Source organism: Amblyomma mixtum, chromosome 1 (genome assembly GCF_055824585.1).
Source record: "Amblyomma mixtum isolate Tamu chromosome 1, ASM5582458v1, whole genome shotgun sequence".
Lineage (NCBI taxonomy): Eukaryota > Metazoa > Arthropoda > Arachnida > Ixodida > Ixodidae > Amblyomma > Amblyomma mixtum.
In genome coordinates this window covers 88,129,245-88,190,969 of record NC_143012.1, presented here as the reverse complement: position 1 = coordinate 88,190,969, position 61,725 = coordinate 88,129,245, and the positions used below count along the sequence as shown (strand labels likewise).

Below are 61,725 nucleotides of genomic sequence, written 5' to 3'. Positions count from 1 at the left end.
CATCCATCCATCCATCCATCCATCCATCCATCCATCCATCCATCCATCCATCCATCCATCCATCCATCCATCCATCCATCCATCCATCCATCCATCCATCCATCCATCCATCCATCCATCCATCCATCCATCCAATCCAATCCAATCCAATCCAATCCAATCCAATCCAATCCAATCCAATCCAATCCAATCCAATCCCATCCCATCCCATCCCATCCCATCCCATCCCATCCCATCCCATCCCATCCCATCCCATCCCATCCCATCCATCCATCCATCCATCCATCCATCCATCCATCCATCCATCCATCCATCCATCCATCCATCCATCCGTCCATCCGTCCGTCCGTCCGTCCGTCCATCCGTCCATCCGTCCATCCATCCATCCATCCGTCCGTCCGTCCGTCCGTCCGTCCGTACACTTCTCCCATGAAGAAGCTTATCCCTCTAGAAGTACTTCGGTTTGGGTAGTCCTCGTCCCAGTCGCGCGTTTTCTTTTTCAAACATGGCTACGAACCAACTAGCCCAGCCTGTGCTGTCCCACGACGCATGATGGTGATAATGGTCGGCCGCTTCGAGACATAGGGGGACACATTTTTCCCATAACCGGGCAATACTTTACGGACACTAGCTCGGCCCGCAACAAGAGTGAAACTCGAGCGCTTGTCTGCCGCGCTCACAGCTGTATACTGCGCTTGGTGCAAGCACATAGTCTTTAACGACTGGGGCCACAAGCTCGGCAGTCTCACTTTCAGCGCTCTTTGCCCAGTTTGGAACATGGAGAAGGGACGAGACTGGACACGCTTTGAGAAGTTCCGTACACTTGATTACTCTCTAAGCAATACAGCCCTCTGTAATTGCGAATGCCACACTGTTGGTAAGGCTAATGCCCAAAAATTAAGGAAATTTTACATATTGTTCGGATAAGCGTGACCGCTACACATTTTGTGTGTGCCGAATTTGCTTGCTGTAACCTGCCACGATCAGGTTCGATGAAAAGAGATATTGTGCCACGGGGAAGCGTTAAGGCCAACGCAGGAAAACTGCTATTTCTCGTTGCATTTATAGATAGTCACCCCCACTGTCCTCCCCAAGAAAACGCCCTGGTTCAACACGGCGCAGTGCTAGCCGCCTTCTACCAAGCATGCATACCGACGCCGATGCCCCCGCAGCCTTCGATGCTGGCCGCGATCACACGCCCAGTAAGAAGACGTGCGAGAAGAGTGAGAATCGTAAGGAAAGCAATCACGTGGCTATGGCTTCAGCGGCGTCCACCGGTACGAAAGAACCGGCGAAGCTTTTGCCGGTCGTCGAGCGACTTCCATCTCCAGTGAGCGACAGTACGGGTAGCGACGTTCGGATGGCGAAACAAGGTTTGCATCGCGACCCAGCAGCACATAATCGCAGTTCACATTGCGATCCATCTCCACCTGCGACGCTAGGATCCGTCGAGGCGGCGACTCCGTCCAAACTGCGGCGAAAAATCCACGAAGAGCGGAGGGAGGCAGTTGCGCCTGAGTCTCGCCGAAGCAAGCACACCAGGAGAAGAACTGAACTCCGACACTCGCACAGGAGGGATTTCGAGAGTCCACCCACCGCAGGGAGTCCGATGCCGAGGTCGTTTGCTGCCTCACGACACAAGCGACGACACAAGGTGAGTCCGGTAGGTAGCGTCGCCGGTTCCTCCGGCTGCAAGACGGAGAAATCACGGGCACGTTCGTCGCTGCCGTTCGACTCGAATAAGGAGGCTGTGAACAAGGAAGAGCAGACGACAAAGCATTTGCCGACCAGACCAACCACTCCCTCGAACCTGGGCGGAAAAACACCGGCAACTGCGGCTCTAATAGTAAGCGAACGACTTAGCCTTAATTCGTTTACTATTTCTTTACAGTAAAGGCTATTGCGTGTGTATTTCGAGACGTTTACAACACTCCCGTAGACGCATCCAACGGGCGTTGACTTGTATGCTTGTCAAATGAGACGTCAGAGTCTGAAAGAGGAACACTGTACGGACCTGTCCCGTACATGCTAGTGCGAAGTAAACGTGGAATGATATGTAAGGCTTTACATAATGTGTTTTGCTCTCAGAACTGCATGGTTTGCTCTCCAGACTATTTTGAAAGAGGTCTTAATTAGCTCTTTGTGGGCCTCGAGGAGTACACCTTATTCAGTGGGGCACTTTACAAGCTACAGCTTCTCTAAAGAATTTTACACAGCGATTCAAGAAAACGTGCAAATACGTACGTAGAAAAACTACAGCGATTCAAGAAAACATGGCAATATCACATGTCCTTAACGCAAGTACAAGCTCTTCGTCTATATTCGACGGAAACTGTCAAGAATTTAAACACACCCGACAATTGTGGACAAAAGCATTTTTGGACGGGAAAGAGTTTATGAGCGATATGTTTTCATATAATGGAAGATTTCGCTATAACAATCAATATATCCGCGGATCACCCGACGGCAGGCTGGAATTTTTTCCCGTATTAATGTTTTTGCTACCATCAAAAAACTTCTCCATTGGTTTCCTATGGCAGTCTTCATTGCTGGATGCTAGGGATGGAAACACTAAAACAGAAAAATTTTGCTACATATCGGGAGAATTTACCGTTACCTTCAATATTTCTATATCGGTACTTTAAAGTTTTCCATTAATCAAAATTTTATCCAAGAATGTTTGACATGGACAAACACAAGGGGTAGGTCCATATTCCTAATTTTCGGAACGCGAATGGAATATCCTTCCATTCGATTTCTTGAAAGAATCAAATAGTGCACGTTGGAAACTAACCGAAACAAATGGGATACGTTCTCATTTTCTTCAACAAGAGACGCAAAGTTCGAATAGGGCATGCCGCAGTTATTTTTTTCGTCGACTCTTTCAAAGATAACAAGGCAGCCCACTCCCACGCCGCGGAGCATGTTGCCGCTATCGTCGGTAGTACAAATTATGTATTCGTAGCTCTGCTGCGTTGTTCTTGGTTTGTGTTTTCCTTTTCTCATTGCAGTTGTAATCGCGTCTTAGGTCGGATCGTCCCTTCTGAGGTAGTGCTCCGGTAAGCGGAGCACCAACACCTACCATAATGTTACCCACGCAGGAAGCTAAGAGGTCACCTCCCGCCAAGCAAGCGGCCTTGCCGGCTGCCTCGCCGTCACAGCCCGCCGCACAGTCCGATGCCGAACTCGAAAACGTGCAAGTCGGCGTCAGGTACATCGTGGCACTCGCAGTGGTGATGGCCGTCTTCATCACGCTGGCCACCTGGTTACAAAGCAGGAGGCGGGCTCTGGGAGGCAGCAAGACGTGCCTCTCGGCGGGCTGCTTACAGAACACGGCCGAGTTCCACGGCACGCTCAACTACAGCGTCGACCCGTGCGTCGACATGGACGCGTTCGTCTGTTCCGCTTGGCGCAGTCGCCCCGTTGGCGGCCGCCGGGCCTCCCAGAGCCTCTTCGGTCACGTGATCAGCAAGTACCAGACGACCATGGCGGACCGGCTCCTCAGTGGAAGGACCAACTTCGCGGCATCCAGGTGAGCCGGTTTCGAAGTTCAGATAAAAAAATTACCGAAGACACTGAAAATTCTAAAGTGTGCTTGGCGAAAGCCTAGTGGTCAACCCACTGCCGCTTCCCCGAACCGTTTGGCGCGGAATCACTGGGCCGCTTCGGAGCCATGCGTCTCACTCACTCGACTGCAACGAGACGTCTGGCTAAGGAATGGCGGTGCAGCTGCCAACGCCGACACGCATGCGCTCGTTCTACCGCTACTGTGTGACGTCACGGTTGCAATGCACAGCTGCGCCCCCTACCGGCGCGGCAGGTTGAATTTCTTTGGAGGAGAAATTCTAGAGGCCCGTGTACTGTGCGATGTCAGTGCACGTTAAAGAACCCCAGGTGGTCGAAATTTCCGGAGCCCTCCACTACTGCGTCTCTCATAGCCTTAGTCGCTTTGGGACGTTAAACCCCATAAACCAACCAACCAGTTTGTAAAGAGGGGAGGAGGTCGCGCGGCTACGAGGAGAGACCCCAGTTGGCACGATTCCAGAAGCGTGACACCTCTGCTGACAATCTTCTGTCGACAACTATGAGGCATTAAAGGCTTTCGCCTTAAAATTAGTGTAATACAACGTCAACAGAAGTTGTATTTAAAACAAAAATGGGGGATTTATAGATTACGCAGTTAAGATCGACATATTGATCTAGAGAAATGTAAAGAAAAAGATATGAGGATGGTGGCAGGTTTAAAAGGGATGCTCCTAAACTCTGTCTATCTCATGCATTCAGTTACGGTTTCAAGTCTGCTACGATAAGTGTCGTTCACTCTGTACACGTTCGTCCAATGCGACCGGAAACAAACTGCTTTTCACAGGCCCATCCGATGTGATGACTGATGAGATACGAAACTAGGTTAAAATTTATGCCAATAGATTAAGCTTCAGTGTAATACTAATTACCGTTTGCATTCTACACGAGCACACATTTACTGCCCACGTAAGGTCTCTTCGCGCTTTGCCGGTGCGTTTTAGTCTTGCTGAGTGTTGCGACTGGGCTGCGAATCATAGACGCCGTTGAATCTCGAAGCAGTCGTGCGTGCGAAAATATGCAGCAAGTTCCCTTACTATTTTTGCAGCGTAAGCTACACTACGCGGGTTGGAAGGAGCTTCGCGTGCCCTCTGTGCCGACCATACCGTGCATGCGCGGCAGCCGTGTGACGTCACGAGAGGCGCTGCCTGCGTCGCCGCCGCCGGCGCGCGCGCTCCACTCCGACGCTCCGCCGGTCGGCGCATTCCAGAGGCATGACGTCACAGTCTCGGCAGACGCGCCGGAGCCGCGTGCGCCCGCCGCTGCGTTAAAGGGGCACCGCGATGATTTCTTCAGTACCCGTTAATATCATTAAATAGATTCATCATGCTTTCCAGAGACCAGAGCAAAAATAATTATTGAAATCGGAGCATGCAAACGAAAGTTATTCCACTCTGAAAATTCGAAATGAAATGCTCAGAAGAAAATGCATTTCACTCACCCATTTCACTCACCCAGTACCGAGATTGGGCGCTACCAATCAGAACCGCGCCTAGCGCACACGCAGCGGAAGAATTGCATGCAGTTGTTGCTTTGTCGGGGCTGTAGACAGCCGCGCATTTTGACGGCGTCTTCCCCCCGTGTACGCGACGCCGTAGTCAGGGCAGGGGTGACTAACGACAAAGGAAGCTCCCCGAAGTTTCTTTTTCAGTCGGACTGGAAGGCTGTCAGCGGTAGCCCCCCTCCCCCCCAAACTCGACTCCCGTCTCCTGTCCGGCCTTTCTCTTCACAATTTCGGGCAAGGTGTGTCGACTGGCTTTTTTTTCGCTGCCGTCTTGGTATGGTCACGGCCGGTCTCGACGAGCGCGCTTTCTGGTCTGAGCCAACGTTTTTTGAACAGCGCTGGCCGCCACGAAGGTTTGAAGCGGAATGGAAAGTGTCGCCCCTAGCTGAATTCTTGTTAGTTTTCGTTCGCTTTCCCTGCTTCTTTCCAGTTTTTTGTGGCATGCGAAAAGCTTTCAGTACTCAGACACATAATATTTTGGATCAATTTCGCAAGTATAAAGGAACAATATGCAAACTGGACGCCCAACCAATGAGAAAGGCAGCGCCCTATCTGGATGCCACCTCATTTCCGCTGCCGCAGATGGCCGCCGCGTTGCGACACCATCGGCTCGAAACAAGCATTTCTAGCGAAGATTAAAATATCAAATATTATTATTTCGGCGATATCATTGCGCGTTCAGGACTCACAATATCCCTTACTCTGCATACAAATAATAAAGAACCCATGCATTATGTACGTCGCAGGGTACCTTTAACAACTGCTGCGCCGCGCTCTATTGCGCATGCGCGAGGAGGGTGCACCGTTCGTATATAAAGCGCGGGACATGCGGTTGACGCAGGGGGGTTGTGGCCCCTGGGGCCACGGCCACATATCTGTTTTTTAAGCCAGCGTCCGCTCCGGCGGACGCGCCCTTACAACCACTAGGTGGGATGCCTAGTCAGGCACACCATTGGCGTTTGCCGCAGCCCGGGCGCGCTGCGTTAAGGCCCTTTGGGCCTCGAGGGTGCAGCAACCGGACAGGGTCGCCTCCCAGTCCTCTCGGGTGGGGTTCGGGATAGGGGGTAGGGATGGGTTCTGCTGGCAGGCCCACACCATGTGGTAGGTGTCAGACACCTCCCCACAGTGTGAGCACCGCCCGTCGAATTTAGGATCGAAATGCTTTAGAATTGCCGGGCACAACATCGTGTTGGTGAGCAGGCGCAGGAGTACCCGCTCGTTGACCTTCCCCAGCCCTTTGCATGTGGTGGGAAGAGTTTGGTGCGTGAATTTGTAATAATCGCATATTTCCTTAAAAGTGTAAATCGGGTTGAAATGGAAGTCCTGGTCGGCGTCGGGTCCCGTGGGAAATGCCCGGAGAGAGAGCGCGCGGGCGGCGGCGTCGGCTGCCTCATTTCCGTGGACACCTTGGTGACCTGGAGCCCAAACGATAGATCGGTGCGCGGGATCCGAGTCTCGGCTACAATTTTGGTAAATACGATAAGCTAGGGGAGTAACCCACCCTTGCGTGACGTTTCGACAAGCCCCTCGTGAGTCGGTGATTATGTATTTGGAGGAGGTGTCAGAGGCTGCCAAAGCGATGGCAACCTCTTCTGCGTGAATTGCTGACTGGGCCTTGAAAGTAAGGGCGTCTACTGTTTTACCCTCGTGGACGACCGCGGCCGTGTACCATCCCCTGGAGTCCGGGCCGGACGCGTCCACGTAGAAGACTCCTGGTTTGCTCCGAAAATGGCGGTCCAAGGCTTCCGCCCGCGCCAGGCGCCTGCCATTATGATCCTCTTTGGACATATTGGTGGGGAGAGGCCGCACGTGGAGGGCGCGTCTCCAGTGTACGGGAAGGCGGCATCTCTCCTCTGTGAATTGAGTGTGCTGGATGTGTAGTCGGGCTAAAAGGCGGCGACCCGACCCTGTCTTTGTGAGACGAGTGTATTGGTTGTTGAGGTGGGCCTCCCGAAGCTCCCTAAAAGTGTTCACCATCCCCAGTGCCATAAGGCGGCTGGTAGAGGTAGAAACTGGGAGGTCCAGCGCTCGTTTCATGATTTTGCGGAGGGTGACCTCGAGGGAATCCTCCTCCTGTTTCCGCAGGTGGAGGTAGGGAGTCGAATGCAAGATTCGACTGGTCACGAATGCGTTCGCCAGCCGCAAGGCGTCTTTGCATCGTAACCCACCGCGCTTGTTAGAAACCCGGCGGACCATGCGGCCCACCTGGTATCCCACCTGCCGGAGCTTGGCGAGTGTTGTGTCGCAGCGTCGCTGGTTGTGTATGAAGAGTCCAAGGACTCTGATTTCCTTGGATTCGCGAATGGGACCGCTTTGCAACGAGAGTGATTTGGGTCGAGCATGTGCGCGAGGGACGTAAATGCACGAATTCCGATTTCTGCGGGGAGCATTGCAGACCACAGTCTCGAGCATAGCGGTCCACTATGCTGGCGGCCGTTTGCAGGCTGGTCTCCATATCCCCCAGGCGTCCTTGCGTAGCCCAGATGGTGATGCCGTCGGCGTACAGCGCGTGCTGGACCCCTTCGACCGCACCAAGCAGGGCGGGTAGGCGCATCATGGCAATGTTGAATAGCAGAGGGGACAGCACCGGGCCTTGTGGAGTCCCCCTCGTGCCGAGCAGGAAAGGTCCGTGCTCTTCGTCCTGTATTCGGATGTAGGACAGTCTGTCCGTGAGAAATTGTTTAACGTAATTGAAGGTATTGGCGCCGCAGTGAGTTTGACTCAAATGTGTGAGTATGACCTCGTGAGTTACGTTATCGAACGCTCCTTTCAGGTCGAGCGCAAGGACAATTTTATCGTTTTGGGGGTGTGTAATGGGGTTCAAGATTTCGCGGTCGAGTTGGAGCAGGACATCCTGTGCGGATCTATGTGGGCGAAATCCGAACATGGTGTCCGCGAAGGTGTTGTGTTGTTCGAGGTACTCGGACAGCCGATCCCGCACCATCGTCTCCATCAATCCATCGTCGCGGTTGTTGCGACGCGCGTCTTTTCTCTCTTTTTCTCTTTCCTCTTATCTTTCAACACACGTGGCCGCGGTGGTGGCTCGGGTTGAGCCAGCCGGCAGGTCCGCGTACTTTCCTTTTAATCCTTCTCTCAGTCGCAACTTTGATGCAGTGCGCTCCACATGGAGGTTAAAGGGAGTCGAACCGTTGCCAGTCGGCGGCGAAGACTGGAAATCCTCAATTTCTCAGACCCTGAGATTGCCGCTTGACAGTTAGCCGCTTACGCTACATATATCCTGGCGTAGCAGAGCTAAGCCAATTTTTTTTCCGCTATTTTTCTGACTGCTGTTCCAGTGACTATGTCGTTAATTGCTGCAATCTTACACAATGAAGCGGAATAGCTGTTGCATCTTCACACGAACGCGAAGGCAAGATAACCGGTGGTCCTTAAGGGTAACGCAGTGGATACCGAGAGAATGCAAGCGTAGCAGGGGGCGGCAGAAAGTTAGTTGGGCGGATGAGATTAAGGAGTTTGCGGGGATACGGTGGCCGCAGCTCAAAGGACAAGTCTAATTGGAGGGACATAGGAGAGGCCTTTGCCCTGCAGTGAGCGTAGTCAGGCTGATGATGATGATGGTGATGTCACGAACGATGCACATTTTCTCAATTTCATGGACAGAACGTTGAAGTAAATTTTCGGTACAGCTCCGTTCGTCCGACAACGATCTGCTTGAAAAGCTGCTGGTTACCCATGAATTATTGGTGAGTGATAGAGACCAAAAGGAGTGCTTTGTACAAGGAAAACGAACTAAATATTAACTAAATTAGGTCGAACATGTGACTTGCCTTCATCAGCTGATGCTGGGAGAGTAACATTTCTTTTTCTAACAACTTTTGGGCGCATAGAATGCTGCAGCTGCTTCATGTAGAAAAATTATATGAAAAGCAGAGCCTTTCGAATGTTCTGTACTTGCTTTGTCTTAACGGGATAAGTGTTCTAGCGGTGCGATGGCACTAATTGTCTAGATGCACGTTAGTCATTTATTTATTTATTTTATTTATTTATTACATACTGCTAGCCTCATACCGAGGCTGTTACAGGTTTAGGGCATATTATACAATTGGAGAAAACGGCAGTGAGACAAAGTACACTGAACTAATTGTTATACAGTTGTGGAACAAAGGAAACAAAACTACAGTCAGTGATCATAAGTCACAAAAAATTTGCAGGAGGGCAAAAGTAACAAATCGAAAACATTCTGCACTCAGGGTACAGTTGATAGCTGGGAAAGAAAACCTTCCAGGGACGGGCACTTGACCACGTCATCAGGTAAGGCATTCCATTCACGGACTGCTTGGGTGGAAAATGAATACTTAAAGGTGTCGATGTGTGCCCGGTATTCGATTAAATGCTTGAAGTGTTGTGTTCTAGTTCTGCGGTGAGTTGACCAGGAGATGCAACTCTCACTGTTGATTTTAAAGGCTCCAGACAAGAGAAGATAAATATATTTGAGGCGTGTAGTCACAAGGAGTGTATCTTTGACTTTCTGAAACGTCTCTTTTCAGCTGGGCTTCATGCATGCAGGTCACACACGAAGTAGCCTATAAGTTCTTCAATGAACTGTTCTCCTAAATGATGTTCCTTTTGTGCAGGATAGTGACGGAGTTCTTGCGGGAGTGCACGCAAATGCATGCTGCGCCATCTCTGGACGCCTTCCGGGACTTTTTCAAGCTCGTCTCCCTTCCATGGCCTTTCGACTACAACGTTAGTGCTGAGCCGCTGTTGCACCCTCTGTCGGCTGTGCTTAATTTGAGCCTGGTTTGGGGCCTGGACACCTGGTTTCGCGCGTACACAGACACTGCGGCGGACGGCGATCCTAGCGCTACCGGAGCCCCGGCATTGTTCATCGAGGCAAGTTTAACACGAGGTTTCACTCAAACGTTCGGCGGTATATGCTGTGCAACAATGTTTTGTTACTATGGCCTACTACCGGTTGGCAAAGCCAGAAGAGTTTGTATTACCTGGCTTGATGAATACCAGCTAATGATGAATGATTCCGCCTCTTTATAGCATGTTTCTTTATAAAACCACGGATGCAATTTTATGGTGTTTGCTTTTTAGTCGGGAAAATAGACGTTAAATAAGCGGAATGTTTTCATAAAGATACATCACGTATCTACTGCTAGCTTGGAACCCAATACTCTGAAAGGCCGCGAGGGCTCGTTAAATGCGCACACAATGTTGTAGTGCGCGCCGCTGAGCATGGGTTTCTCGGGGATGTAGCCCAAAATCAACATATCAGTGAACAACAGTTAGACTTAGTGAAGCCATCGGCGTTGCGGGAAGGACGTGCGAACTGCGGGTCAAAGAAGTGCTTTGATTCCGTGGGAGCATGTGCAGTTGCCAGTGTTTGAAGGCCCATTTGAGCGACCGGCAAGCGCGCTATGCGGCGACCTATTAGCACTTTTTTTTTTTCGCTGTTAACGTTGCACTAAAGAAACCCAGCTGTAGCCTTAATGCCTCACTGCGAAGCGTTTCAGTTTGACAGAAAGGCTTGGACGGAAGCATAGGACGAGAGAGGAAGAGCTCGCCGTGAGAATCAATGTATTATCAACTAGCTCAAAGACCTTCCTAATACTAGTTGTAGAGAAAGTTTATTAAAAAAAAGTGGATAGCGGGTTAAGGGGTGGTGTTTTTATAGTTCTCACTCCGAGACTCCGTTGGATGAAGTCGCTGCCCGAGCTCTCTCAACCAAGGACATTTGGGCCTCGAGGCCGGAGCTGGACAGGGCCGTCTCGCAGTCTGCCCACATTGATTTCGCTGAAGGTGTGTTGGGGAGCTGGTTGTCGCAGTGAGCCAGTTTTCGAACCACAGTGGTGTGTAAAACTGTTTGGAACCGGTGGTAAGGAATATTACAGCGGGACATAATGAGCTGTGGGGTTCTCTTGAGGCGCTCATGCGTTCTGAACGTCGGCCACGCATGAGAATGGTTCACTCAACTTAAATCAAAGCTTTGGACCCAGGTAGCATCGAACATTACAAGTGTTGTAAAAAATGTTATGTAAGTTGCAGTAATGTCACATGTTCCATTGTAACTTTACACTAACAATAACTAATAACATATAAGCAAACAAGGGAAGGGGAATGAGGGGCTCGTTTTATAAATATGACAGAAGCCAACAGCCACAGAAACCAAGGGGCACAGGGGAATTTTTTTTAAAATAATTTATTTATCTTGTGGTGTTCATCAATTTAGAATATTACTGAATATGTTATCGCTTTAAGCTAATTGATTAGAAAAGCAGAAGAAAAAACAACCACGTGCCGCCGGTGGGATCCGAACCCACGACCTCCGAATTACGCGTCCGGTGCTCTACCTCTGAGCTACGGCGACGGCTGTCAAACCTTCTGCTTTCGGGGGTATTTATGTTTACAAGTAACCTAACCTTGGGAGTGTTCATCAGCGCCACCCACGTTCATAAGCGGCGGACGTAGAACGTCCTGAGTTACCGCAGGTGTGACGTAGAACGTCATCGAACGGAGAGGGTGGAAGCTGTGTGAGAACCCTCTTATGCTTCCTATGGCATCAAGGCTGCCAGAACCGAGGCCCTCGCTAAGCAATTAAGCAAACAAGGGAAGGGGAATGAGGGGCTCGCATAAGAGGGCTCGCATAAGGGCATTATGCATAAGAGGGTTCTCACACAGCTTCCACCCTCTCCGTTCGATGACGTTCTACGTCACACCTGCGGTAACTCAGGACGTTCTACGTCCGCCGCTTATGAACGTGGGTGGCGCTGATGAACACTCTCAAGGTTAGGTTACTTGTAAACATAAATACCCCCGAAAGCAGAAGGTTTGACAGCCGTCGCCGTAGCTCAGAGGTAGAGCACCGGACGCGTAATTCGGAGGTCGTGGGTTCGGATCCCACCGGCGGCACGTGGTTGTTTTTTCTTCTGCTTTTCTAATCAATTAGCTTAAAGCGATAACATATTCAGTAATATTCTAAATTGATGAACACCACAAGATAAATAAATTATTTAAAAAAAAATTCCCCTGTGCCCCTTGGTTTCTGTGGCTGTTGGCTTCTGTAATAACATATAAGTTATATAGAAACGTTACTTTCACATTCTAAACAAACATTGTTTCAATAGAATCCTCTAAATTTTATTATGATGTTAGAGTCGTAACTATAAAACAACATTGCAAATATATTTAGGGCACTGATTTCCAGACCATTTCACACTGTTCTTAGAGTAAAGATGTTTTTCAACTAATAGTGCTTTGTAACCACATCTGTTTGTTTGTTTGTTTGTTGGGGTTTAACGTCCCAAAGCGACTAAGGCTATGAGAGACGCCGTAGTGGAGGGCTCCGGAAATTTCGACCACCTGGGGTTCTTTAACGTGCACTGACATCGCACAGTACACGGGCCTCTAGAATTTCTCCTCCAAAGAAATTCAACCGCCGCGGCCGGGATCGAACCCGCGTCTTTCGGGCCAGCAGCCGAGCACCATAGCCACTGAGCCACCGCGGCGGCGTAACCACATCTCTTGGATAGTACTCGCCATAGATTGCATGAACAGCCCCATTATTTTGTCACAAAACTTTGATTATTACCCATTCCCCACTATCACTCATGAGACATCCCGCAGTACTGAGTGTATATGCTCGACTGCATGATATCCGTTCGGAGGTGAGTGTACACGAGTGGCATGTTGTGCTGTAGTGTAGTGGAGAAGGTGTCGCTCTTATTGTTGGTTCTTGCAAAGCGTTGTAAGTTGTGTGCCGTCACCACTGGTGGGCCTGCATGCTTGTGCGGGGCTGCTTCCACATTTTCGAGGAAGTTCCATTTATGTTGTTTATATGCTTTATGAATGTTCGGGATACGTTATTTTAACATTTATATGTAACATTACAAAAAACGTTAGAGAAAAAGGAGATTAAGTACATTGAATTAACATTTAAGCATAACACAAATGTAACATTATCGCTATGCTGCGGTGCTACCTGGGGAGTTATATAATGAATGCAAATCACGTGCATTCTTTCATACGTCTGGATATACAAACATATAAACGTAAGCCTTGACGGCACCGTGCAAAGAAAGATTATTAGATGTAAGCTTACTGGCTTAGTGCACAGCGAGAACTGGTTGGCATTAGCGTCGAGAGCTCTGGAGTTCCGGGCCCATTTTGACATTTCAAGAGGCAGTTGCCTAGTTGGGGCGTCGCACAGGCCTGTTTTGCCGTCTATACACTGACGCAATGAGTGTATACTCAGCCTTCTTCTGCTTGCGGTCTTCGGTTCGGTCGCGTTCCCGGCACACATCACGGTATCCAGGGTCCACTTACACGAAGCAGACAGTCTAGTTTCCGGTGTTGTATAATTCGCAGTCTAAACTCTCCTTTGGTTCCGAAGAAAAGAAAGGGTCGTAACTGGCTCACTAGGTCAGTCGACACCTCAGTCACGCTTTGAGGTTTATGACGATGGTGTCCACCGAACGGGTTACACGGCTGCCATAAATGGCTTGTACAAAGGCTTTACAGCGTTCGTTGTAAGTTATTCTTGGCTCTGACTGCTGTTGTGCTAATGTGCGTCTTCGTAAATACTAACTTTTAGGGAGTGGTTAGTGGCGGCTTTCCATGAGCGTTCCAAATAACGGGAAAGCAGCCAACTTGTACATATCACTGCCATTTTAGTGCAGCGTATTATTAAACTAAACGAAAAGTTCGTTTGACGAGGACACGGCAGTCGCCCGGTTTTGGCTCCAACGAGACTTCTGTGCTATCAGTTCTCCACAGAGTGCACAAAAGGCTCGGTCGAAAGGTTTATGGGTTTACGGGGGTTTAACGTCCCAATGTGACTCAGGCTATGAGTGACGCCGTAGTGGAGAGCTCCGGAAATTTCGACCACCTGGGGTTTTTTAGCGTCCACTGACATCGCACAGTACACGGGTCTCAACATTTCGCCTCCATCGAAATTCGACCACCGCGGCCGGAATCGAAACCACTTCCTTCGGGTCAGCAGCCGAGGACCATAACCGCTGAGCGAGGCCCGTTTACTGTGCGATGTCAGTGCACGTTAAAGAACCCAAGGTGGTCGAAATTTCCGGAGCCCTTCACTACGGCGTCTCTCATAGCCTTAGTCGATTTGGGACGTTAAACCCCATAAACCAACCAAACCAACCAACAGCGGCGACCTCGGGCGAAAAAAAAATTGGCAGTGGCTTAGCTGTGCTATGCCTGGATATAGGTAGCGTAAAGCGCTCCAGTGTTTCGGCCGCACGTTTCGTCTTGGCTCGATCGCCTTTCCGCTGCTCGACGGCCAACTGCCAGGCGACAACCTCGGGATCGGAAGAATTTAAATTTTAGAATTCTTCTGCGCCGTTTGGCAGCAGCTCGACTCTCCTTAGCTTCCATGTCGAGCGCGACCGTCTTTTCCCTGCCGAGCGCATTATATACACGCGGCTCACCCTCCTCGCGCATGCGCAGTAGCGCGCAACTGTTGTAAACACGGCTCCGGCTAAAGGTCACGCGTCGGAGAGGAGCGCTCGCCGGCGGCGGCGAGGAGGCGACGCACCTGCTCCTTTGGTGACGTCACACCGCTCTAGCGCATGCGCATAACGGGCGGCGCACACACACGCGAAACTCTGCTCTGACCCGCTTAGTGTAGCTTTACGCTACAAAAGAACACTCCACAAAGCGCAAGCAATGCATTAACGCGTGTGCAACCAACTATCCCAGCAGTTAGTCTCAAGCAAATTCATTTCTGTGCTACGCCATAGAAGGCAGGAAAACATGTTCCACCCACAGATCACTGCGCAACCTTCGTTGTTGCTGGACCTAGTGCGAACCCAGGAAGCGAACAGTGGCCGCCGGCTCTACTATCAGCACATGCACGAGGCCTACGGAGCACCCGTGCCCGATAATGGGAGCATGGAACGCCGCCTGCACATCGAGAAGCACGTGCTTACCATCCTGGACGCAGCACGAGGCGCAAGAAAAAACGCGAGGCCAGCTGTGTCTAGCCTACGCAGGGTAGCGGCCGCCGTCCGTGAGGCCACGCTGTCCAACTGGCTGGAACCACTGCAGGCCGCCATTCGGTGGGGCTCGTTCGACGAGAACACGTCGGTGTCGGTGCAAGACGTGCGAGTTCTACGGGCGGCGGACCAGGTTCTGCTCAGTCACAGCTCCTCGGAGCTTTTGGAGCAGCTGTCCTGGTGGCTTGTCCATCGTTTGACGGTCGTCGGATGGCCCCAAGGCTACATCACCATCGCCGGAAGAAAGGAGGTGAGATGAGTAAAAGTCTAGTTTGGGCGAGTTGGTTCATGTTGAAAGAAAAAACTGGTAATGGCGCAAGAAACGAGGACACGGAAGGTCTTTTATGTGCCTTCCGTGTCCTCGTTTCTTGCGCCATCACCAGTTTTGAAGCGAAAAGCTTCACTAGACTCGTCAACACCGCGCTTCGCGTGAGCCACACTACAGATTTGCCACAGCTGCGCATGCGCGAAACCGAGTGACCTCACGCGGAGCGCAGGTGGCCGCTGCTGCCGTCGTCGCCGCGCGCTGACTCCGTCGCCTGACCTTTCGCCGCCGTCGCGCGCTCTGCGCATGTGCGTCGCCGCTTCTCCTCCTCGCCACCGTTTGACCTTTCACCGCAGCCGTGCGCAGTGCGCATTTGAAAGGAGGGGTATATAGGGCGCGCTTGCCCATAGAACAGGCGCAGACACTCGCCATGGAAGTAGAAGAAGAAGCAACAGTCGGACGGCGCAGAAACACCGATCCCGAAGTGGTAGCTTGGGAGTTGGCTGAAAAGCAACAAAAGCTTTTCGCTTCGAGATATCCAGGCTTAACCTTAAGCCACAGCCAATTCTTTTTCTTTCAACATGACCTTTAAGAACGGATGATAAGTGCGTCACGATTAAGCGTCTCACATCTCATCTACGTTAGAGGATGAGCTGGGAGGTCGAGGCCACAGTTACCAAATTTCCGGGATTGGCCGAGGAGCCCGTGGCAGCAGCAGATTTGTGTAACTCGTCACCTTGTACTCATATCATCCACTGCGCAGCGACTAGCTACACTCAGGGACAGATTTGGAAGCTCTATCCCTCGTGAGCGCGTGATAAGAGTGCGCTTGTGAAAGCCTTGTTCTAGCCCTCGTAGCTTCCGCTGCGTAGCCACAAGAAGCTGCCCCCGAGTAGTGAGATGAAGGATAGAATGGCAGGCACGTATTGCCAGGTAGTTTCTAAACCTTAGAGGACTAGTTTAGTTTGTGTTAATTTTATTTGCTCCTTAAGGTAAGCGAGCCCAACCACACGATGAATTGGAGTAGGAAAACTGTTTTTTCTTTTCGCAATATTTGACGCATTTCCCCCCGAAACCAACGGGGACGTCCGCATCATGCAGTAACGAAACAAAAGGAATTGCTTTCAATTTTTCGTACACCATCTTATTGATAGAGAAGCTGTGCTATGCGGCTTCACTCACGCTGTATCATTTGCGAAGTTACGAAGAAAAAGAAACATCCGCATCAGTCATGAACTATTTTTAATGTGAAAGCTTTATATGGTTCTGTCGCGTCAGCAGAAAGTGTCCGCAATTTTGTCCGCACGATTACGTCGTTCTCTGAAGATAAATGTGGGAAAGTGTGATTGCGACATTTAGTGTGTGATAAAATGTTGCCGTGGGAAAAATTTGGTTCATGAGGAATAATTAGTTAATTAATTAAAGTAAAAAAACGCGAAAAATACACTTAGACTTCAAAATATCCATGGCCATCGATATAGTCTAAACAGAAAAGAGTAAAAAGGAGTAAGCGTTTCTATAGTGCACTCTTTTATACAAATGACTGCGCTAGAGGAAAGCTTGCCCCGTTTTTACTCCCATTTAGGTGTACTCATGTTTAGAGTGCTTAATACATGGACGTCAGAACTAAGACCTACTGAACTACAGACCTGCACAAACGGCCCTTCTCCAGCGCGCATGTTCTAGTTCATGCTTTTTGCCGCTAGGGTAGAAACATTGCGGGCGGCGTGGCGCTAATATATACCTGTTGAGAAAAAGGCCTCCTCCAGCATTTTATTTCAAACAAGGCAGTTTTGGCGTTTGTCCACGTAATCATTATCATCCATTTATCTATGCTAGGCACGGTGATGCCGACGAAAAGAAAGCGGACAAAAAGGAAGACGTTTTTTTACTCTTCCAGAGCGAAAAAAAGTAATTATTATGGCTCTTTTTTGCTGATGATAAGATAGCAGAGAAAGAGAAAGCAAATGTATTAAATAGCATGCACAAAATGGCAAACGATGATGATGGTCATAGCAGACGAAAAGCTCAACCGAGCGTCCTCAATGGCCAAAAAGCTAACGAAAGTTTGCGCACGCTGCTCCATAAGACCCCGCCATGTGTGCAGGTCTGTCGTTCAGTAGGTCTTGGTAAGAACAGCCACGGACGTCGATCTGGTACGTGGACGTTTTGCTTTCGCAATGCTCCACTGCGGGTCGCCGCAGTGATCTCAAGTTTTTGTCCTGCGATGGACGCAAATGATCGTCGTATTCGTTTCATGCTCAACATTGCAATCGACGTCGCCGTGTTGTTCGCAGGATGCGAACCACACAGTGAAAGAAGACTGCTACTCACTGGCGGCCACAAGGTTCGGCCTTTTGCTGGCCTCCGAGAGCACCGTCAGTCTGTTCACGAGAGAGTCGCGTCAGCAGGCGCAAGCCTTTCTTGGGGACCTGCTCGCCATGTTTCGGGAACTGGCTGTTAGCGCTTCCTGGCTGAACGAAAAGGCCCGTTCTGTGGTCAACAAGACGCTGCAAGAGCTCCAGGTTTGTGTGCAAATGAGTGCAGGTTGGCGTGTTCAGTGGCGCTAAATAATTGGATCGACAGTTTTGTCAATCAATCAATCAATCAATCAATAAATCAGTCAGTCAGTCGGTCAGTCGGTCAGTCAGTCAGTCAGTCAGTCGGTCGGTCGGTCACGGTCGGTCGGTCACGGTCGGTCAGTCACAGTCAGTCGGTCACAGTCAGTCGGTCACAGTCAGTCAGTCGGTCACAGTCAGTCAGTCACAGTCAGTCAGTCACAGTCAGTCAGTCGGTCACAGTCAGTCAGTCACAGTCAGTCAGTCACAGTCAGTCAGTCACAGTCAGTCAATCACAGTCAGTCACAGTCAGCACAGTCAGTCACAGTCAGTCACAGTCAGTCAGTCAGTCAGTCAGTCAGTCAGTCAGTCCCAGTCAGTCAGTCAGTCCCAGTCAGTCAGTCAGTCAGTCAGTCAGTCAGTCAGTCAGTCAGTCAGTCAGTCAGTCAGTCAGTCAGTCAGTCACAGTCAGTCAGTCACAGTCAGTCATTCAATGAGTCAATTAGTCAGTGAGTAAGTCAGTCACAGTCAGGCAGTCAATGAGTCAATTAGTCAGTCAGTCAGTTAGTGAGTCAATTAGTCAGTCAGTCAGTTAGTGAGTCAATGAGTCAATTAGTCAGTTAATCAATGAATCAATTAATGAATGAATGAATCAGTCAGTCAGTCAATCCAATCAGTCAGTCGGTCAGTCAGTCAATCAATCAATGAATCAATGAATTAATCAATCAGTCAATCAATCAATCAATCAATCAATGAAGAAAAAAACGATTGAAATAGTTGATGAATGAGTGAAAAATAACTAAGCTCGATTGGGTAGCTCTAAGAGGAAGCATTAATATGGCCTATGCAGATTGTAGTGGAGGGCTTCGCATTAATTTACAACTCGTGAGGTCTTTAACGCATATCGTTGTCTCGTTACTTAGCCAGTTTTCGACTTCTAGTCCATCACAATACGGCCTCCGTGGCAGGGATAGAGCCCGCTAACTCTGCAAGTGTAGCTGAAGGCCATAGACATTAGGCGAGAGCGGGAGGTGGCTGAATGAATGAATGAGCTAACAGTGAACGGGCTTCTGGCGTTACGAAAAGAAAAGGCGATACAATCGCGGACGGCGTTTTCTGTGTACAAAGTCCGCGGCTACCTATAGCGAGCGGTGAGTGCCCAGCAAGAGGTGAGATGTGAGTGGTCAGCTTCTTTTAAGTTATGTGAATGGACTTGGTTTAAGTGGTTTTTTGTACATACGAGGTCTAAGTGGTATGGGAAACAATGCCGTTGTTAAATTTATTGGTGTTCAGGTTGGATAGCTCCTTAAAAACGATTGCCAGTGAACTGATAGACGAGTACAGAGCAAACAAACACGGACACAGATTGGGAACAAGCACGTCCACCTGTTGTTCTTGCATGCTTGCGGTTGTTTGCTCTGTATCCGTTCACTGAGGAACACCAACAAGCCCAGCAAACCATCTTGACGTAGTTATGACCAGCACATTTCTTTTCGCTTCGCCACCGTCGTGTATTCTGCCAAGTGAAACATATCTGGAGTCTATTGGTTTTAAGCTTGAAGTTGAGTGCTATATACCGATAATACAAGCGCGGCCAACAACAAGTCGTGAGACCAGGTGGTGCCAGACTTCCTGCGTTCAGGGCTGAGCGTAAGTATTGAAGTCGCCCAGAATCTGCCGCTTAGGTAGCGAACGAATATATCGGGTGTTTCAGCGAACACTTTCAAAAAATTTCAGATATAGGCTTTTTTGGGTAAAAATATGGTCTTTGCGGTATAGTGTTGCCACGGTTGGCGGACACTAGGAAACCGGAGAATCGGCTGGTGAACTAACTTTTAATAATTAACTTTTTAACTAGTAGAGTTAGGCACCTAGTTGCGACCCGCCGCGGTGGCTCAGTGTTTACGGCGCTCGGCGGCTGGCCCGAAAGAGGTGGGTTCGATCCCGTCCGCGGCGGCCGAATTTCGATGGAGGCGAAATTCTGGAGGCCCGTGTACTGTGCAATATCAGTGCACGTTAAAGAACCCCAGGTGGTCGAAATTTCCGGAGCCCTTCACTACGGCGTCCCTCATAGCCTCAGTTGCGTTGGGACGTTCAACCCCAGTAAACCAAACCAAACTTAGTTGCGATTAGAGATTTGTAGCCAGTGGCTAGTAATAGCCATATCTTCTTGTAGAAATTCGAAAACGCGATTACCCGTGGCGCTCTGGCTGTACAAAATTTGGCGCTTTCAACTAGTTACGTGCACTGGAGGGGTTGCTTTGCCTACACACTTTCGAAAGCGCATGTATTTTCTGCCGACGCAACCAGATTTTGTCGGGCTACAGGGACGAGGATAATCGCGTTTTCGAAGATCTGTAAAGCTATATGGCTATTACTAACGACCGGCTACAAATCTCTAATTGCAACCAGTCGCCTAACTCTATTAGTTAAAAATTTAATTATTGAAAATTAGTTAACCATCTTACTCCTCAAGACGATTCACCAGTTTTCTAGTTTCTGCCAACATATGTAATACTATGCCGCAAAAGCCATATCTTTACCCCAAAAAGCCTATTCTTGAAAATATTTGAAAGTGTTCACTGAAATACCCGGCATAGACTTGCGCTATTGAGCACGTGTCCGTTGGCCAAGCCAGGAAAGGTTGTTCTTGAAGCTAGAAAAATCTCGTTCTCTTTTTAAAAAAATCTGTAGTGTAACTAACCTGTTTTTGCAAGGCTGCTGCTGCTGCTGCTGCTGCAAAAAACACATGATCTGTAGCTAAGAAAACAAAAATCCCGCACGTCGTCAAAATATTGTCACATGTAAGAACGTACAGGGGTGTGCTAATGCATGATAAAATCAATAACTGACAGAAAAGAAATGAAAGCCACTTACTTCCCTGTGGCAGCCTGCAACGCACCTACAGTCAAGGAGGATACGGTGTTCGGCTAGCTTATGCGATTTAGCTGAATATTTAGAGTAACATGAAAACGGAAACGATGATAGGGCAACAAAAGTGTGTGTCCTGCCCCGTTTCTATTTCCGACATGTTGCGTAAAGAATAATTTCAAGGCACAGCATCGCAGCGCTTTCGTTTGCATTTGTGAAGCTTGGTAGGAAAAGGAATGCCTCCGAAGATCTTTGTGCACTCTAAAATAGCGTGTAGCGGTGGCCAAAAGCGATGAAGTGATTTGTGGCAATAATATTAATAATAATCATCAGCATCATCCTGACTACGCCCACTGCATGGCAAAGGCCCCTCCCATGTCCCTCCAATTAACCCTGTCCTTCGCCAGTTGCGGCCACCCCATCCCCACAAACTTCTTAATCTCATCCTCCCACCTAACTTTCTGCCGCCCCCTGCTACGCTTTCTTTCTTTCTTTCTTTCTTTCTTTCTTTCTTTCTTTCTTTCTTTCTTTCTTTCTTTCTTTCTTTCTTTCTTTCTTTCTTTCTTTCTTTCTTTCTTTCTTTCTTTCTTTCTTTCTTTCTTTCTTTCTTTCTTTCTTTCTTTCTTTCTTTCTTCCTTTCTTTCTTTCTTTCTTTCTTTCTTTCTTTCCTTCTTTCTTTCTCTCTTTCTTTCCTTCTTTCTTCCTTTCTTTCTTTCTTTCTTTCTTTCTTTCTTTCTTTCTTTCATTTCCATTTTCTCACAACCGTTACCCTTATAAGGACCAGCGGTTCTCTTGCCTTTGCATTACATGCCCTGCCCAAGCCTCTTGATTTCGACTATAGGATATCAGTAACCTGCGTTTGTTTCCTAACCTCTCAGCCCGCTTCCGGTCTCTTAACGTTACACTTACCATTTTCCTTTCCATAGCTCGCTGCGTTGTCCTTAACTTAAGCTGAACCCTAAAATTAAAGCGGAGAAAGAATTCAAATTTAATTTATGGTGATCACTTTCAGCCACTGAAGCTAGGCGTAGTGGGACCTCCGGAATTCTTTTACGGAAGCTACTGTAGGGAAAAACAGTAACTGAACTCCCTGCCTGGTTCCAAACCGTGCCGCATTGCATGCGGGTGCCCCGTGACGATGCACTACTGGCGTCGAGAGTGCATCGTCAGTTCGGAAATTTAAGAGGGGGTGGGGGGGGGGGGGGAGAGTTACTTTTGTACCAGTACCCGTTAGTACTGCTGCCAGAGATAAGCCTTCCTGCTGTTCTCTGAACTAGTGCTAACGAAGCCGACAGAGGAATGAAGGGAAGAACCTTCGGCTCACTCTTATGGCCGTTTCACATGATTCGGCGCGCACGAAAAACTTCGATCCAGTCGCAGTGTCGCAGCGGCGCCAGTCGCGACAGCCCTTTCACATGCTCGCGGCGCCTGCGGTTTCTGTTGGTGCGGCACGAGCGGCACCGGCATAATTTACCAATAATAACCGCAGAACACGCTTAAGTTTTATTTTTTTTATTGAATTAATGTATATTTATTAAAATACCAAGTACTTTATGCAAAGAAGGTATTCTTAAGTTTTTGCTTTTGCACGCAACTACGATGAGCAACTCGTTAAATAATGCACGTGACATGTTGAGAAATCAACAGACCCGAGCGCATGGAGGAAAAAAAAAGTTTTTTCTTCCTCGCCCGAGCGCTTCCAAACAAAGTGAAAATACCTCTGATGCAGTTTCGACGGCTTCCGCTACGTCGTTTCCTGTGATGTCACACATTTGAATTCTATTGGCTGACGGCCGCTTCGTTCGCAACGATCGCTGCGACTGTGCGGCGTGCGACCAACTGGTTGGAAGCCTGCCGCAGCCGCTCTGCGACAGGAGCGGCGTGCCCTTCTGTCGCAGTGCGGCTGAAATCGCAGTGCGCTGTGGCAAGAATCGCACCATGTGAAACGGGCATTACTCCAGGAATGGCCGGATAGATGAAAAATTCAGGGGGGCACTTTGCTGATGTAAAGTGCAGTGAGGCGAAAGCCTTTAGCGCGGTGTTGCTGCTTGCGTCACTGATGTGTGGTTAAGATGTTAATTAAGTACACAATTGTTTGTGAATCTTAAATGCTGGAGGTACTGGAGGGCGTTTGGGAGTCAGCGGTCTGATTCGACGCCTTTCTGCAAACACTCTCCAGCGTCCGAGACAAGGAGAACTAACTACATATGCGTTGCCAGGAAGTAACGTAGTCATTAGACACCTTTAGCATACCTTATACCGTGTTACCGCTACCGTTACCGGAGTACCACGAGCCCGCCCACCGCCGGTGAGTATGCGCTGATTGTTCCGATGCTGCGGGCGCGAGCACAGCTGCGATCGCTATGTGGCGCCATCTGGCGCCGTCAAGGAGATTTGCGCATGTGCATTGCCTGCGCGCCGGCTCCCGGTGCTCTGGTACCGGTAGCGGTAACACGGTACACGGTATGCTGGGCTGCGGAACGGAAGGATGGTGGTTCGAATCCCATCGAGCACAAAGATTTTTTTATGGTCTGACTAGAAAAAGCGTGACACCTCTGTTGAGAACCTTCCGTCGACAACGATGAGGCATTAAAGGCTTTCGCCTTAAAAATGGCTAGAGGTTTAGACGTGTCAGTGGCTAGTGGATGTTGAGCCTGATGATGATGACAGCGCTTCATAACGAAAGGTGAACTGAACTCGTTTTCCTAAAGGTTAGGGTTTGGGAATAGGCTTGTACATGGGTAGCGACGAAGTCAGCCATTGAGCAGCGCGCAGGATGCCCGATACCGCGGCGAAGGTTACCAGCGCCCTTAGACGCAGTCGGCCTCCAACAAAGCACGTATGCGCTCCTCGAAGCTGACGACTGGGTGCCGGTGCTTTCGACGCTAATCCGCAAACTTGGGGCACTCCCGACGCAATTGCTTGAAAGCTGGCGAGGTCGCTGTGCTGCTTATCAACTTCGCGTTTTAAATACGAAAAACATTAACAGTTCTTTTTTAAAACGCTGAGTTTGTAAGCAAATGCGAAAAACATTAACACATCTTTTTTACCCGCCGCGGTGGCTCAGTGGTAAGGCGCTCGTCTACCGAGCCGGACTACCCGGGTTAGAACCCGACCGCGGCGGCCGCGTTTCGATGGAGGCGAAACGCAAGATGCGCCCGTGTGCTGTGTTGTTGTTGTTGTGACTGAGAGAAGGATGAAAAGGAAATTGCACGGGCCTGCTACTGGCTCGAGCCAAGCCACCACCGCTGCCACGTGCAGATAGAGGAGAGTTAAAAGATCAGAGGAAAGAGAAAAAGGAAAGGAAAGACGCGCGTCGCAGCAACAACTGCGTCCGCCGGAGCGGACGCTGCTCAAAAAACAGATAAGCGGCCGAAGCCGCGCTCGCCGAAGCGAGAACAGATACACAAGCGATATCAGCGCACGTTAAATATCCCCAGGTGGCCGAAATTATTCCGGAGTCCTCCACTACGGCACCTCTTTCTCTCTCTCTTCTTTCACTCCCACCTTCCTCCCTTTCCTTACGGCGCGGTTCAGGTGTCCGCCGATATATGTGAGACAGATACCGCGCCTTTTCCTTTCCTCAAAAAAAAAACCAATTTACCTTATTTTTTATCCTTTCTTCATTTAAATAAAGATTGTACTGTGGCCGCCCGATGTCCCTGTCTCTAATGCATCGCTGTGGCAACTGTACTCCAACTTCTGCCTCACGTGCGAGTCGGCTGACCAGGCTGCCGTCGATGGAGGCGGACAAGCGGAATTGGCTGCCGGTGGGCGGCCCACAGCGATGGACCGCTGGCTACACGCGAACCGCGCCTTCAGTCAGCTGAACCCCGCTCTGAGGGAGCGCATGCAGGTCATGTGGCAAGGCGACGCTGCCGAGCTTTTCTCTTTGGAGCACTGGAAGAAACGGCTGCGGGTGTCGCACGCTGCGCTCTGGAGTCCGCTCTACCACGTGACCTCGGCCGAGCGACAGGAGGCCAACTACGGGGGCCTCGGGGCAGCCTTCCTCTTTCACGTGCTGCGTATATTCGAACCGCCGGTGAGCTGCTCTGCATGTTTCACGCACTTCATGATCCTGCAGCTTAGAGTGGATAGTCTCTCGGTAACCGGATGGAGGAACGGCTTAACAGGGTTGCATTAGGCAAACATCGATAAGCGACCAAAATTTTGGTATGGGCTAGTCGGCGGCTCATCTTGAGTAAAAGTATATGCAGCGCAAAAAATAGGGACAAACGAGAAGACACAAACTTAACGACTGGCGCTGAACTAAGGACTGAAATTTAAGTCGTCAGTTCATTTCCAGTCCTGCTGGTTGTGCCTTCTCTTCTGTCACTGTTTTTTGCGCTGCATATACTTTTACTTAAGATCCACAGGCGACATGCGAGTCACGAAGTGGAAACCGTGAACTGTTTGAAAATGCCCCAGGAGTGCGGAAGAGATGAAATGCCACTTAATAAGGTAGCGTAGTGGTCATTCATACCCAGCAATTCTGGACGAAAGCATCTTTGAACGGGAAGCAGTTTATGAACGCAATTATTTCATTTATTGTAAGATTTCACTGTAGCAATCAATATTTCCGCAGATCTCCCGTCGGCAGACAAGTTTTTTACCATCAACGTTTTTGCTGTTGTCAAAAGCGTTCCCCATCGGTTTTCTGTGGCGGCCTTAGTGATAGAAGCACCCTAAAAGAAAGATTTTGCTATTTTTTAGAAGAATAGACCATTGCCTTCAATAATCCCATAACAATATCTTGCAATATTTCAACATTCAAAAATCTGTCCAAGAAGGTTGGACACGGTAAAGTTACCTTAGTTTGATTCGCGCCGATGCAATGTTAAGTGCATAAAACTGTGTGGTAAACGGTGGAAGGCCACCCTTAGGACCTGAGGTCTAGGCATGGATAGGCAGGCTAGCCATTTGTAGATAGTTTTTTCATCAAGACAATCAACCCCAGCGTAAAACCTAGAGCCACACGTTTGCATCATTCACACGTATTGCGCCTTAAAATGTGAAAACATACTTAGTCGATCGGTGGGCAGACTTCGACTGTGTCCTTGGCCGGTATTGTTTAGTTTTGCTTTCGCGTGCGGATAAAGGAATAAATATCAGTTGGGTATTCTCACATGAAGTGAAGTGAAGTGAAGTCTTTATATCGGTCACAACTAGCCGACAAGCAGGATAAGGACGAGGATGAGGCAGGCTAGAGTGAAATATGATGGTGGAGATGAAATTTATTTCGTGGCACCAACGCGTCTCTTTTCATTACACTACAATGGAATTTGAAAGAAGTTAATTTGCGCGAACTTGTTCGACAGTGAAAAAAAATTCAGGGGGCTCTTTGTTGGCCTAAAGTGCGGTGAGGCGAAAGCTTTTAGCGTGGTGTTGCTGCTTGTGTCACTGATGTGTGGTTAAGATGTTAATTAAGTACACAATTGATTGTGAATCTTAAATGCTGGAGACACTAGAGGGTGTTTGGCAGGCATCCGTCGGATTCGACGTCTTTCTGCAAACGCTTTCCACCGTCATAGACAAGGAGAACTACATATGCGTTGGCAGGAAGTAACGTAGCCGTTAGCACGCTCGGCTGCGGAACGGAAGGATGGTGGTTCGAATCCCATCGTGCACAAATATTTCTTCTCTGGTCTGACTAGCAAAAGCATGACACCTCTGCTGACAACCTTCTGTCGACAACGATGAGGCATTAAAGGCTTTCGCCTTAAAACGAAACTCGGCGCCGACGTTAGCAACACACGCGTTTGATTGCGGCTGTCGTTTTTTGCGCCTGCGGCTTTCGGCGGCGCTCCTTTATACACGACTGAAAATTTTTTCGGTGACGCCTCTTTGTCCGCGTAACGTTACAGTCTTTGTCAAAAGTTTGGAGCCCACCGCTGCCGAGAGGCGGCGCTACTATTGGCGACGTTGGCAGGTGGCGAGGTTGAAGAGGGTCAGGAAGCGTGTTCTACTCCATAGAGTTTCTTACTATTACCTAGAGGGAAAGCTGGCAGCACTGCACTTCAGCCACCATGGACGCTTAAAGCATCATGGGCTGTTGGGGTACTTGTTGCGGGAATGTCGTATTTTTTCGGGAGCGTGGAGTGGCACTACTAAAATGTTTCATTCCGAAAACGCTGTTCGTGTGTTCGCAGACGACTTTCGAGCGAATGCAGTGTGCAAAAGCCATATTAGTGAAAACGCAACAACACACGACGCCAATAAAAGGTTTCACTTTTCCGAAATGCCATTAACAAAACTCCTAAAGTATCCAAGAAACAACATTTTTTTTAAAACTATATTTACTTTTAAAAATGCGCCTGTTAATTACGAAATATTAGTTTTTGTAGTGTTCATTACTTGGCCAATAGGAAAGCTAGCCATCTCTTATTTTGGGCAAACTTTGCATTTACATGCTTTTCTGCTCGTTTGTTGCAATTTACAAACAGGATATTGAATGTTAGGACATTCGTTTTTATCGAACAGCTTTATTTTTCTATTATTTTTTGGTCAAATGTTGTAGTTCTGCAGTCGGTAGCTCACCGCCCCATGATGCTTTGAGCGCCCATGGTGGCTGAAGTGGTCTCGAGGGGCCTCCATGCAAACTCCCATAGACAGGCTGCCAGCTTTCCCTCTAGGTAATAGTAAGAAACTCTATGTTCTACTCCCTCTGGCGAGACGTCACCATAAAAAAGTCAGAGGGCACTTTGACTGTCTAAAGTGGGTAGAGGCGGAAGCGTTTTCCGCACCACCTTCGCTGTTTCTGTGGCACTGGTGGCGTCACATATAATTGAGTACCAATTACTAAGTGATGACAAATCACTAATTAATGCTTAATTACTTATTAATGCCTGAATACTAATTAACTGCTAATTAATGACGCTTAAGCTTCGCCTTTAGGAGTGGAACGCGACAGCGCGTTGTAGCGCTGCCAGGGAGTCCACGGAACGCCACCACCCGTTCGGCGCGATGCCTTGCCCTTTGAACGCAACGCTTTTTGAGGAAAGGAAATGGCGCAGTAATTCTCTGTCATCTCGGTGGACACCTGAACCGCACCGTAGAGGAAGGGAGGAAGTGTGAGTGAAAGAAGATAGATAAAGAGGAGCCGTAATGAAGAAAATGAAAATTGTATTTGAGGAAAGGAAATTACGCAGTAACTGTGTCACAAAATTCAGGGGGGGGGGGCACTTTTTTGACCTAAAGTGTGGTCACTGATGTGTGGTTAAGATGTTAAGCTTCGCCCCTAAGAGTGGAAGCGCGACAGCGTCTTGCAACGCTGCCAAGCAGTCCATAGAACGTCATCGCCCATTCGGTTCTACGCCTCGCTCGTCGGTAAATTGGTTTTTGAGGAAAGGAAATGTATCTGTCTCTCATTTGTCGGTGGACACCTAAACCTCGCCGGAAGGGAATGGAGGAGGATGAGAGTGAGTGAAGACACCGTATTCACTAGACGCGCCTTTGTTCATTCCAAACCATCGAGCTGGCATGGCGGAGTGGATAGCATGCTCGTCTCTCACGCCGAAGACCGGGGTTCGATTCCTGAGCTCGACCAATTTCTTAATCGGTTTTATTTATTTATATGGCCTGACTAGTAAAGCTAATTAGGCTAATTGGGTAATTAAGCAATTAACTAAGCTCAGTCCCACTTACTTGGAGCATCACTATATGATCCCTTCAATTGGTTGCATGGTTACTAGCCTAAGTACAATTGGCCCCGTTTGAAAATCGCGCACTGTGACCTCACGACCGTTTCCACCAATTGAAAAGCGTGACATTTTCTGTCGACAACTGCTGCTTACAACGATGAGACATTAAAGGCTTCCGCCTTAATAAGAAGCGCCATGCCACCTCTCCCGGGAGGCTGTGCACGCGCTCCCGCTGCAGTCGCGGTAGGCTCCAACAGCATGGCTTCCTTCTTTTTGTGTGATCGCCAAATCTGTAGACGTTTAACGGCGATCGTAGGCTGACGACATCGACGACAACTTGGTGCCCTGGATAGATATTAGCGGTGTTGCGTACAAGGGGGGAAGTCTCAAGTGCGGCGCCGAGTTCATTCCCAACCTCCGGGAGATCGCCGCCCTGGGAATCGCCTGGCACGCGCTCATGAAGCGCACTGCCGCCGCCGTGAAGGGCAGCGACGCCAGCGAGCGGCGTCCTCCTCCGGCACCTGCCCTGTCCATCACGGATGGGGACGGAGAGGTGCACACGTACACGGGAGACCAGCTGTTCTTCCTGAATCACTGCAGGAGCAGGTGCGATGGCAGATTGCCTTCTTCCGAATTTGGTGGTTTCCGGGAAGGAGTTAAACATCATCATCATCATCATCATCATCATCATCATCATCATCAGCCTGACTACGCCCACTGCAGGGCAATGACCTCTCCCATGTCTCTTCAATTAACCCTGTCCTCTGCCAGTTGCGGCCACTGTATCCCCGCAAACTTCTTGACCTCGTCCGCCCGCCCGAATTTCTGCCGCCCCTTCTGCGCTTGCCTTCTCTTGGAATCCACTCCGTTACCATTGAGGACCAGTGATTATCTTGCCTTCGCATTACATGCCCTGCCCAAGTCCATTTCTTAATCTTGATTTTGACTAGTATGCCATTAATCCGCGTTTGTTCCGTCACCCGCTCCGCCCGGTTCTGGTCTCTTAACGTTACACCTATCACTCTAAAAAGGAATACGCCTATATGGGAGTAAAAATGGAGCAATCTGTTCTCTAGTGCGTTATAGGACAGTTTACTCCCTTTTTACTTCTTTCTGTTTAGTTTCGTTTGGTTTGGTTTATTGGGGTTTAACGTTCCAAAACAACTGAGGCTATGAGGGACGCCGTAGTGGAGGGCTCCGGAAATTCCGACCACCTGGGGTTCTTTAACGTGCACTGACATCGCACTGCACAGGGGCCACTAGAATTCCGCCTCCATCAAAATTTGGCCGCCGCGGCTGGGATCCAACCCCCGTCTTTCGGGTCAGCAGCCGTGCGCCATAGCCGCTGAGCCACCGGGGCGGGGCTTAGTCTGTTTAGAGTGTATGTTCACTCGACTAGACGTAAGCGGTCGGTGCTGGGCGCTTTATTTTCGACTACAAGAGCGCTTTCGGATCTCGGGATCAAGTCGAGCGCCCCTGACACCCAGACCAGCAGTCGTGGACCATGGTTCGCCTTTCGCTTAACTCTGCAGCACTGAATCACGATGCGGGCTGTCCTACAACCAGAAGTGTAGCGCTGACGCTTTGAGAAGTTGCAACGCTACGAGCGGTCCGCTACACTCGTCCACATTAAAGGATGGTGGCCAGAATGCACGGAACCATCTGAAAAAAAAAATACTAATTTTCCTGTTCTATTTAACCTATTGTCAGTTCAACGTGGCATGAATTGTTGGTTATCAGGGAGTGAAAGCCGTAGTAAATGTCGCACTTCTCGGTGGACACTTCAGCGACGCCGTAAGGGAAGGAGGGAGGTTGGAATGAAAAAGGAAGGGAGAAGGTGGTGCCGTAGTGGAGGGCTCCGGAATAATTTGGCATGCGGTATTAAAGTCTCTTACTGGTATCTTCAACAGCTCTATCTATACCGGTAATCACTTATGAGGAAGAAACGTGGAGGCTAACGAAAAGGGTTCCATTTAAGTTCAGGACAGCGCAGCGAGCTATGGAAAGGAAATGAGAGGTATAACGCTAAGAGTCAGGAAGAGGGCAGAGTGGGTCAGGAATCAAGCACGGGTTAATGACATCCTGGTCAAAATCAAGAGGAAGAAGTGGGCTTGGGCAGGATATGTAATGCGAAGGCAGGATAACCACCGGCTCTTAAGGGTAACGAAGTGGATTCCAAGAGAAGGCAAGCGTAGCAGGGGGCGGCAGAAAGTTAGGTGGGCGGATGAGATTAAGGAGTTTGCGGAGATAGGATGGCCGCATATGGGTATTATGAACGTATACCAACTAGCTCAGTTTTCTGCCCTGTAGCATGTACTAGTAAAGGAAAATGGAGTATCCTTTTCTAAGTATGAATGCGATGAGGAAAGTGGTTAACACAGTGGAAAAACACCGATCCCGCTTAGAGTTGTCGGCAAATTCGGCCTCGCCCTAACATCTGCTAGCCGTCCTGTTAAGCTTAGCTGGCAGAGCGACTGCCCCATATAAGGAGTTTTCCCGTGTCCAGTCCCCAGATCAGGACTGATTTTTCCTCAATGACGAAGCTTCTTATAAGGCTGCATTACAAAAGATTCAAATGAACACTTTGTGTCCTGGACTGAAATATCAAATTAACCCTGCGCTTTCCTGTAGGTTTAAATATCAATTGGCGTTTTTGATTAATGATTGACCTAGCTAGTCATTTATTTCCTTACTGCTGTCTCTTACGGTATGCGTGATAGATTCAGAGCAAGCCGCCGTGGTGGCTCTGTGGTTATGGCGCTCGGCTGCTTACCTGAAGGACGCGAGTTCGATCCAGGCCGCGGCGGTCACATTTCAATGAAGGTGAAATTGCAGAGGCCCGTGTACCGTGCGATGTCAGTGTATTTTAAGGAACCCCAGGCGGTCGAAATTTCTGGAGCCCTCCACTACGGCGTCCCTCATAGCCGGAGTCTCTTCGGGACGTTCAACCACCATAAATCTATAGATACAGCGCAACGTAGGGTGTGTGGACGTGTTGCACACTGGTACTATGCGATGTCAGTGCACGTTAAAGAACCCCAGGTGGCCGAAATTTCCGGAGCCCTCCACAACGGCGTCCCTCATTAGCCGGAGTCACTTCGGGACGTTGAACCACCACAAATCGATAGATACAGTGCAACGTACGGTGTGTGGACATGTTGCGCACTGGTACCGTGTGATGTCAGTGCACTTTAAAGAACACCAGGCGGTCGAAATTTCCGGAGCTCTCCACCACGGCGTCCCTCATAGCCGGAGTCACTTCGGGGCGTTGAACCACCACAAATCGATAGATACAGTGCAACGAACGGTGTGTGGACATGTTGCACACTGGTACCGTGTGATGTCAGTGAACTTTAAAGAACACCAGGCGGTCGAAATTTCCGGAGCCCTCCACTAAGGCGTCCATCATAGCCGGAGTCACTTCGGGACGTTGAACCACCTCAAATTGATAGATACAGTGCAACGTACGATGTGTGGATGTGCTGCAAACTGGTATGTCCTGGTCGTAGGTGCCAAGGGCAGCTTCCGGGGGACAGCCGGCGAGGTGGAGACTGCAACGTGGCCGTCCGTCACGTGCGCGACTTCGGCCCCACATTTGGCTGCGCGCCTGGCTCGCCCATGGTGCCGACGGTGACGTGCGACATCTCCGACTTTTTCTGACGCACCAAACGCCCTGCAGGGCTCACAAGTTCCTCGATATTCCTGTAGTGCTAACGTCTTGCATTTAGGCAACGCTTGTTCTGTGCTTGATTGTGCGAACATTATTGGTGTATTTATGCCGTGTTTGACTCTGAGACACAGTACCTGGACTGTTCCATCTATATTCGTTTCTGTGGTTATCGTGTCAGCTTTGTGCGGGACGTTATATTGTTTAAAGCTATTGTTTTTGATTGCGTTTACCACCAGTTGTCATTAGTGGCCTGTTGAATTCATTTGTTTCATGATGATGATTTATTATGCGACTTCTGCTGTTATTGACAAATCTGTCATATTTCGAGCTTCAACTTATTTCACATATACATACTCTAGCGCTTCGCTATGATTTATCAACGAAGAAAACGACTTTCATATGAATGCCAGTGTCAAAATAAAGCTATGGGTATAAAATGCACCTTAAAATGAGATTTTCAGCAACGAACGCAACGAACGCCACAGCAACGCCATAGCAACGAACGCGTTGCTATGGCGATGCAGGCAGGTGGGCGGAGCTTTCGGGCTGCCCGAGAAAAACAAATACCGGACTAGAGTCCGCAAGTAGTCCCGGACAGTCCGTGACTGAAAAACAAATTCGCCCACTGCTTTGATGTCCTTTCGTCTGATGCGACGTCACCATCCACTTTTCCTCGTTTTTGAACAATTTTTGCCCAAATTATAGATGTTTCGGTGATGTTAAATACTAATTACGCTTAATTACACATTCTTCAATCTACTTTGACGCAAATCCGGCGCTTTTCCGCCCATTGTGCGATAATTTTCACTATGCTGTCACACCGTTCTCGTCGCTCTATCTAGGTCCGCGCTATATCGACGATCAAAATTTTTGTATGGGCTAGTCGGTGGCTCATCTTAAGGAAAGTAATATACTGCGCAAAAAAACGGGGACGGCAGAGAGGCACCAACAACAAGACTGGCGCTGAACTAACGACTGAAAATTTATTGAAAACGGCAGAGCTTTAAATACAAAGAGGCCATCACAGTTCCAAGATAATGACTCGCCATAAGATTATAATACCAGCATCAAACCCACTCCAATAGATATCACACAACCCGATAATCACGAGAAGGCATGTGCAACTACTTAAAAAACCGGATGAGTCATGAAAAACAACATATCAATGCATTTGTTTTTTTTTTTGCTTTAAATGGCTATAATTAATTAACTAATCACTCTACAGTCATGAAATTTGGCGTCGGGGTTACAATTTGTTCCCTCTATCTGATGCCGAGTATGAGCCATAAAAGGTCCGCCTTAAAACCCTTGCAGATTTCGAAACGCATTTCCTTCTTTTAACTACGGTCAGTAACTGCTACTTCATTTCATTGGATCGCCATGCCTGACCCGTCGGATTCCGTCGAACTCTGGACTATATGAAGGGAATATAACGTTTTTTTTCCTCGATTGTCGACAGGTTCATTCACCAACAGATTTTTTTTTGAGGTGACCTCCATCCGGTAAAGCCAGAACCAGATAGTTGAGGTAGTTGAGGATTATGGGGGGGGGGGGGGGGTTGGCGGGAGATGCAGCGCCCTGGGGGACGGGGTATTCAGTTACTGGCTTGTCCAGGGCGAGAATTCCTAACACTTAGAAGCGAACAAAACATCCCCCAGTAACACAAACTAACGTTTACTCCCGCCGATGTCGCTACTTGGGCATCATAGCGTAGCCGTACTCAGCCATTTTTTATTAGCGTTCTTTAGGTGATGTTGCGCGAGGTATCGTTGCACAACATTTGTGCGTAACTAGCCCTCAAAGGAGTGAAGGCACGTTTAATGTTTCCGTCAGAGAAGTGGTGTCTTAACCAGAATAATATACGTTGAAAAAGATGTGCATGGAAAGGAGATTTCTTTTAATCTGTACTTGTGGCTCGGGCCTATGTGATTAGAGCAATTTTTTGTGACGCAAAAAAAGAAAATTGAAATTGAAATTTATTCCGCAACAAAAAGGAATGTTGCAAGGAGGGCAGGCTAAAAGCTGAAAAAACAGCTTGAGGAGTCCTGACCTCCCAGCATACACAGCAGCGCAGCAGCGTGCGGCGAAGGCAATACACGTCAACATCAAACCAAGGGAACAAAAGAAAAAAACAGCTTATACAGACAAGGTACGCAATTTCTGTGAAGAAATCGCGGAAATGTCATTATTTGTTTCAATAAAACGATTTTTTCAAACCGTCGGCAATGAGTACTTCAACGTCTGTTTCCCGCAGTTAGTCCGGCATTTGGTGACATTCCAAGGTTCCAAATAACGTACTACGTTATTTGGTTACTTTGCCGAATGTGCTACATTCCGCTCTGCTGTTCATAAAGTTTGTTTTACTAATGCGTTAACACGCATATGAGTTTTCTATAATACACCCATGACTATTTTCTTCAAAAATTGTTAGTCTTGTTTGCTATTGCTTATTAACAGCGAAGAAAACTTGAGCATATGCTCTCAAAGCTCTTTATTTTGTCGATGTTCAACCTTTCCTTTTTGGGAACCGCAATTTCGAGAGAAAAGATCGTGAAGAAAACGGTCGCCGTGGTAGAGGACGTAAAGTCTTGGAACCTGCAAGAGGCCGTGCGGGTAAGGATGGCCGTGGGCCTGAGCTTCCAGGTCGATGAACTGGGGCTCGAGGCGGTGGATGACTTGGTCGTGGCGGAGGGCGTGAAAGTCGCGGAGGAACGGGCGGTGGTTTGCCTGATGGAAGTTTCAAACTTACAGTCCGCGGGGGTGGTACTGGAGGGACTGGCGGTCTAGGCGCAGTGCTCGAAGATCGCGGAGGCACTGGCGGTGGATTTCTCCCTAAAGGTGTCGGGATTGCAGACCCAGGTGGTAGTGGTGGAGATTGAACTCCGGCGCTCGGAGTTTTCGGAATCGAAGACCGCGGAGGTACAGCAGGTACTTGTGAGACTGGACGCAGCTGGGATTCGGGCTTTGGGGGTAGGGCAGGAGATTGTGCAGATTTTCTCCGCGGTAGTGAAGATAATCCAACTTGAGGCTGAGCAGGTGGAGTTTGTAATCGCCCTGCTGGAGGAAGTGGCGCTGCAAGGCTCATTTCATCAACTTGTCCATAATCCATGGATCCGTAATCTCCCAGTCTCGTATTACCTCTAGCTTTAGCATCTTGTCCATAATCCATGGATTCGTAATCTCCCATTCTCGTATTACCTCTAGCTTTAGCATTTGCAAGTCCCACTGCAGTTTCCCCTAATGTTCTTATTGCCACTTTTGCAACTCCTTCCACCCCTCCCATTCCTCCAGTCCTTCCTGTTCTTCCATATGCCATTGGCCCGTAGGATGGTGGCGAACCCCCCATGCCACCATAGGAGTCGAAATTTCCAACAGAACCTGGCGTACCTCCTCCGTACATGGCGCCTCCGCCTTCATACATTTCGCCTCCACCCCCATACATGTCGCCTCCACCCCCATACATGTCGCCTCCACCCCCATACATGCCGCCTCCGTACAAGTCGTCTCCGTAATAATCAGACGTTCCGCCTCCGGGTGCGCTGGCACCGGGATAGCCAGCTGCCAGCATGCCGGCTCCGGGCATACTGGCTCCGGCTCCAGGCATTCCTGCTCCGGGCAACCCGGTTCCGGGCATCCCGGTTCCGTGCATCCCGGATCCGGGCATGCCGGCTCCGGGCATGCCGGCCCCAGCCATCCTGGTTCCGGGCAACCCGGTTCCGAGCATGCCGGGTCCAGGCAACGCGCTTCCGAGCATACCGCTTCCGAGCATACCGGTTCCGGGCAGGCCGGCTACGGGAACGCCGGCTCCGCGCACGCCGGCTCCTGAAACTCCGACTCTGGGCACGCCCGCTCCTGAAACGCCGGATCCGAGCACGCCGGCTCTTGGAACGCCGGCTCCTGACACGCCGGTTCCAGGCACGCCGGCTTCGGGCAGGCCGGCTCCGGGCGTGCCGGCTCCAGGCATGCCAGCTCCGGACGTAGCCGTCATGCTGGCACCGGGCATAACGGGCATGCTGACTCCAGGCATACCGGGCGTGGCCGTTGCTGTGGAACCGGACACACCGCCTTCATGCAAACTGGGAGAGCCGCCTCCGAGGGAGGGTGTTCCTGGCACATGTGGCAAAGTTCCAGTGGGTGTCGGTACTTGCTGCAGCTGCGCTGTTTCTCTGGGCGGTGCATGCTGCTCAGATAAAATGTCTTCAGAGTCCTGGGGATACTCATCATATTGCTTGTAATCCTCAGCACTTTTGCAATATCCCTTCTGTTTTTCTTGCTGGGTAACATCGCAGATGCAACCGGTACCACACACTTCATCCTCACCAGGAGTGCATTCCTTGGAAAAAAGGGCCAGACAGAATAAAAAATAATTATACTTCATTGCGCAAAGTATAAATAAAACGTTCAAGCATCTGGCCAGCCAAAGCCTCATAGGGCTTTTGCGGCAAAGCCTTACAGGCAGCGGAACCAAGCACGACATATACACAGAGTAAGGTAATATATAACAAACATTTCAGAGCATCAAATAGTTCAGCGAAAAAAAAATACGGAAGCATGCTTAGTATAGAATACTATCCCTGCTAAAGGCCGCAATGGAGAAAACAAAATTGTGACATGCCAATAGGTAACATGACTGAAGATGGAAATACAGGACGAAGTCTCAAATCGATGCTACTTATAGGCACCTAAATCATTGTTGTACATTTCATTTCATTTCATTTCATTTATTGTTTCCTTAAAGGTCCGACGGCATTAAATAAGGGGGGACATGTTGGTTTACAACGGCGAAAGTGATGCGAACATGCATAAAAAAAACCAAACGAGCAAACAAACATAACAGGGGCTGTAATCATGTCAAGGTAAGACAGCTGGCGATAAACCACTCTTCAAAGATATATGCTACAAAGTGCGCAGAAGCGATCAAAATTTATACAAGGTGAATTTTTATTTTCTCGCGGAATGTTTTGTGATCAGTGCATGCAGCGATGTCGTTAGGCAGTGAATTCCAGAGTGCTATTGCGTTGGGAAAAAATGAGTTGTTGTAAGCAGACGTGTGGCCACTGATGCGTGCTATCGGGTTACCGTGACTGAGCCGGGAGGACGTTCGTAGCAACGTTTTTTCGTAGTGGGGCGGTTAACAGAGGGTGCCGTTATCTTGTGTTATGATAAAATGTATGAAGTAAGCATAGGCGGGAAACGACGCGGCGTGATTCTAGTGTTGAGAGACGGAGGGACTGCTTGAGCGTGGTGACACTGGCTTCTCATGAGTAGAATGAAGTGATGAACAGAGCTGCATGATTTTGGATCGATTCCAATTCGATGGTGAGGTACGATTGCCATGGGTGCCAGATGGATGATGCATACTCTAATTTTGGCCGTACAAATGTTTCATACGCAAGCTATTTTATGTTAGGGGATGCAGATTTTAGATTTCTTCTTAGGTAGCCAAGTGTGCGTGAAGCGTCAGGGCGAATGGTTCTAATGTGGGTGTCCTAAGAAAGTGTTGGTGTGAGATATACGCCCAGATATTTATAAGATTTTGCAACGGTTATAGGAACTGATGAAATGCTGCAAGTGTGATGCGTCAAGGTGTGTTTGTGAGTGAAGGACAATGATTTGCACTTAGATTTAAAGGCATCTGCCATTTTTCACACCATGATGCATTGGCGTCAATCCATAAGTTACCAAACCATCGCAGGATTTTTTAAATTTATACTTAGTTTTCGCAGAAAGAACATTTCAAGTTTGCCTGTTTAAGGAGAACAAACGTAATAATCTCTTATTCGTTTGCGTATCTTGTGGACCACCGGGGTATAAGTTTCCTTCGGTCGCACAGGAACATACGGAATCTTGAAATTACTGAATCAAAAAGTTTTCAAGACAACCATTTCCATCAATAGAGAATCAAAATCATGCAGCGAAACTAATTTAAAAGCATCCCAATCAAAACCAAGGCCCAAACTGTAGCCAATATTTTTTAATATAGAGCGTAGGATAGAATTAATCCTTTCTTTCCAGCGAACAGAACAGTGGCCATATACAGTCATTCCGTACCGCAGTACACTATGCCACAGGGTGTTGGCAATAACTTTTCTCAATGAAAGAGGCATGTAATATCTTACGGACGTGTGAAAGGTGATCGCGCTACGGAAGAGCGCTGTCAAAGTATTTTACTTACGTATTTTACTTTAATTGTGTAGGCTAGTGGTTCACAAATAAAATGAGAGCAATTAGATCCATGCAACAAAACCTGATAATTACGGTCCACGTTTCTAATCGAGTCATCAAAACATATAAGTTGAGTCTTCGTGATTTTACTTTAATCAGATTTAGTGAGAACCAGTTCATAGATTTCGATGCAGCGGCTTGAAGAGAAGAAAGCCTGTCAGCGTAGTTCGATCAATGGGCTACTATGACAGTATTACCAGCATTGTGATACAAGCCTATAGGCACAGCATTTGCAAAACAATTAACGTAGAGATTAAATAGTGGTGGGCCAATTATGGAGCCCTGAGGGACGCCAGCTTTGATTTGCAAAACACCACTTCTAGCTCGCCCAATCGCAACGAACTGCCTCCTGTGCTGTAAAAGGTTTCCTAAAACCGAAAGAAAAACTCTACGAAAGCCCAAAATGGACAGTTTATCTAACAGTACACTGTGACACACGCAAGCCCGAAATGGACAGTTTATCTAACAGTACACTGTGACACACGCTGTCGAAAGCCTTACTGACATCTAGAAACAACGCACACAGGACGTGATTATATTGAGAGGATTGGTTTAACATTTCAGAAAAATCCTTTAGGGGCATTTGCGTCCCTTTACCTTGTACAAATTCATACTGACATGTTCATAGAGTTTCGTGTTTATCCAAGAAACGACGCTGTGGATAGCAAATGTTTTTCTAATATTTGTGCCAGACAGGGAAAGACTCAAATAGGTCGGTAATTTTCATATCGATTATGTGCGCCGCCTTTGTAAATTGGAAAAATTCTAGCTGTTTTCATGTTTGACCGTATCATTCCACTTGGGATGGTGCTATTAAATAGAGACAAAAGAACGTCTTTAAAGTCGCCCACTCCAGGTGATCTAAATCGACAATACCAGCCAATCAAATAGCTTATGCAACCACACAATCAGCAAATGTCATTCGGCAGTGCGCGGTAGTTTTCCAGAGGTAGTAATCTCCACATTTATCTTGAAAAGACACATTTTTGAAAATTTTAAAACTCAAATTGCCATGAGTAACGGCCAGCTGCAATAAAAAACATTTCTCGTCACTTTTCGTTAATAACCCATGGTTTATAATGGTAGTTTTGGCTCGTGTTTTACCGGTAATACCTTGACGGACATTATCCTTTTAACCGGAGGGTTCATTTCTAAGTCTTAAAATTTTCGCTGATACGTGCTCCTCCAAAAGAAAGGTGAAAAAGCTGGCCCGTTCAAAGATAAACGATATGGTGACGTTTTAAAAACATAAAGAATTTCAGAAAAAGCAATACCACATGGTAATTTAAATTCATTTGTAAAATCTTTTCTCTTGTATCCTTTTGACCAGGCTCTTTGACCTTGCGGCTATGCGCGTTTGAAAAGGCTGCTCAAAAGCTAGGCGCCACACTTCACAAGGCGAAAACTACTCCCATATCAAAGCGTGAAGGGCCTCGTTTGTCCACTGGTCATTTAAACTCAAGATTTTGTACAGGACCACCTTGCCTGATAAGGGTTCTGTTTTCTTCTTCTTCTTCTTCACCTCTTTATAATGGCACATACCCACGTGGGGGGATTGGCCAAGGTATAGTGGTATACATAAAGAAATTTTCATAAAATTACGAGAAAATATCGGAGCCAAACGTGAATTGAATATGACATCCACGTCTTCTTCCTGTCCAGCCGCAAGCATCATGTCGCCGATGCCATCGACCGCGCTCTCTAACCTGCAAACCATTGTGGCTGCGCTAGCATCAGCGTTAGGATCAATGGATATCCTCTCTTCTGGACCTTCTCCCTTGCCCACCAGGGAGTACACAATCACGCACCCTGCTTCATACTTTGAGGTTGGCCGTTATCGGCGTTACCGGTTTGTTGCGGTAGTGGCTGAGACTAACTGGGATAGCATACTACAAGAAACATGCGCCAATAAAGCGTTCAGTAAATTTTCTGCGAAGCTCAAAGAAATAATTAGCTCATGCACATCAGTAACTCCGATCACTCATTGGTATTCAGTTCCCCGGAATCCATGGATAACCAAAAGCCTTCTAAGCTGTATAAATAAGAAAAATAACCTTCTCAAAAAGGTTAGAAAGCAGCCATTTAACGTGCACCTAAAACAGCGCTATCAAAAATACTCGGATACTCTCTCCGCAGCACTCAAACGCTCCAAACAAGATTACTACCAAAATGAAATACTTAGAAATGGAAATGACACTCGTAAGAATTGGGTAACAATTAAGGAATTTCTGAATATAGCTGAAAACAAAACGAGCATAACGAAAGTCTCTGACGGTGAGTGTACTTTAACTGATCAAACTGACATTGCTAATGCATTTAATTCCTTCTTCTCGCGCCGCGGTTCCCCGCCTCCAAGTAGTTACTGTGGCCCTCGTCGATGCCCTCACTCTTTTTACTTGCGCCCTACTTCACCAGACGAAGTCTTCCAAATAATTTCTAGCCTAAAAAATACCGCTCCTGGGATCGATGAAATTCCTTCTTTCAAAGTAAAGCTGGTGGGTTGTGAGCTGTCTAATGTTCTTAGTCACATTATTAATTTAGTATTTAGGACTGGTGTTTTTCCAACTGAACTTAAAAAAGGTAAGGTGACGCCGATATTGAAGAAAGGCGACAAAGAATGCCTAAGTAACTACCGTCCAATAACTATATTGCTTTTCTTTAGTAAAATAATAGAAAAGTTAATTGTTAATCGCATAATGAACTACCTCATTAAATTCCAGCTGTTAGCAGATCAGCAATTTGGATTCCGGCCTAATTACTCCACAGAACTAGCTTTAATCGAATTCACAGACAGTATTAAGCAATATATTGATAATGGGTTGTTTGCCGGTGCTGTTTTCTTAGATTTCACCAAAGCATTTGACACAATTAACCACACTATACTGTACACTAAATTAGAATCTCTAGGCATCTGTGGGCCTGCTTTAGCTCTTTTACGCTGTTATCTCACTAACCGTATATAAGTTGTCCAGCTACAAGAAACATTGTCTTCCCCTTTAACTATTAATTTAGGAGTGCCTCAAGGTTTCATTTTAGGTCCGCTTCTTTTTCTCATTTTCATCAATGACTTACCTTTGTCCTTAATTAACACAAGATGTATACTTTACGCGGATGATACGACATTATTCACTCAGGATAGCAATTTCACAAGCCTAATAAACAAATTAAACATGGACTTACAGAATATTGTTTTATGGTGTGAAAATAACTTACTACAACTTAATCCTACAAAAACCACTTTCATGATATTCCGCTCTCATCAAAAGCATGTCATCCCGAGCCCAGCCATTTATCTGGGACATCATATTATCACTGCCTCCGAATCCGTTACATTTCTCGGCATCACGCTTGACTGTCATCTAAAATCTCATCTACACACCAAATCTATCAGTAAAAAAATTTCATTTGGAATAAGGGTGTTAATAAAAACTAGACTTTTCTTTCAACGCCATGTTCTCTTATCCCTGTACTATGCTTTCATTAACAGTCACCTTAATTATTGCCTATCATCATGGGGTAATACCTATTCATGCCATATGTCATGTATTTCTCATCTTCAAAATCAAGCGCTTCGAATTTTATCTTTCAGCCCATACACAGCCACTGCTTCACCTCTTTACTCTGACCTAAACATTCTGCCATTGAAATGCCTCCTTAATCTTAGTTTAGGTCTCCTAATCTACCGCGCTCGCAATAATAACAATCAACTTCTCTGTTTTTCCGCATCTCTCCTTTCTAATAGCAATAACACTAGATTCTCCGAACAAAACAATATGCTTCTACCAAAAGTGAACACAAATTATGGAAAACAAACTGCTTTTTTCTCCGCCATTACAACCTGGAATTCATTACCACTAGCAATCAAATCCGCACGTTCGCAGCCCGCTTTCTACACTTTACTAAAAAAACATCTCCTATCAACCCATTCTGCTTCATGCCATGCTTAAGGTTGCCTTCATCTTATTTTCTGTTCCCCACTCTGACAGCAAACGGTCATATTGTTAATCATCTGGAACCTCTTTTTTTTCTTTCTTTCTCCGCCTGTGTTTTATATCTGTTTTTATTCAATGCCCATTGTTATCTGATGTCTTTTTGTGTTCTTTCTATTGCTCTTATATTTTGCTATTTTATGCCTTTTTTGTTAAATTATGCCCGCTAACTATTGTATAACTTATTCATTGCCGCAAATTACACTAATAGGTTTTAACTTGATTGTATACTTTTATTCCAGCTCCTCTGCCAAACTTATGCACTTTCCTTATGTATTCCTGATGGGAGGTCCCCCAGACAGTTTTCACTTTGGGACCTCCTACTGTACTAACTTTTTTATGAAACTTACAACTCATTTGTATTTCGTTTTAATAAACCTTCAAACCTTAAAAAAAAACCGTTACGCCGATTTATAGAAATTGCTTCGCATTTTACGATGATCTCTATGGTCCGCAATTTCCACATCTTTCCTCGATGACCCAAAGCGTAGTTAGGCGAGAGTACTGAAGACGTACTACAATTGCACCTGTTTTTCACACTTCTGACGCACCATGCACGATTTTTCCCCTGTACACGTCACGCTGCCCGACATTCCGTTATGGTCCGGGTGGTTAGTTCCAGCCACTAGCTTGTCCAAAAGGACCCTTGGACAAAGTTTGCATTAATTCCCTATCCACAACTCGGCTGCTGTCGCTGTCAGTCACATGGTGTGGTCTTGCAGGAACCGCAGCTAGCTGCGACCCCTTTAACTTTGCAGCCTTTCATGCTTGCCAAGATAAACCTCGTACTCTTCAGTGACAGTGGATGTGTCTTGTAGGAGGAATTTACTCGGAGATATCGCCGTCAATGGGCGCAACATCGAAGGCGGTCTGAGTTCAGTCAGTTCAAACAGGCTCCCTTGTTGGGCAATTGCTGTGTAGCTAGGGCGATTGCCAATCTTCTTTACACCAAGCATCGATAATAGAGAAAAGCGTAAGGAACGTGTAAGCGACACACTTTTCCGGGCACCGTTGATCCCCTGGCCGAAGCCCTCGGAGGACGGTGGGAGACTCACCCTTCGCCACACCGTAAAAGAGGTCTACCTCGAGCTCCGCCTAGACAAACGCCTTTACCCTCCCCCTCATCCATCGTTCACGGTGCCGGAGGCTCGCCTTCTTCGGCACATCCAAATGAATGCAGTTATCACCCCTTCTCGCCTCTTTCTCTATCGCTATCGATCAGACCCTTCCTGTCCCAACTGCCCCTGTACCTATGCGGAGCTTGTCCATTGTCTCTTCTATTGCCCGGCTGCTCAGCAGTCGGGTTCCTACTCCCCACCTTCTTTATCCATCACCACCTAGCTCGACTGGCTTGGCGCTGAAGGGGAGGAAGAACAGCGACTTCTGGTCACCTAGGCGGTCGACATGCTCGGCCTGTAAATTATGGCCGAATAAAGGTCTTCTACTACTACTACTACTACTACTACTAAGGGGAAATAACTCTTCTCCGATGTTCCTGAACAGCTGATCAGCTTTGTGGGTTCGGCTGAATTTCCGCACTTTTCAACATATGCATTGTCGCCTCGGGGATTTAAAGGCAGGGGATTAGCGCTATAAAATTTTCGCTGCAGAAAATCCTTGTAAACTCTCTACTTGTGTTGCCGGACTGAACGAAACATATATTAACAACCCTGTATGCAGATTAGCAGTTACACCACAAGAGAGGCACTACAAAGCAGCCATCCTTGCATACAAATGTAGCCCTAATGATGGCGCATGCTAGCCTCAAATAAAATAGTTTTTTGAATCAGGGAACACAAAAATTAAGGGCAAGCATTTACCTTTGCTGGGCACTGTTGACCACTTGCGAGAAGAGAACAGCAAAGGCTGAATCTGCGTGGCAAAAACAAAAATAGGTGATGAGGTCAATGTTGCTTCGTTTCTCACGGTGCAAAGAAAGTGGAGTCTAAATAGTTTTCTACACTTTACTAAATGAGTGCTACCTTTAAGGGTTAACAGCACTGCCGCGGTGGCTCAGTGGTTACGGCGCTCGGCTGCTGGCCCTAAAGCCCCTTGATAATATAAAGTACCGCAAACCTTAGAACTTTGCCGCCGCCGCGCGACCTCCTCGCTTCCTCCTCGCCTCTGTGCTGCCGGGCCGCGGGCGTTGGCTGGAAGCCAGGTTTCGCTTCACGCCGATTGGTCTCCCTGGCGTTGCCCATGGAAACGCGGGCGGTTGGTGTTTTTGCTTAGTATTTTGTTTTCTGGGCGCGTCATTTTTCGTCCAGCCGGGTTTCGCTTCACGCCGATTGGTCTCCTTGCCGTTGCCCAGGGAAACGCGCGCCGGTTGTGATTTTGCTTGTCATTTTGTTTTCCGTGCGCGTCATTTTTCGTCCTGCCTGGTTTCGCTTCACGCCGATTCCTGTCGTTGCCCACGGAAGCGCGCGCCGGTTGTGACTGTGCTTGCAATTTTGTTATCCGTTCGCGGCATTCTTCGTCTTGGAGCACGCTTCGTTTTCTGCAAAGCCCCTTGGCAACAGTTTTCTGTGCTGAGCGCTCGCAGTATGCCGGGTTGCTGTGCACTTAACTGCAGAAATAGACGTGAGGATGGTTTCGCCGTATTCATGATCCCGCAAGGAAAGCAGGATGGCTTGCGGAGGAAGCAGTGGCTTGATAATATTGATTTGTTTACTAATTATCTCTCACTAATTACGGGTACGTAATAAGGCGTCACTAATCAGTCTTCCAGTCCCTCCAGATCAGATACCGTTCGTTTGATAGCATTCAGATCTTTAATTAGCTAATCTTCAGCAATTAGCGGTTAGTAATTGGGGGCTACCATTTGGTCCTTTAGTGTGTGCAATTTAAGTACCGTTTATTTGATTACATTTGGTACATTTTAAGCCATTTAATTCATTAATTTTACTCAAAGCTTTGATGTCTCCAAATGAAGTACTAACAATGTCAGTTAAATTGAGTGCACATTTACCGTTCTGGCCGCCTTTATTCTTTAATACATTTTCGAAATCACCATTCACTAATTACCAGTCGCGCGCTTCAACATCTCATTTCATGGCACTATGAAGCTTCAAATCGATGCAAAAATGTGTTCCGCCGAAGAACATGCTTTTCAGAGGGGCACGAACAAAAACCAAAATACACGCAAAGTAACTTCCAGCACTACCAATGCTTTTACTGGCATCTATGAAGATCTGGTAACTCAAGGCGGCCGCCCTCAAAACGCGCGCCAGCTTTCGATGCTGCGGATTGGCTACGGGCGCCTGGACGAAAAAGCGTGCCGTGTGCAGCGCTGGGAGCCGGCGGGCGAGGAGAAACGAGGAGGAAAGCGCCGCGCAGAGGAGAGTGTCGCTACTTTATTTTATCAAGGGGCTTTAGCTGGCCCGAAAGACGCGGGTTCGATCCCGGCCGCGGCGGCTGAATTTCGATGAGGGCGAAATTCTAGAGGCCCGTGTACTGTGCGATGTCAGTACACGTTAAAGAACCCCAGGTGGTCGAAGATATCCGGAACCCTTGACTACGGCGTCCCTCATAGCCTGAGTTGCTTTGGGACGTTAAACCCCAATAAATCAATCAATCAATCTTTAAGGGTGAACGCGCCAACTTAAATGCTCTATTTGTCAAAATATTTCACATCCTAGAGAGGAAGAGGACGGAGCTGTGCTGACGTGTCTCGCATGGGCTCCCGCCTCGAAGCCACTTTTCGGCAGAAAGAGTCAGCCTTCGGGCTCGAATATTTTGGACGACATCCGGGCCATTGTCCAGTGCCTGCTGAAGCCGGATTTTGCCAATCTACGGACACCTAGGCATATTGCCGGCTGACTGCCGGCCTAGCCATCGAGCTCGACCTAGCTCGTCACCTCTCCGCCGGGAACTGAGCTCCCAGGGACCTGCAAAGATGGAGTACGCCGTGGAAGGCGAGAAAATATCAGCGTCGGAGCTCGAGGACGGAAAATGGGAAACCATTCTTCGGTACCGCGACCGACAACGAGGCCTGAAGAATATAGGGCCCGCATCAACCGACGACGAGCCTGCGCAGGGGCACGGCCAAGGCAAGTCTAATTCCAATTTTCCATCGCGAAAGAACGGGAAAAAGCTACTTGCACTCAGCAAGAAAGCACTTCTCCCGCGCTTACCGACCGATGACTACAAAATCGTCTGCCGACCACAAGGTTGGAATTTGAGGGACTTTGCGCCCGGACTACTACTCTTCTGCGCCTGCGAGGTGTCCAGGCTGCCGTATGATACGGTGAAGAATGAAGACATTATCAGAGTCAATACGGCCAACAACACCTTCACGCTATGCACGCCCGATCGTCAACGGGCGACTGCATACGCCAAGATTGAAAAACTGAACCTCCAAGGTCAAACCTACAACGTTACGTCGTACGTGGCGGCGCCCGAAGACTCGGTAAAAGGGGTCATTTACAACGCCTACGCGGGAGACTCGCCCGAAGCGGTTCGCCAAGGCTTCGGAAACAGAAACGCAGGAATAGAAGTTGTGGATGCCCGAAGGATCGGACAGTCCAGAACAATACAAATCACCTTTTTTGGAAAGAAGCTACCCAGCCAAGTAATCTATCAGTGCGGCGTCTTTCGGGTCCACCCCTTCAGGGAGCAACATGAAGTATGCTACAACTGCAGGAGGGTAGGACACCGGGCCGACGTCTGCTACAAACCTACAACGAACCTTTGCCGCCGCTGCGGAGAAAATCACTCGCCTCCACCTGAGGGAGAACAGCCAACCTGCCAACCCGTCTGCATCGTCTGCAACGGGGGCCACAACACAGGCAGCCGGAACTGCAAATTCCGGCTGATCAACAGGAACAAACAAGGAACGCCCCATGGCAACCAGGCACCCAAGCAAGGGGACAACGACTCATCACTACACGGACACCAATCTAGGCCCAGGAAGAAGGAACAGGGTGCTACCGGAAAAGGAGGCAGCCACAGCCGGAACAACTCCAGCTCCTTCCCGCCCCTGGGGAACCCTGCAGGGAACGACAAGCGAAGCTCGAGCCGCGGACGCAGCGATAGCCGCTCCAACAAAAAGGTGAGCTGGCCAGCAGAGGCCTCCCAATCTATTGACGCTCGAGAGAAGGAGTTTCAGATACAATTACAATCCCGAGACAGAGAAATTGCCAGCCTTAAAAAAGAGTTGGCTGACATTAAACGCCTGTTACAAGCGCATCAGGTACAGAATGCCACTGCGGCTAGAACGCCACCCACCGCGTCCCAGGCTTCGACCAATAGTGCGATGGAAACAGACGCCATTTGCCACACTCCCTCCACCGCGTCCCAGTCTTCGGCCCATAACGCGACGGACACAGACGCCAGAATAGCAACTAAAAGACCGCTTCCTACAAAAGAAGGCGAGGAATCCAAACGAAAGGCCGAGGCTTCGGAAGCCGACACCCCGCAGCCGTCGAAAGCGCCTACCAAACTCAGGGCAGACATCAATACTCTGTCAGAGAGAACTAGCGCTATATCAACAGAACAAGCAACCTTCCAAGGCCTCGTTACTACCAAATTTGCAGAGATAGATATTCGCTTTGCAACACTAGAGGGACAGGTATCCCAAATAGCCACGTGCATGCAGCAAATAATGGATAGGCTTACAACTATCGAGGCCCGCCTACCCCCCCATCTTGGATCTGTCCACGACGCCACAACCATCTATAACCCAACATGGCACAACGCCAAAAATTTGAAATTTGGCAATGGAACTGCAGAGGCTTCCGCCGCAAGCGGGCCCACTTGCAGCTCCACATCCAACAAGCACCGTCTGTTACAACCCCAGACGTGATTGCATTGCAAGAAGCTAGCGGCAGGGCTACACTGCCAGGCTATAAAGCATATCTGCCACCTCATTATGATACTAGTAGCGCAGCCGGCTCCTTCACAGCCACTCTGGTGCATAGAAATATCACCGCAATTCAACATTTTATAAATGATTCGGAAGAAGATTACACCCTACTTGAAATAGTACCAAGGCAAAAAGGAGACTCAAATCTCTTCATCCTTAATGTATACAACCCGCCCAGAAACAAAGGCAATGGACTCCCACACTTGTTGATAAACACAGTAAAGCTGGCTGCTAGGGCTCAACTAATAATTGTGGGAGACTTCAACGCTCAACACCCAGCATGGGGATATACCAAAGCAACTCCGAAAGGGAACCTGCTCTGGCAAATCATACAGTCACTAGGGCTCACAACGCTAAACAACCCGAGCGACCACACACGCATGGGTAACAGTGTATGTGTCGACACATCTCCAGACCTATCCCTCTCTAAAAACGTCAAGGACGCAAAGTGGGTCAACACCGGGCAAAACCTTGGTAGTGATCATTTCATCCTTAGCATCACCTTCCCCACGACAAAACTTAAAAACAAAGCAAAAGAAATACGAACCACGGATTGGGACAAGTTCAGGCAACTTCGCGACAAAACAGCTCCAAAGGAGATCTCTAAGCTTAGCGACTGGGTTATCTCCCTGAATGAGGATGTCAGCTCCACTAGCGTTGCGGTGCCAGTTGAGAAGGAGGAGCAGATTGCAGACTCAAAGCTGCTACACCTGTGGCAGGCACAAAAAGGCCTCCAAAAACGCTGGAAGAAGCAAAAACACAACAAGCGACTACGCAAAAAGATCGCTGAAATCGAGAGGCGAATCGAGGAACATACACTAACTCTCCAAAAACAACAATGGAACCAAATATGTGAAAGCATCAATGGGCAGCTCGGAAATAAGAAGACATGGCATCTTCTAAGACACCTGCTCGACCCAGAACAAACACGTCCCGTGCAACAAAGTCAACTGTACAGACTCATACATAAATATGAGGGTACACCTGAAGACCTAATCAAAGAGCTAGCAGAACGTTATCTAAACACGGATGATGGTACCACTCAACCAGACTACCGGGGGACTCCTAATCCAAATTTAGACGCAGACATCACAGACGCAGAGGTCTGGTACGCAATTGGAAAACTGCGGACAACATCTGCGGCAGGACCAGACAAAGTAACAAATAAGACTCTCAGGAACTTAGACGCAACGTCGATCGCGGCGGTTACAGACCTTATGAACAAATACTGGCATGCAGGCAACATACCACCAGAGTGGAAACACGCGAAAATCACTTTTATTCCTAAAGCGGGTAAGAAACTCAGCACTGAGAATCTACGCCCAATTTCATCAACATCATGCCTAGGCAAACTCATGGAACATGTCATCCTCAATAGGCTCCAAAACTATGCGGAGGACATGAAACTCCTACCTGAAACAATGTTAGGATTCAGGGCCCAACTATCTACCCAGGACATACTCTTGCAGCTTAACAAGGACATAATTGAAGCTGACGAGGGAACAGGAACGAAAGCAATATTGGGTTTAGACCTTGTTAAAGCTTTCGACAACGTCACCCACAAAGCCATTTTGACAAACTTGTCAGAAATCAACCCCGGAGAAAGGACGTACAACTACATCCGATCCTTCCTCACTAACAGAACAGCAGTGATAACGGTCGGAACAATAGAGTCTGCCCCAATCACACTAGGAAGTAAAGGAACGCCACAGGGCTCCGTCCTGTCCCCTTTCCTTTTTAACCTCTCCCTCATCAAAATTCCCCCCAAACTGGCACAAATACCAGACCTACATCACACGTTCTATGCAGATGACATCACACTTTGGGTAACCAAAGGATGCGAAGGCTACATAGAAGACACACTCCAAGCAGCAGTGGACATCATTGAGGCATGCGCATGGGAATCCGGCCTCACTTGTTCTGAGCAAAAATCTGAACTCTTCGTGATCCGTCGTAAACAAAGAGGTAGGCGTACCACGACATCCCCCCCGCAAATAAACGCCTATGTTAATGGACGATCTGTCAAAGAGGTACAGACCATGAGGATACTGGGGTTGTATTTACAAACAAATGGAAAGAATACTGACACACTCACTAAGCTAAAACGCACGGTAGAAGCGACGGCGCGATTAATCCGCCGCATAGCTAACCGCAGACAAGGGGTGAGGGAAAGAGATTTATGCCGACTAGTGCAGGCCTTTGCGCTAAGCAGGATACTCTATGCCACCCCTTATCTCAAATTTTCGAAAGCAGAAAAGGACAAATTGGATAGTATGATACGGCAGGCCTATAAGGCTGCGTTAGGACTCCCACTAAATGCCTCAACTGAAAGGCTTATGAGGTTAGGAATACATAACACCTACAATGAACTGAAAGAAGCCCATTTAATGGCTCAAACAGCGCGATTAGCCAATTCCAGAACTGGCAGGAGTATTCTTACCAGGCTCGGAATTAACTTTCAACCTACGAATAACGATGCTAAAGTAGATTTACCCCGCGACTATAGGACGGCCCTACTAATCAAACCACTCCCCAAAAACATGCACCCCTTACACCATGAGGGTAGAAGACAAGCAAGAGCCAAAGCCTTACATAACAAATACAGACAGTGCGCTGGAACACTTTATGTAGATGCGGCAGAATACAAAAATACCAATGCCTTTGCAATTGTGGTTGTGAACGAGAATGGTGACCACATCGTCTCGGCGACAATCAAAACGAAATCCTCTGAAACGGCAGAAGAGGCGGCTATAGCCCTCGCCCTAGCGCATACCCAAGGGAGCATCATCTTCAGCGATTCCAAAATGGGTATCAATAATTTCGCTAAAGGGCGAATTACAAACACCTCCCTTAGAATCCTTAACGCAACCAAATTCTCACCAAATTATTCCGAATTGATATGGGTCCCAGCCCATTCGGGGAATCCGGGGAACGAGGCAGCCCACAATAAAGCCCGAGGTTTCGTCGACCGGGCAGTGGATGAGTCTGGCTCCCTGAATTTCACGAAGGACTCCATGATCACATATCATGATCTCACCAATCATTTTAAACTAGAGAGGAGAATTTTCCCCCCTCCAGACAAAAGACTTACTAAAGAACAAGAGGTTACGTGGCGTCGTCTACAGACGAGATCGATACGCACCCCATCACTCCTCGCGCACATTTATCCAGATCTTTACAACCCAAACTGCAAACACTGTGGCCACCGTGCTACCTACGATCACATCCTGTGGGACTGCAAAATAGAGCCACCTCCGGGTGATCTAGTTACAGCTCCTTCTCTCGAGCGGTGGGAGACCGTGCTGGCTAGCTCTGACCCCAGAACGCAAGTTTTGGCGGTGGAGTGGGCTGACAAAGTCGTCGAGGGCTATGTACTCTCGACCACTTAACGCGACCTCTTGCCAAGCTCTTCCCGGCGAATAAAATGTTTTACAATCAATTCACATCCTAATTTTCTCATAGCATTCTAGCCTTCATCTGTCTAATGACGACAGCTTATGGAGATATATGGCTTAAACTTAGAAATCTATTAATGTTTTTTTTAAAGAGCGGTCGTCGAAAGTTATGGGCGACTCGCGCTTCGATGCTCCAGGCGCATTGTGAATACCGTAGTTACCGTACTATGGAGTGCCACCATTTTTAGTATGATTTGGCTTATTGGGGTTTAACGTCCCAAAGCGACTCAGGCTATGAGGGAGGCCATAGTGAAGGGCTCCGGAAATTTCGACCACCTGGGGTTCTTTAACGTGCACTGACATCGCACAGTACACGGGCCTCTAGAATTTCTCCTCCAAAGAAATTCGACCGCCGCGGCCGGGATCGAACCCGCGTATTTCGGGTCAGCAGCCGAGCGCCGTAACGATTGAGCCACCGCGGCGGGTCGATTTTAGTATCAAAACGGACAGAATAGATCGGAAGATCATAGGTTTCAATGGTAGCAAAGCAGCATTTCTCTGTCCCAAAGCAAAAATGCACGGAGGAATGAACTCTGATGTTGACTTTCTAAGTTCTCACCTTTTCAGCGACTGCTATCACTCATCTGCTCGCATTTCATATTGAATAGCAGATGAATGAATTCATTTTCTTTCGTATGATTCTTGAGACGTTGCGGAGTACATTGAAGCTCTTCATTTCTTTATGAACTCATCCAATAGTAGTTTTTCAAGCTTATTTTGTTGTAAACGTTTTCAGGTAAATATGGATGCTGTAGTTTACCTTCCGATGCTATGAACGGTGTGTATCTATAAGACGAACCAATACCTTTGTTGCAAAGAACAAAACTTTGCGAAAATCTGAAATAAAAAGAGGTGTTATGCACCTTACTCTAAATTATTTTGCGGCCAGGAGATTGACTTCACGATGGAGGTTATTGTAATCAACAGTATCAGCTAGCTTGAATATATTGTTACGGCTATAATCTTTATAGCCGGGGTGTTCTAGCTGGTTCAACAGGCCAGCGGCGAGAGGTTCGATCGGCGAGCGGGAATCAGCGTCCAGCGGGGCACAACACTCTCAACCTCTCCTTCTTTTGTTCTCCGGCCTTGCCCTTCCTGCGTTTCTCCAATCCCGTAACACTTCCCCCGTCGCAGGCGAAGCCCGCTGGGCGAGTCAGGCATCGGCACGTGGATGACAAAGTTTCAGCCGCGCGACATGGGTGAGTTCTGTGCGGGCAGAACGTCGGCCGCTTGCGGTGACACGCGCAATCCTATAAGTGAGGTCACTGAGTCGCTCCAAGATGACATAGGGACCGGTATAGTTCGCGAGCAGTTTCTGGCTTAAGCCACGCTTCCTGAGTGGACGCCAAACCCAGACCAACTCGCCAGGGAGGTAGGTGACTCGGCGATGATGGTCGTCGTAGCGGGCTTTGGAGCGGTCCTGTGAGGCGAGAGTTCTCAGGCGGGCTAGTTGGCGGGCTTCCTCAGCATTGCAGAGGATCTCAGCGATGCCAGGGTCATCGTCGGTGGAGAACGGAAGTATAGTGTCCAGGGTGTGTCGTGGAGAGGGGGCATAGAGGAGGAAGAACGGACTGTAACCCGTAGTTTCGTGTTGAGCGGTGTTGTATGCGTATGTGATAAAAGGTAGGATGGAATCCCAGTCTTTGTGGTCAGGAGCGACGTACATGGAAAGCATGTTGGTGAGTGTCCGGTTGGCTCGCTCCGTTAAACCATTGGTTTGTGGATGATAGGGGGTAGAATGTCTGAACTGCACTGTGCACAATCGAAGGAGTGCTTCAACAATATCGGCGGTGAACTGGCGGCCACGGTCGCTGATTACGACTCGCGGGGGTCCATGGCGCAGGATCACAGAATGCAGCAGAAAGACAGAGACGTTAAATGCAGTAGCCGAGGGGAGAGCAGCTGTCTCACAGTAACGAGTGTGGTAATCTGTACAGACGACAATCCAACGGTTGCAGCCATGGGACTTGGGAAAAGGTCCCAAGAGGTCTATCCCAACCTTCTCAAAAGGAGATCTGGGAGGCGTCACCGGGTGAAGAAGACCAGGAGGAGGACCTGTGGAACGTTTGTGACTCGCACACTGTGCACAACTAGCCACATACTTCTCAGTCGTATCGCGCATACGTGGCCAGTAAAAGCGCTCTTGGATGCGGTGGAGTGTCCTCGCAGAACCCAGGTGTCCCGAAGTGGGATCGTCATGCATGACACGCAAAACAGAGGAGCGTAGACTTTCAGGCACAACCAGAAGGAAACGGAGACCAGTTGCGGAGTCAAAGTCCAGTCAAAGTTGCGGAGTCAAAGTCCAAAGACCAGTCAAAGTTCTTAAGTGATCATAACAAGTTAGATATTTGTGCCGAAAGTTTGACATTTTATCATAACCAAAGAAAATAATGTTCATTACTGCGCCCCCTCCTTACGAATTCTTGCTGAACTCTTGAAACCTCTGGCCCATTTGCGTGCGGTGCTACATAAAGCAAAGAAAGTTGCTAAGCTCAGCATTCGTGAATATTATTTGTGAATGTCGTGGGGTAAAAAACTTGTGGCCACCGGCTTTGGCGCCATGCGCCCGTTTGTGTTCGGCACACAGTCGCGTGTGAAAACAATCTGCACAAGTGATCGCCCGCTGGTGCAAAGTAATCTCTCGCGGCTCTATGGCCTCCGAAAGCACCAATAACGAGAATGGCAGGCACTCTCCAATCCTCAGTTTTGCGGGAAGATTGGCAGAAATTCATGTCCTGCAAAGGATTTTTTTTTTGGCCCAGCTGGTCGCCGATTACTTGTGCTAACCTTTTTTTTTCCTTGCCACTGTAGGCAGCATGCTGTCCGTCATATATTAGAGTACTAGTAATTCCTTGAATTATAAATGTCTGTAAGGCAAAGAAATCTTTTTACTCACCGTGCAAGACCTCTAGATTATTTGCGAAGCCGTAAAAATCCCACATACGAGTTAGAAGCAAGCCATTGGTTTCTGACGCGGGCCGAGTACATTGGGATTGACCTCGCATGAATTGATGGGTTTAGCCGCCGCGGTGGCTCAGCGGTTATGGTGCTCGGCTGCTGACCCAAAAGACGCGGGTTCGATCCCGGCCGCGGCGGCTAGAATTTCTTTGGAGGAGAAATTCTAGAGGCCCGTGTACTGTGCGATGTCAGTGCACGTTAAAGAACCCCAGGTGGTCGAAATTCCCGGAGCCCTCCACTACGGCGTCTCTCATGGCCTTAGTCGCTTTGGGACGTTAAACCCCATAAACCAAACCAAACCGAATTGATGGGTTTTGTATATTGGGACAACTTTGCTACCTCCAGTGAATATTGGTATGTAGAAGTATAGAATGATTTATAAATAAAGAAACCAAACTAGATGTTAATTGTTAATTTTTTTTAGTATAGACATAGGAGTTCCGTCTAGATCACGCACTTCTTCTGCATTTCTGCCTAGTCATCGAGATAAGTTCATGGCAGGTTATGTCATCAAATTTGAAAAGAGAATAGTGCGGAGTGAGTAGTAAAATATGGTCGTTGTGAGGCCTGTCTGGAACCAAGTTCGCACCTATCGAGCAGAAATGTAAGTTAAACCTGTCGGTTATACGGATACTACTTGTGGACGTAACTCGTGGTGGTAGTATCGCTTTTCAGCTTCAGGTCGAGTGACTGAATTTGTGATCGTCCATAGCTTTTAGCTGTTGCTAGCCTTCGCGTGAATTCGAACCACGTAATATTGTTTTTTCTGCCGTTGCATCAATGCAAGAGCTTTATTCCTGCGTGTTCTATTCTCAGCTGCATCATAATTCTTACCTCTGTTTGTTTCATTTTAGTCTGCCAATACTCGCGTTGCTTTATTGCTACCAATACACCAGGTGTCATCCGCGGAGAAACTGGCTCGGATATAGTGTGCTGTTCTGGTGGTCCAACATCCATCTATCAACGTGCTTATTTAGTCTAGTAGGAGATGGCGGTGTTCGTAGGCATCTCAGTTTTCGAACACATCGAAGTCAAAAAGCGAGAGTAGCTAGGATAACCTTTTATTATCAGTATTGGTAATCTATTTTACGGCAGGCTGGAGACAAACTGAGCTACAGTGTAACAGGCAGGTGGCCTGCTTAGTCCTGTATACTCCAACAAAACTTCAAGTTGAATAGAAATTACTGAGTATATGATCTAAACTGGTGGAAGCGTGACCTGCAGTGCAAGTAGGAGAATTTGCGAGTAGGGGAAAGTAACGTCAGTGCACTGGAAGTATTACGACAAGCGTAATTCTTGGCTTCCCTTATATATACTCCCTAGAGACCACACATTATCTTGCTCCATGAAGCGTTTTTTGCGCAAAGACTGTGGGCCCCCAAATTGTCGCACAAGTGCGGCATTGGTCGTGTTCGAATATGCGGGCGACCTAGAGCCAGTTTCTAGTCGTAACCTGAGTCAGGTATCTTTTCGCTGGCATGTTCGGGCCCGGAGGTGTCCAAGACGCACTTGCCGGAATAATGCTGCCACAATCTCAGCACGTAATGTAATTAAGTGCAGGCTGCCTTCCTGGTAGAAGTAATGATAAACGAAAGGACGACAGAAAAGGAAAAGTTTGGATTGTTCCCCGAAACGCGATTTATTGCACTAGATTTTTCGACGGCAGGTTGAAGTAGACTGCAAATATTTGGGAAGAAGACCTCTTTTTCTTACAGTTGTAGTACACTCTTGATGAATTAAGACATATTTATGAAAGTGCACTTTGAAAGTCCACGCGCGCTGCGTCGCCAAGGTCGTGGGGAGAGGAGGACCACGGCCTTGAGCTAAGAGGTGCTAGCGGGAGCCCAAGCCTTCGAGCGTGCTCCAGGAACAGTGATTTTCTTCGTTTGTAGCGAAAGCTACATTAGCCACGTACTTGCGATTTCGCTGTGGCGGTGCTCCGATGAGGCACAGAGACCGACCTTAAGCCGTTTCCTTGCAACCGCCGCAGCTAGCGGACGCCGCGCGCTCGCCGCGCCATCTGGCATGACGTCACACCGCGCTCCTCGCCGCGGAGCCGCCGTTTGGTGTGACGTCACACCGCCTGCCTCCTCGTTGCGCTCGCTTTCGCTACGTATATACTGGCAAAGCCGAGCTAAGCCACTGCCAATTTTTTTCCACCCGGTCGTCACTACGAGACCTGCCTTAACGCTACCTCCTTCCTCCGCGTGTTCTCTGCGCAGTCGCTCTCTTCAGTCCTCCTATGCCCATCTGCGTTCACAATTTTCCGTCCTCCGATTTGCTCGTTCGCTCGGTTACGCCGAGGCCAACGGTGGTGCTCAACGCAGGAACGGGCGCCCAAGAGCTGCACTCTAAGAGGCCTTCATCACTATGCGGCCATAGGCTTGCTGTTAGAGTGCCACTGAAGGGCGCGATAAAGCAGCTTCACCTGGAAACATTGAGTTGTTTTTTGAGCAGTAGTAGTGGTTTATTCTAAAGTAATAATGAAAGGAAGGAAAACATATTTTGCTAGCCCCGGCATCTGCCATCGCTACGGGAAGCACCTGAGCTGGGGCAGCGGAAATAGAGGATAGCAGGCAGGGTGTAGAAGTGAAGTGAAAGAGGTGAGGGGAGATTTTTTAGGAAACAGGCGCGCGCGGAAGCGTTGGCGCGATACTATGGTCACCAACAACACGTGTATTACGTGGACGTTGCCGGCCCACACCACGGGGGGGGGGGGGGGGGGGCAACACACGCGGAGGAGATTGCCACTGCTCTGTCTCTCACTAATCCCAAATCCCAAGTCGAAACACTTCATCACCGACTCGCTAGGGGCCTGTCGGAACTATGAGTTGGGCTGGGCTCCCCCGATTTCCTGGCGCATACTGGAATATAGCTGCCGATGCGAAGATCCAACTCCACGTAACCTGATTAGGGCCCCCGGTCACCAGGCACACCAGGGAATTAATAGAAGATAAATGCTTTTCACCAGCACCACCGCAGGTGAATCACAATATTCAAAAAACGAAGGCATGATTGCACTACACCGCACAGTCAATCAACTTGTGCTAAGACAGGGCGCAAGCGAGCTCGCTGATACAAGAAGCAATGAAGGAGGTAAGCGACAAATTGCCAGAACAGCCCGCAGTCGAAGCAATGGAAGAATATGCCGAGACAAAAGAAAACCAAAATGCTGGCTGTTTTGAGCCCGTAGAAAAAGCGTGCATACAACCTCGAGAGGGAGAGGCCATAGAAATTCAAGTCGACCTCTGCTACATCCACTGTTTGCCCTTCAGCCCTAGCAATGAATGAATAAATTTCTGTTCGCTTTCCGAGTAATCTAGCTGGCATGGCGGAGTGGTTAGCGTGCTCGTCTTGCACTCCGGAGACTCTTGTTCGGTTCCCAAACTCGACCAATTTCCTACTCGGTTCTATTTATCTTTTTGATCTGAATATAAAGATTAATTAGGCTAATTGGTTTATTAACTAAACTCAGGCCCTCTCACTTGGAGCATCACTATACCATCCCTTTAATTGGTTGCATGGTGACTAGCGCAAGTACAATTAGCCCCGTTTGAAATTCGCGCACTGTGACGTCACAACCATTTCGACCAATTGGAAAGCTTGACATTTCTGTCGACAACTCCTGCTTACAACATTGAGGCATTAAAGGCTTCCGCCTTAAAAAGTCTTGAACGGTCAGTACAAGGGTGCTGCTTTCCTTGAGGTTTAGATTTGGATTTGGATTTATTTGGGTTTGACGTCACAAAGCGACTCAGGCTATGAGGGACGCCGTAGTGAAGGGCTCCGGAAGTTTCGACCCCCTGGGGTTCTTTAACGTGCACTGACGTCGCACAGTACACGGGCCTCTAGAATTTCACCTCCATCGAAATTCGGCCGCCGCGGCCGGGATCGCACCCGCGTCTTTCGGGTCAGCAGCCGAGCGCCGTAACCAATGAGCCACCGCGGCGGGGAAAGAAGTTTAGAGGTTGAGGGGTGGTATTGGTGCTCCGCTCCACAACTTAGATGCAAAGCAAGCAGCCTCGTAACTTTTGGCAAAGACGACACATAGACTCCACTGTGCACGGAGATCAAGATCGTTAAAGACTTACATCTTCTATATATTTTCATTCTAAAATCATCTAAATAACTGTCTGTTTGTTCTGCGGTGAGATAAGGTACTAAGAAGATGCCCGAGGGAGTAATGGTCGCCTGTGTCTGATACCTGCAGCTTAGTGCCGTTGTGTGGAACTTACCTAGTAGGAGCTGTGTTCACAACCGAGGTGCCTTTTTTTAGACGCGTACTTTTAAATGCTTCACTTATTTATTGGAATGACCAGTAGAACATAAGCACTCTAAGTGGAGGGCTGCTAGTCCTTACATAAAGAAATTATAAGTAAGGACTGTACTTGAAAGCGCTGCATTGCATTGGTGCCATAAAAATAAAGCTTACATTTTTAAGAAGCTACGGTCGCGTATCGAGACGAAGAGCAGAGCGAGAGAAAGGGAAAAAGCTGAAAGGAATTCTTTGGGTCAGCCAAGCGCGGTTTTTTATACACATATTAGAGAAGGCAACATCATATCCACAGCTGCTTGCAGTTACAGCTGAGGCACATACTTTCGGTATCTGCGTGGTTCTAATCCTGAATGGAGTCTTGAACTCTGGTCATACTTTCGTGGTTCGTGATGGCCTATGGCGCGGGGGCGAAACAGTTACCTAACGAGGATGAAAACGATACTCTTTGGAAAACTCGGTGACTCAGGCACTGCTCCAAGTCAAACAGCAGCTCAGCGCTTTTAGATAGTCGCCTCCACCGTACCTGACAACTGTGTTAGCTGCATTCCAGGGTTTCGCTCAGTCGCCCAATCCACACCGCGCCTTGTTGTGGCCCGCTGTCACTAATGACCACTAAGTGCACGTATGTACTCTGTACATAAATACACTCATATGGGAGTAAAAAAGGGAGTAAAGCTGTCCTCTAGTGCACCCCTTTTTATAAAAGGAGTATGCTAGAGGACAGCTTTACTCCCTTTCAACTCCTTTCTGTGTAGAGTGTAGCCAACGCCTAGCTCCTCCCGGTGCCGTCTTTAGCAGCTGGATAGGCTGACGGTCACTCGTCGCCAAACTCGTCGCGAAACTCATCCAAACGTATGTGAGGAAAATATCCCGAGATTCGTACAGTCCGCCGTCGGGGCTACGCCAACAACTTTTCTGTCCACTCCATCCTCGACTTTATGACGAACACGTCCAACATTCACGAAGAATGTTTTTGAAGATTGGAAAATTATAAGATACGTTTACAGGAATAATGAAGGTGATGATTCATTCTTCTGATATGTAGTAAATTCTTTTAAACTGCTTTCATTGATCACATCAAATAGTTAACACTGTCATACGAAACCAAAGGGTTATGCTTTTGACGATAGCAAAGAGCACTTGCTGCTGGGCTAGCTGGTTTTGGTTCATAATTTAATAGTTTTTAGGCGCAAAAAACAGACGAGACACATAGGAAGGTAACAGGACGAAGCGCCGCTTCGTCCTGTTACCTTTCTATGTGTCTCGTCTGTTTTTTGTGCCTAAAAATATTTAATTATGACGATAGCAAGAACATTAATGGGAAAAAAAAATGCAAGACTGCCATCGGGCGATCTGCGAATATATGAATTGTCATAGTGAAGCCTTACGTTAAATTAAAAAAATTGCGTTCATAAACGGTTTCCCGCTCAAAGATAATTTTCTCCAGTATTATTCGGTAAGCGAGCAATTCGTTGTAGACGTTGCCTCAAGGGACGCACATCTTGCGAAATTTTAGCGCGAAAAACACGGACTGAAAGAGTAGACGACACGAGCGCTGACTAACAACTGGAAGTTTATTCGAAAACACGCAGAAATATAAACGATGAAGGTGCAATAAAATCGCTGGAAAAAACCAAAAGAAGGAAACTAAACACAACATTCACCGCCAGCCCCTGCTATCAAGGCGCAAAGCACTTGTCCAGATATGCTACCTCTTTCTCCCGTATAGCACTAGACGGTTTAACCACGCATATGTTTTCAGCCTTGGCGATACTGTATGCCTCATAAATTTCTATGCACAACATGCTGTCATGCTTGTACACAACACTACGTGTTGTCAGGGTCCGGCGAGCACATGCAGGACTCGAGTTCCTTGCACCCACGGCAGTGCAATACAAGGTTCGAAGAAACCGGTTTCCTACAGTTCAGTGAGTTATTGTGCTCCTGCAGCCGGACGTTAATGCATCTGCCCGTCTGGCCGTAATAAAACTTCCCCCAGACCAAAGGCACCTTGTACACTACCCTCTTTTTGCAGGCGGTGAACTCGCTGGCATGACTGACAGTGCACTTCCGCGGGTCCTGTCGAGGCAGTGCCTTGTCTAGCCTGTTTCGAACTGCCGCGCACACTCTCCCCACCTTGTGATCAGCTGAAAACACCAGCTCCACGTCATGCTTAGCTGCGATCTTCCGTAGTCGATGAGACACCTCGTGTATGTATGGCATACAAGCAACCTTCTGGCCTGGCCGGTCCGCTGGTGCCTGAACCGAGGGGGAAGGCTCGCGCTTCAGTTTTAGCATGAGTCGCTCTTTAAGCCGGGCAAGATGCTCTTGAGTGTATCCAGCTTCCTGCAGTCTGGCCACTTGCCTCAAAAAACCCTCCTCAAGTCAAGGGACGCTTTTCTGGAAACCAATATAGCTCTGTCTGCCACACGAAACACGTGCAGGTGTATATTACAGCAGGCAGCGTAACTCAAAAGCTATTATTAATTTCGATTTCCTGACCGCAAAGCAGGAATATAGTCACAATGCATGAAACAGAAGCAGAGCAGAAGGAATCACCGCAGGCGTCAAACGGAATAATACTCATTCATATCATTTATCGGTTAGCCTATAGCGCTCATACTCGGCGTCATTCTGTTGGTCATAAGTGCACTTGCAACCGCTAATCGCTCTCCTGACTACTGGAGTAAGCGACCATTACTTTCTTCTTTAATCGCACCTTTCTTTATCTATCAGGACAATCAGCATGAAGAACACAATAATTACCACAGCTCACTGCGGCTATTTCATGGCCTAATACTTACAGGAGAAGTATAGCGATTTTCAGCTCAAGCCAGGAGAACGCTGCAGCAGTCATCTTTCCGATGCGCCCCGGTCCTGAGGCGTTTG

At 48.2% G+C, this 61,725-nt stretch overlaps 1 protein-coding gene across 1 annotated transcript; it reads left to right on the top strand.

The window, feature by feature from the left end:
- The first annotated feature begins 3,086 nt into the window (after positions 1-3,086).
- Positions 3,087-32,060, top strand: LOC149367135 (endothelin-converting enzyme 2-like). The gene is made up of 7 exons (XM_089572728.1): positions 3,087-3,532; positions 9,682-9,940; positions 14,885-15,316; positions 17,629-17,856; positions 24,398-24,802; positions 28,717-29,006; positions 31,910-32,060. The coding sequence occupies exons 1-7, from the start codon at positions 3,087-3,089 to the stop codon at positions 32,058-32,060; spliced, it is 2,211 nt and encodes a 736-aa protein (XP_089428854.1).
- The last annotated feature ends 29,665 nt before the right edge of the window (positions 32,061-61,725 follow it).

Excerpts from the sequence above, each read along its gene's own strand:
- LOC149367135 (XM_089572728.1), top strand. The coding sequence starts at position 3,087 with ATGTTACCCACGCAGGAAGCTAAGAGGTCACCTCCCGCCAAGCAAGCG. Across the intron at positions 9,941-14,884 it reads CCCCGGCATTGTTCATCGAG|GAAGCGAACAGTGGCCGCCG; the intron begins GCAAGTTTAACA and ends GTGCGAACCCAG. Across the intron at positions 24,803-28,716 it reads TGCGTATATTCGAACCGCCG|GCTGACGACATCGACGACAA; the intron begins GTGAGCTGCTCT and ends CGGCGATCGTAG.